Source organism: Gossypium hirsutum, chromosome A09, assembly GCF_007990345.1.
Source record: "Gossypium hirsutum isolate 1008001.06 chromosome A09, Gossypium_hirsutum_v2.1, whole genome shotgun sequence".
Lineage (NCBI taxonomy): Eukaryota > Viridiplantae > Streptophyta > Magnoliopsida > Malvales > Malvaceae > Gossypium > Gossypium hirsutum.
This window is the reverse complement of record NC_053432.1, coordinates 59,020,517-59,092,605: the sequence shown is the minus strand read 5'-3', so window position 1 is coordinate 59,092,605 and position 72,089 is coordinate 59,020,517. Positions and strand designations below refer to the sequence as shown.

The 72,089-nt window shown below is 32.7% G+C and overlaps 1 protein-coding gene, 1 long non-coding RNA gene, 1 other non-coding gene and 1 pseudogene across 6 annotated transcripts; 1 reads left to right on the top strand and 3 right to left on the bottom strand.

Moving 5' to 3' along the window:
- Window positions 1–1,785: 1,785 nt before the first annotated feature.
- Window positions 1,786–1,892, bottom strand: LOC121207302 (small nucleolar RNA R71). The gene has a single exon (XR_005902392.1). It is a non-coding gene; the product is annotated as a small nucleolar RNA R71 (small nucleolar RNA).
- Window positions 1,893–19,562: 17,670 nt separating this feature from the next.
- On the top strand, window positions 19,563–25,170 carry LOC107888975 (uncharacterized). Of its 4 annotated transcripts, none has more exons than XR_001681587.2 (6): window positions 19,563–19,926; window positions 22,653–22,768; window positions 23,025–23,108; window positions 23,220–23,291; window positions 23,374–23,442; window positions 24,663–25,170. It is a non-coding gene; the product is annotated as an uncharacterized lncRNA (long non-coding RNA). The 4 variants fall into 4 exon arrangements; XR_001681588.2 differs by having other exon boundaries at window positions 19,564–19,926; window positions 22,657–22,768; XR_001681590.2 differs by having other exon boundaries at window positions 19,564–19,926; window positions 23,031–23,108.
- A 17,875-nt stretch (window positions 25,171–43,045) lies between these two features.
- Window positions 43,046–44,130, bottom strand: LOC107890252 (uncharacterized; annotated as a pseudogene).
- An 8,890-nt stretch (window positions 44,131–53,020) lies between these two features.
- Window positions 53,021–54,239, bottom strand: LOC107890251 (uncharacterized). Its single transcript, XM_041077818.1, has 2 exons — window positions 54,097–54,239; window positions 53,021–53,972 (listed from the first exon to the last, which is right to left on the bottom strand). The coding sequence occupies exon 2, from the start codon at window positions 53,961–53,963 to the stop codon at window positions 53,439–53,441; it is 525 nt and encodes a 174-aa protein (XP_040933752.1). The 5' UTR covers window positions 53,964–53,972; window positions 54,097–54,239; the 3' UTR covers window positions 53,021–53,438.
- Window positions 54,240–72,089: the final 17,850 nt, after the last annotated feature.

The window sequence follows — 72,089 nt, the reverse complement described above, 5'->3', positions numbered from 1 at the left end:
GCCTGGGCATTTTCACACGGTCTGGGCACACGCCTATGTGCCAGCTCATGCTGCTTTCGAACCCTGTTTCTCTTTTACGCAGAAAAACCTAATTTTTAAGGTTTCTAAGCATTCTAAAGTTTATAAATACATGTTAGAAGAGGACAAAAAGGACCACACAGAGTAGAACGAAGAAATTATTCGAAGAACTCTGCCGGAATCAACTCAAAAGCAAATCTCCTTCAAGATCGAAGATTTCCATTCAAATTTCCTTCGAAGTTTTATTGGGTTTCTTACATCTTGTTGTTATTCTAATTTTGAGCTGTTTCCCTCCCAGATGATAAACTAAATTCCCTAGATACCTAGGGAAGATGAAACCTATGATAGATCGTATTATTTAATTTCTGATTTACATGATAAAAACTTGATTTCTTGTTCTCAATTATGTGTACTTATTTCTATTTTTAATATTTTCAGGATATTAATTCAAGTGTGATGTGCTTATTTCATTAAAGCAAAAGTCCCTATTTAAGAGTAGATAAAGCATAATTGAGTGGAGTTGCATGCAATCCTAGAAATAAAACGACATAAATCTACCGAATTAGAGTCAAATCTAATAAAAGAATTCATAGATCGAGTTAATTTGACAATAGGGGTTTTAATTAGAAATATATTTCAATTAATCAACCTAGTGTCAGTTGTTCTTACTCTCGAAAAAGATATTAACATAATTTAGGGATTTCTACGGATCAATGCACAAGTGAATAAATCACTTAAATTAGATTAGAATAATAGGTGAAGTCTAGGTGGATTCTTTGCTAGGTATTGTTTTTCTCTTTGGTTATGTTCGAGTATTTTCTCGTTCCATTCTCTGTCGTGTTCTTAGTAATTAGTTTAGTTAATTATAGATTAAAAATCAATCTCATCAATTTATCGGCTAGATAATAAAAAGATAGTAACTGCTAGCACTTTTAGTCCTCGTGGATACAATATTCCGACTCACGATGGATATACTACTATTCGATAGGTGCGCTTGCCTTTGTCATGATTTTAGTTAGTTTAATGAGTCATCAAGTTTTTGACGCTGTTGCTGGGGACTAAAATATTAGGAAAACTTAATTTTTATTAATTTAGCCATTTTTTATTTTATTTCACTTTATTTTTGTTTTAGTTTAATTTTTTTTTTCTATTTTTTCTTTATTTTCTTTTGGTAGGTTCTTTTAGCATATGACTAGAAGAAACCCGTTAGGACCTTTAGTATTCGATAGTGAGATTGAAAGCACAGCTCGCAGAAACCGTATAGAAGTAAGGCAGAATTGGCAGAATATAGTGGAAGAGCAAGAGGAGATCATTAATATTACTGAGGAGATGGCTGAAAATCAGAACAATCAGCTACCTCCTGTGGTTGCTGCATATCCTGTAAATCTGAATCTTGCTCCTCATATTATATACGATTATGCCAAGCCAACTCTAACTGGGGCTGAATCGAGTATTGTGAGACCTGCTATTGCTGCGAATAACTTTGAACTAAAGCCGAACACCATTCAAATGATTCAACAATTTGTTCAGTTCGATGGTTTGCAAGATGAAGATCTAAATACTCATTTGGCCAACTTTCTAGAATTCTAAGACACTTTCAAGATTAATGGCGTTTCTGAGGATGCCATTCACCTACGGTTGTTTCCCTTCTCATTAAGAAATAAGGCTAAACAATGGTTGAACTCCCAAACACAAGGTCCTATCACTACATGGGATCGAATGACCGACAAGTTCTTATTGAAGTATTTTCCACCAGCTAAGACAACTAAGTTAAGGAATGATATCTCTTCCTTTGTGCAAATGGATTTAGAGACCCTATATGATGCATGGAAGAGGTATAAGGATTTATTGAAAATGTGCCCTCACCATAGGCTACCTCTATGGCTACAGGTTCAAACCTTCTACAACAATTTGAATCCCTCAACTAGGCAATTGATTGATGCAGCCGCTGGTGGGACTCTAAATTATAAAATACCTGAAGCGGCTTATGAGTTTATAGAGGAAATGTCACTAAATAATTATCAATGGCAAGTCATGAGAACGAAGTCGATGAAAGTATCTAGTGTTTTTAATGTAGATGCGGTCACCATGCTATCAAACCAGGTAGAACTTTTAAGTAAGAAAATTGATGGTTTATATGGTTCTACGCAGGTACATTGAGTGATGTAGTGCGACACGAATGGAGGAAGGATGAACAATCCAGATTGTCTATCCTATAGCCCTAGCATAGAGAACGAACAAATCAACTATATGGGTAATAATTCTAGACCTCAAAATAATCCCTATAGTAACACTTACAATGCAGGTTGGAGGAACCATCCCAATTTCTCTTCGGGTAGTCAAAGAAATCAAAGACCATAACTCCCTCTAGGTTTTCAACAACCTTATCAATAAGAGCAAAGCCGAACATTAAGGAGATGCTGACTAAGTTTATTTCGGTGTCAGAAACCCGTTTCCAAAACACCGAAACAACACTTAAAAATCAACAAGCATCGATTTAAGGGCTCGAGAACCAAATAGGACAGCTTGCTAAGTTGATTTCAAAAAGACCACAAGGTAGCTTACCTAGCAGCACTGAAACTAACCCAAGAGTGCAGCTTCATGCAATTATGGTTCGAGATGAAGAAGAGTTAGTTGAACCTAAACCTGAACCAGAACTAAGGCAAAAAAGTGTGGCAAGTAAAGGTAAGGTTGAGGTGAGCCACAATGAACAAAAACCGGTAGGTAAGGAGTATAAACCTCGTGTGCCATATCCAAATAAGACCAAGAAAGACCACACTAACGAACAATTTGGTAAATTCCTTAAACTTCTAAAAAAGTTACATATTAACTTACCATTGATTGAAGCTATTTCGTAAATGCCCAATGATGTTAAATTTTTAAAAGAGCTTTTTGCAAACAAACAGAAGTTAGATGATTCGTTGCATGTGCTGTTAAATGAGTGTGCTCAGCCATTTTGCAGAATAAACTACCTAACAAATTGAAAGAACCAGGGAGTTTTACTATTCCTTGTTTAGTTGGTAGTTTAAGTGTTAATAATGCTTTGGCTGATTTAGGGGTGAGTCATGCCCTATAAAATGTTTTTTGAATACGTTCTTGTCAAAATTGACAAATTTATATTCCCAGTCGATTTTGTTATCTTAGACATGGATGAGGATAGTGACATACCTTTAATTTTAGGATGACCCTTTTTAGCAACTGCTAGAACTATTATTGATGTTGGTACATGTGAACTAATACTTCGTGTAGAAGATGACGCGATTAAACTCCAAGCTCATGATTTTGCTAAGATATCTAGTGATCGAGTTGATTATATGAGTTCTTTTAATATGAGTAACCTCGTGGCTTAATATTCTTTGCAGGAAACACCTCGAAAAAACATGATAGAGCCACATTCCAGCTTACGCAACAAAAACAGAACAATGAAACGGGCTCAGGCCTAAACCGCTACGATTACTGAAATAGGCTAAGGTCTAACTGATACTGAAAGGGTTTAGGCCCAAACCGTGTTTACTTTCTGTATGCTTTTATGGGATTTCACATTGAGTTTTCGTAAACCCACCTATCTGTTAACTGTGCAGGTAGTCCCCAGGTTTAGACAGATCGATATGACGGAGGACTCAGTGGTGGCCGCTCGACGTAGTTTCTTTTAACATTATAATTAAGATTTTATGTTGGGTTTTCATTATGTAATAAGGCCTCTTTAAGTTTGTTTTTAATTTGAGAATTTATTTACTTGATTTTTATCTGTTAGTAGTAGGATTCAGGTTTTCAAGAAACTATAAACAAATGCTTTTTCTAAAAACACCACATTACGCAACACAAGTTTTTCCATAATAAACACTGTTTTAAAGTTAATAATATGGTCAATATTTTGCTAAAACAACTTGAGTTTTCACAATCAACAAATCGTCCTAAAATTTTGGTAAGAACCCAAAGAAGTTTTATGAGTTTGGATTATTACGGAAATTATGTTTTGAACAACACTCCAGTGTGACATCCAGATTCGGCCATAACGTTTGGGCCGAGTTTGGGGTGTTATAATAATAAAGAGCAAAAGGAAGAAAACAAAGAAAAAGGGAATAAGAGAAAAAAAAGTCCAGTAAAAAGAATTTCTAAATATCCAATAATAATTAGCAAAAAGAAATAATATAATTGGTTATAAATTTTAACTTAAAACCAACTACCATTTAACAAAACAAAATTTAAAATATTTCTCACAAAACGCACTCACAAAGACTCGAACCCAGAACCTTGACTTACTCTAACACTCACTCAACCACTAGACCAGTAGGTCCAATATGCCACTTAAACACGCAACTAAACACAATAACGCAACCTTCTCACAGACCCTAACCACAAAACCCAAGAAATTCTAACCCCAAAATTCATGGTGTTACACGGTCTCCTAGACACACCATAGCAGTCCTCTACACTCATACTAGTTGGCCAGATGTCCCCTCAGGGAATCTTGAGCATGATACACATGAGGATGATCGAGAAGCGTCGTGGAGTGGATCCCCTTTAGTATCGATTGTTTCATTCTGACGCTCAAAATGAACCCAATGACTTCACTGATGATGTTTCTCTCCATCACAAGGACCCACCACAGCATCCACCTTCAAGTCATCGCCCTATTCCTCCTGCTCCTACTTCAGAGGACATCCCAGAGCGGCTCACTCGCTCTGAGCAATACTGCGCTCAAAGGTTTGACAGTCTTGACGGGACATTGCAGAGGATCTGTCAACATTTCCATATCTCCTCTCCAGTGCTAACGACTCACGACACCGATGTTTCTAATGATAAGGACCATTGAGTCCATTTATTTTATTTTGTTTTTGTTTTTATTTTTAGTATTAGTTTTATTTCTATTTTTACGTTTATTGTTATTTTTTTAGACTTTTTTGTTTTCATATTTTGAACTATATTTTTACTTATTATGATTGTTTCTAATCGAGTAACCCTTTAATCTTCTTCACCATTTGTGTTTATTTTCTTATTAGTTTCTCAGAATCATGCACTACATTTAAGATTTGTCTACGATTCTGCTTTTCACTATTCTGGCGATTTCATCCAATATTCAGGGCAGTTCAATTCTCTTCCTCTCTTATGATATTCTATTTCTACTGTGATTATTTTTGTTTGTACATTGAGGATAATGTATATCTTAAGTGTGGGGAGGTTATTTATATGATTATTAGAAAATCCCTGAATTATGTCTTACGTTCAAGTAATTTTCTCATATTACTATTAGAATGAATTCTTATCGATTTCTGATTATCATTGATATGTTTTAGATTAAGTTCATAGATTTTTTGTGCATTGATTGTTTAAAATTTAAGACATGAGAGAACCAAGCTTGATAAGTCTATTTTCAGAATTAAAATTTTTTAGGTTCTTTCCCTAAATTGAGGTAATACCTTGAAGTTTGAGATTTGCAAGATTGATATCAAAAACCATAATTTTTTGTGAGATTTTGAGCCTTTAGAGCATACATTTTTTTCTTGATCATTTTCTTATTGGTTATGAGTGTGTCAATATTGATTGGTTATTCTAAAACTTGCTTCGCTTATGTATGTCAAGACCACACATTTGATTTGATATACTGAGATGATAAAGGCACTTAGGTTTTAACCCACTTATCGCATAAAAAGCCTACCTTCATAATTAACCCTTAGTAAACCTCTTTTTAGCCTAACACACCGTTTCTTGATTTACCCATTAATGATAACCCATAACTCATTTTTTGTTCATTGAAAATTTTTCCCATTTTATTGACTCCATTTTTATCGAGATTTGATTCGGTTAATTACCTGATCAAGCCTTTTGATCAAATTGCTGAATTATTTCTTCTTATTTACATATAAAAAATCATCAAAAAAAGGGAAAAAAAATACATATATAGTTATTTAGTTCTTTGTTAATTGAGCTTGAACAGTTATATTCATATTTTGAGAAGAAGCTCGTGTTATTCTTGAATAGTTTCGATTGATGTAATTATTTGTAATTCAGCATTTATAATTTTTCTAGTTTTGTAATTTATAAATTCGATTTCGATTCTAACCCTCTTTTCAGCCTTTCTCCACACCTCTAACCTAAGCCCCATTACAACCTCTTAAAGACCTTTTGATTTTTGTATCATCTCATTTTATAGTGGTGGAGATTTGATTTTCATGCAAGCCTATTGTAATGACTTTTCATGTTTGATTATTGAGTGCTTATTTTTGAACCTTAAACACTGTGAGTGATTTGAGTGAATCTTTAGTGAGGATGTCTATTATTTTCAGTTTTGAATTAAAGGTGATTACTTAGATAAGGGGAAATACCTATGTTTTCATGATTTAAAAATACTCGACTTCAATTGTTTAAATCTTTAATGATCTTTTAGTTGAATTGTCAATGTATGATTATTTGTGAATTATGAAAAAAACATTATTGATGAGAATTATGAGTTGAGAAAGTTTAATTTTAATTGTGAGTTGAAGATTTTGGTTGAGGACAAGCAAACGCTTAAGTGTGGGGATATTTGATAAACCATAAAGTAACATGTTTTAATCCCATGCTTCGCATGTTTTTGGATAATTTATTATGTGAATTAGTGAATTTAATGCTCCTAATCCTTTAAATTTATGTTTCTATACTTAGGTCAGCATAGGGGAGTGAAAGGAGCCAAAAACTGGTCAAAATCAGACAAAAAGAGTTGTTTTCAGAAACCACACGGGCTAGGCACATACCCGTGTGAGCCACATGAGCTGGCCACACGCCCCTATGCTAGCCCGTATTGATTTCAAACACTGCTTCTCCTTTACACAGAAAAACCTAATTTTTAGGGTTTCTGAGCATTATAAAGTTTATAAATACATATTAGAGAAGGACAAAAGGGAGCACACAGAGTAGAACGAAGAAATTACTCAAAGAATGCCGCCAGAATCAACTCAAAAGCAGATCTCCTTCAAGGTCAAAGATCTCCATTCAAATTTCCTTCAAAGTTTTATTGGGTTTCTTATGTCTTGTTGTTATTCTAATTTTAAGATGTTTCCCTCCTAGATGATGAACTAAATTCCCTAGATACCTAGGGAAGATGAAACTTATGATGGATCGTATTATTTAATTTCTAATTTACATGATAAAAACTTGATTTCTTGTTCTCAATTATGTATGCTTATTTCTTGCTTTAATATTTTCATGATATTAATTCAAGTGTGATGTGCTTATTTCAGTAGAGGAAAAGTCCCTATTTAAGAGTAGGTCTAGCATAATTGAGTGGAGTTGCAAGCAATCCTAGAAATAGGACGACATAAATCTACCGGATTAAAGTTAAATCTAATAGGGGAATCCATAGATCGAGTTAATGCGACAATAGAGGTTTTAATTAGAAAAAGAGTTCAATTAATGAACCTAGAGTTAGTTGTTCTGACTTTCGAAAGAGATATTAACATAATTTAGGGATTTCTACGGATCAAGGCATAAGTGAATAAACTACTTAAATCAGATTTAGAATAATAGGTGAAGTCTAGGTGGATTCTTTCCTGGGTATTGTTTTTCTCTTTGGTTATATTCGATTATTTTCTCATTTCATTCTCTGTCGTGTTCTTAGTAATTAGTTTAGTTAATTATAGATTAAAAATCAATCTCATCAATTTATCGACTAGATAATAAAAAGATAGTAACTACTTGTACTTTTAGTCCTTGTGGATACGATATTCTGGCTCACCATAGCTATACTACTATTCGATAGGTGCGCTTGCCTTTGTCATAAATTTAGTTAGTTTAGTGACTCACCAATAACTCATCACCATGAATAGTGACAACTCTTGGTTAATAACCAAGTAATGGAACTTTTCATTTACAACTATTGGAACACTATATATATATTGAAAATGTTACAACAAAGAAACGAAGCGATAACTCCATTAGAAGTGGTAGTGTATAATGTTTCTAATTTTGATCTAGAAGACCACCAATTTATCTTCAATCACTTCGAATTAGATGATAATAGTTAGCAAGAGTTTGGAACCTGAGACCACGGGGAGACGTTGAATATAATTGAAAGCATCTCCGATCCAATTAACATAGAGATAGACATAGTGGTAGATGTAGATGTAGAAGTAGATCTAACCATTAACATGGGGCTTAACTAGATTCTGAATGAAAGTGTATATGAGCGAATAGACTTTCTAGCCAAAACCAATAAGGTTCCAACTGATGAGACCAACAAGTTTGTCTTGTTCTTGTTTAATGATGAAGAGAAAGCTCGGGTTAACAGAACCTGATGTAACATGGAGGTGAAGTGGATCGAGGTAATAATACCTCGAAAAATAATTTGGGGTTAGCTCAGATTCGACACCAAGTGGCTCGTAATATGGATGTTGTGCTGGTAAAAAAAGAGGCAAAATCAGTCGAATTGATCGAAGGTGTTGGTTCGAATACATCAAAAGTGGAACAAACGATGAATCAAAGTGCCGAGAACCAGTTGGTAACTTTTCTTTGATAGTGATACGAATCATCCCGAATTTGAAAAAGAGCTTCTCGTTTAAATTTCTTTTTATTTTAAATTTTAATTGTAATTTGACTATTTTTATTTTGTTTATTTAAAATCCTAATTCAGATGATTTTACGTATTCTACATAGTGGTGGCTGAGCTCATGAAGGGGGAAAACTAATGAATCAAGAAGTGAAATTACGCGTACGGGGAAAGCCGAAATAGACAGTGACGTTGTGACTAGAAAATTGACAACATCATGATAAGAAACCCCCACATCACGATGAGATGATAAAAATACAAGGGCCTCGTCATGATGAGCCCTAGCCAAAATGCCCAAATACAACTTTTCTTTTCCTTGTTGTTTTCTGTCCTTCAAAGCCTCAAGCAGCCATTCTTATTCAATTTTTCTTGTTTCTAAACATTAATTTTTCCTACTTTGTCACACCCCATATTTTTATTTATTAAGTCAATTCATAAACAAGTAAGTGAGTAGTCAAGTTGTTAAATCCCTAATTAAGTTCCTAGAGATCCTTAGTTCAATTCCTCTTACATTTTTTTATAGAAATTTTGACATTTAAAAAAGGGTTGGTCAACCTCCTTACCATCCAACCCATTGTTGCCATGCTTGGGAAGATTCTTCCCTTGTTTACATGGTCAACTTTCCCATAATACCCCGTTTTCACTCTCATGATCCCCTTTCCTTGTCATTGTCCCCTCAACATACAATTTTACCTCCCTTACCATACCTTAACCATCCAATGCACCTAGACACATGAAATATAACGCCCCTAACTTGTATCCGTCGCCAGAGTAGGGTTACAAGGTATTACTGATTAATACACAACGTATAACATACATTTATCAACCAGAAAGCATTCAGTCTCATAAACCATTCAACATAATCATATTGTCCCCTATAAGGGCCACGGGGCCTTAAACATGCTTTAGAAGTGGTTCGGGGCTAACCCAATATCATACAAAAATTTTGAAAACTTAGTAAAATTTCAACCATACAGGGGTCACACGCTCGTATGAACAAGCCGTGTGCCTCACACGACTCCAGGCACGACCGTGTCTCAGGCCGTGTGGAAACAGGGCATACATACTAACTTGTATCACACGGCCAAGGACACGCCCGTGTGCCAGACCGTGTGAAAACTAGAGGGTATTCTGACGTATGCAACACGGCCAAGTCACACGCCCGTGTGCTAGGTTGTCTGCCAATTAGGGAGTATGCTAACTTGTACCACACAGCCAGTCACATGCCCATGTGTGTGACCGTGTGGAGCATACTGACTTCATTTTAAAATCAACATCAGGGAACACACGGCCGTGTAACATGACCGTGTGTAACACACGGCCGAGACACATGCTTGTGTCTCTGCCTTGTGGACAAAAATAGGCCATTTGTAAGGCAAATTTTCCACCCCAACTCATGCTTACCTAAACAACCAAAATGGTACCATTTCATCATACAATTAGGCAGCTAAAAACATCAGTCAAATGCACAATTCATACAATATCCATTTCAACCAATTTCAATACTCAATTCAATGCCATTTACCTAATCAAATACTTATCAACTCAACTTCTAAAATCATATTTCATCAAAGCATTTCTCAAGCATTTATACTCCACAAAACAATTAACCATATTCATACCAAACATGCCAAAGTAAGCCATTTCTATTAGCCAAACATACATAAATATTAACATCATTTACAAGCCAACTTTCATGGCTATAATCACAACCAAAATACCACATCTAGCCTATACATGCCATATACCATATATATACGACTCAAAAGTACCAAATAGATGTCTGATAGTGCGATGATCTTCCCGACGACTTTCGGATCTGAGCTAGCCTTGATTCACTATAAAACATAGAAAAATAACACGAAGTAAGCTTCATAGCTTAGTAAGCTCATATGTAAATAATGTAATTCATTGAATAAATGTAAATCAACCAATTTCACATTATCTACAAACTTTTATCATGTCTTAAAACATGATTAAATACCATCTCATTGAACTTTCTCTATTTAATACTCAAATAGGTTTTGTACATACCTGTATCGCCTTGTACTAACCTCTTTCTCAACCACATCATTCGTTTACCCATTGAACCATTCGAAATAGAAATTGGATACTCAATAGTCTCATACGATAAGTACCTATACCATGGCCCATAGCCAAATCAAGGTAACATATCCTAAGAACAATTATCATGGCCCGAAGCCAAATCATCTGATATGCATGGCCCAAAGCCAAATCGATATAACTCACACCCGAAGTGCTAATATCATGGCTCGAAGCCAACTCAACTTATCATCAAAGAAAATGACACTAGTATCCAAATCTATTCCTAAAGTTCAACCGAGTTTTCACATTTTCCGTTTCTATCATCGAATGCATTCGTAAAGTCGTTTCCACAATTCATACATCATTCACAATCCCGCTTTAACAGTTTATGTTATATTAAAGCATTTTATCATACATTTATAATGTAATCATCACATACGAACTTACCTCGTATTCGAAATTGACATATCGGATCGACTACTTGATAACTTTACTTTTCCCTCGATCTAATTCCGGATTCCTATTTTCTTGATCTAAATATATTCAAAATTAACTTATTTAATCAATCATTCATTCAATTTAGTCCAAGATATACATTTCGGCCTATGTGCACATTAGCCCCTAAACTTTCACATTTAATCAATTTAGTCCCTAATTCACAAATACACAAAGTTCACATAATTTCAATAAACCCAAGCTTGGCCAAATTATTCATAGGTCCCTAGCAGCACAAAACTTTCATTTATTTCACATTTTAACCACTTAATTTGCACATTTCACAATTTAATCCCTATTATGCATTTTCATCAAAAATCACTTTACAAAACATAAAAATCTATCATCAAAAATTCATATTTCAACATTAAACATCAAAGAAAAAATAGGTTCAACAATGGAAACTCTCAAAATCTTTAACAGTTTTGAAATCTAAGGTACGGGCTAGCTAGATTGAGCTGCAACCATTACAAAAACATAGAAATCATCAAAAATGGAACAAAATGAACTTACAATTGAGCTAAGCAATGACCGAACCCTTCAAACCCTAAAATGGTATTCTTTCCTCTTGAATTTCAGCAATTGAAGAAGATGAAAGCAATTAAATTTTGTTTGTTTTATTTATTATCATATTAATAATCAAATTACCTAAATAACCTTTAATAAAAAATTTAAAAACACCTAATCATATGTCTATATAAGTCCACCAATGTTTCAAATGGTTTAATTACCATTTAAGGCCATCATATATAAAATCCAAAGCTATTTGGAACCTTTAACAAGTAGAATGCAACTTTTGCATTTTACGCGATTTAGTCCTTTTTATCAATTTAACCAACCAATCGATAAACTTAACTCACGAAATTTTCACACATATCAAATAACATGCTATAAATATCGAAAATAATATTAAAATAAATTTTCAACCTCATATTTTTGGTTCCAAAACCACTGTTCTGATTTAGCTAAAATTGGGCTGTTACATGAAACACTTTTATTTTTTGTTCATTTTACTCTCCTCCTCCCTTTTTACTGCCCCTCCTCCTTACTCCTCCCATTCCTCTCATTTTTATTCCATTTCACCACTTAAATCACCCTTTTACTTCATATTTCTTCCACCCTCCCACCACTATTAGCCAACTGAACCACCATCTCACCACTACAGCACCACCATCAAACCTCCACCACTGCTGTCGCTGTCGCGCCGCCGTTATCATCCTTCACATTTCTTCTCTATTTTTCATCCCCTTCTCCTCCTCTATCTTGTAATTCTTTTTCCATTTGTACAAACATTATATTCTAATTTTTTTTAAAAAAGATTTATCAATAATCTTTATAATTCTTTGTCTTTATTTTATTTGTTAGTAAAGGACCCTTCTTTCTAAAAAAATTGTCATAAGAATCATTAAGCCTTCTTACTCTCGATATTGTGTAAGTATTGAAGATCCTCCAATCACAATTAATTATTTTACTTTTATTCCTGATGAAGACGATTCTAACATTAAGTTTTATTGTGCATTCGCGAAGTAATATTCGTAAATCCTAAACCTATACTCCATATATTGGAAGCATGCATTTTGGGCGGCCGATTAAGTAAGTATTTTACTTAATCATTTAAATGAGAGATATTCATCAAAATATCATTTTTCTGATATGATACAAATTTTTTTCAAAAACTAGAGATTCAAAGATCGACCTCCTCCCTTAGAGTTGGATAAGGAGTTGTTACCATCGGAATTAGCAAAACCAGGTGTGGGGATTTATTTATCTTAAATTGTGTGAAATTTTTGTTAATTAAATAAATAAGATAATATTAAATATTTATTTAAGAAATTATGTAACGTGAAAATGGGTGAATACATATTGTATTCACATGAATTAAAAACCCGTTAAAAATGAGGATTTCTAAACTTTCGGATCTGTGATAATAAGCATGTGTTTGTGCAATTATTTGTTAAATGTGATGTTATATGATTTTCCCGATACTCATGTATTACGACTTATGGCGTTATTGAATATGTATTTAAAAAAAGCACGCCATTGTTTCTGTTGATATTTTGATTTATACGTTAAGCATGCAATTATTATTGATTCTTATTCGCATGTTAAACATGTCACTATACTAATTTTGAATCATAGGTAAAACCTATCTATTGAAATTATGTTCTATACACCATATCACATGCATGAGGTTGGGATATGATTGTACAGAGAAAGATTCTAAAAGCTTAATAATCTTCAAATTCTAGTGGTTTTAACCACATTATCTGCATTATCTAATGACTTGACCACAATATTTTGTATTTGACAGTTTGACTGCATTAACCGGTGGCTTGACCACATTCTTGGTGTGTTATTGGATGAACGAGTTCTGGGAAACTCATTATGGTGTGTAGCGGAAATGGGTAGGAAATATTTTCTGAAAATCTGCACTGTTTCTGAAAAAGCGTTGCATTGACATCATCACTACATATACTGATAAATGCGATTATGTGATTTTATATTTATGTATATATGATCTGTTATACTGTTGAGATATTGTTTTAATACTTGTTATTATGCAATTTGACCCACACTGGGCTTTAAAAGCTCACCCCTTTTAGTTATGATTTTTTAGATAATAATGAGGTTAGGACATGAGTTCAACTTACGAAGGTGCTCTCAGATATCTATTTGAATAAACTGATAAACTATATGTTTCAGTGTTTTGGGATGTTTATTTATTTTCCGTAGACTATGGCACTGAACACTATTTTGGATTTTTGGTCATTTTACATGATTTGGTTTTTAAACTAAATTTTAAGATGGGTTTAAGAAAAAAATTAGATTTTTTAACCTAATGACAAACTCAACCCAATGATTGATATTTCAAACTGAAAACTTCATTTTTTGAATCTCAATACTATTTGTTCATTAATTGAGATTTTACAAGACATGTTAAAGTTTTGATTTCAATCGACAAGTAAGATTTAATTCTTTTCCGCTATGACATTTCCTTTGAAACTTGAAATTTTCTAAAGATAATCGATTTTTGCAATTTTTTTTGAAAAGAAAATTTATAGACACTATTTGGATTTTCTTAAGCAAATCAAAATGACGATTTTAAATAATGACGTTTGTCAAGAGAAAATAGTTAAATAATTTATGTGCCATCATCCTGGCCAATGTGATCTTCGAGATCCGATCATAATGTTTAAATCGAGTTTAGGGGGTTACAAGTTTATTGCCGAATTATTTAAAGTTTAGTTTTATAAATTAAAAATCTCCTCCAAAGTGCAGCAAATTGCACCAAGGGTACACCGCAAGAAGGTAATTCTGATAGATCTGACGAGCAAGAAGATGCTCATGCAAATCCTTACGTACGTTGAGCACCACATATGGGCTCAAGCTTGTTATTATTGTTTTTATTTGTTATCTCTTGTTGTTTTTAGCAATTTTTAGAGTAAAAATTTTTTATGAGGTTTTGTTTGCGTTCAAGCTTGTGGAAGTACAAGTGATTGGTTAAGAGTATATGAAAAGGATCGTGTGAATAATTTGTAAATTTAGTTCAATAATAAGTGATTGTAGACTATTTAATTTTAGACTAATTAGTTTAATTTATTTCACTGTGAATAGGTAAAAGTGTTAAGTATACCATGTGATAAACGAATACACAAAAAGCATGCATGCTAATTGAATTTTAGGTTGCAAAAATTGCTAAATTCAATTAGTTGAATCCATGTATTGAAATATCTAGGGATGACCTAAGGCATTGTTTGTTAGACACATTAGAGCTAAAAAGCAGACTCGATACATGAATTCCCTAGTACCTTATTTTGAGCCTAAATCCATTTTCTTGATGAACCATCAATGAAACCATGAGCAAAATATATAATTTCTTGATCCTTTTTCTCTTGGTCCCTAAATAAACTTAGACATCAGGTCATTGATATTGAAGGTTAGGTAGATACATAACAATGGTTTTAAAAAAAAAATTAGAGCGAACCTAAGGAATAGTATGGTATAATGAGTATAAGATTCTTGCAAACTTGTGCTTGAGTATAAAAATCAATTGAAAGAAAAGTTTGTGAAGGTTAAAAGCCAAGCAAGAAAATCTTCAATGTATAAAAGCAAAATGAGTGAAAAGAAGAAAGGAAAGAAAAAAAAAGAAAATAGAAAAATAAAAAGAAATGTACTCATGTTTGTTCAAAAGACTCGCTAAGATGGTTGTACTCACATATACTATATTGTACCTTAGGAAATAAAGAGAAAAAGAATGTGAGAGAAGTAGATATAAGGTGGTGAGCTTAATTGGGAATTGGGGGAGTATTAAGGACAATATAATGTGCCATACTATTTTCTTGCTTAACCCGTTTTGTTGTGCCTATTCTTGAAATCCAAACCAACCTAAGTAGCATAATGTTACAAGCCGAAAAGTCCTATGTGACCTAGGTATACATTGCATAGATGAAAATTAAATTGTTTTTTGAAAATATTTATCACTTAAGTTGCTTTTAGCATAAATGTATATTCGTGTCTTTGTTTTGATGGAATATTATGCCAAACATTCTTTAATTTGTTTTTTTAATTCATTGAACTAATCTTTCATACATTAAAAATCAAAAGTCAGTTATATATCACACTAGAATTATGTGATTATTAATATCATTTTGTTTATATCACTCTAATCCAATTTCCTGTACAAAGCATGCTCAAGTACTTTATTTTTATCTTTGCATTTATCTTTTGTTTTTATTTTTCGTTTGCTTGAGGACAAGCAACGATTTAAGTGTAGAGGTATTTAGTCTGTCACAAACCGTAGTGGCAATTTAAGTACATTTTGACACTTAACAAGTTTATTTTCTAGCTATTTTATATTTATTTATTGCATTTTCAATTTTCATAGCTTAGGATTGATTTATAGGAAAATAAACATTTTTACACATGTTTTAAGTGTTTTGATGACCCATTAGGCTAAATTGAGCCTTGGGAATGACTAATAGGTTATTTGAGTGTGTAGGCTGCCATTGCAAAGCAAAAAAAAATGAAAGCTTGGGACGAAACAGTGCGTGTTGCAACACAGAGGCGTGTGTGTGTCGTGATACAGCTTCCTATGTTGCAACACAACTTGGACAACATCATGATGTAATGATGACATCAGTAGCCATATCGTAGCAAATTTTCTTAGATTTTATTTCTTACTTGTACTCAAAGTATCAAGGGTATTTTAGGCACCTAAAACCCTAATGTTTTCATATATAAACACCCTTATAACCCCATTAGAGAGGGAGTCAACAGGGAGATGCAATTTTTCTTTAGTTTTCAGTTTTAGTTTATTTTTATGTTCGTGTAGTCAAAATTCTTCTTGTTCTGATGCAAAGATGATTGCGAGCGGATTTTGCTCCGAAAGCACGCTTATATTTATCAATGAGCAATTTATTTATCTCTCTTTTATTCTTTTATTTATATTTCGTTAGTCTGATCAACTAATATTTATATGAATACTAGAACAAATTATGTGCTTTATTTATATCTAGCATGTTTCGTTTATGGAACTGATTAATCGATTAAGTAATTATTTATCTAAAGTTGGGTGTTTATTCAAGAGTATTTAGTATATTAGGAAGTGATGCCCTTAGTAGAATATCGAGACAGGTGAGACCAAGAAGGGGTAGCCTGTCGAGTATAACTTGTGCCAAGCGGTGAGACCGAGAAGGTATCTATATGCCTAGAAAGAGGCCGAAAGGGTGGATTAGGTAGTAATCCTTCATGAAGATGAGATCGAAAGAGTATTCTTAGCTAATTCACTACATGAAAATAGGGCTATAGTGGCGTTTTATCAAAACACGCCGCAAAAATTATAAAACACAGAGCAATAGCGGCGTTTTACCAAAAACGCCGCTAAAAACAGAGCAATAGCGGCGTTTTAGTAAAAAACACCGCTAAAAATAGAACATTAGCGGCGCTTTTGGTAAAACGCCGCTAAAGACAGAGCATTAGAGGCGCTTTCGGTAAAACGCCGCTAAAGACTAGGGCATTAGCGGCGCTTTCGGTAAAACGCCGCTAAAGACCATAGCATTAGCGGCGCTTTCGATAAAACACCGCTAAAGACCAGAGCATTAGCGGCACTTTCGGTAAAACGTCGCTAAAGACCAGAGCATTAGCGGCGCTTTTGGTAAAACGCCACTAAAAGTCATATAACCCCTAAACCCCAAAAAATCATAAACTAATTTATAACCCCTAAAACAATAATTATTAAAATTTATGGTTATACAATATATTAAATATTTTCTTATATAATCGTAAAATAGATAGTATTGAACTTAAAATATTAAATTAATTATCATTATAGTTTAAGGTTTATGAGTTAACTATGGTTTAAGATATATGGTTTAGGGTTTAAGGTTTAAGAGTTAACTAGTATTTGAAGGTTTATGATGAATTATGGGTTTAGGGATTATGATTTAAGGTTTAGGGGTTAGGGTTAGAGTTTAAAGTGTAAGGGTTTGGGGTTAAGGGTTTAGTGTTTATGGGATAGGGGTTAACAGGTTTAGAGTTTAGATAAGCAATAAAATTCCTTTTTAATTATCTTTGTCCCTTGTAATATATATATTTAGGGTTTAAGGTGATGTTGGTCTAAGATCTAGGGTTTATGATTTGGGGTTTAGGGTTTGGGGCGTGGGGTTTATGATTTAATTTTTAGGGTTTGGGAATAAATATGGTGAACTACATAACTTGTGTATCTTGGATTTTTTTATAATATAAATCTAAATAAGATAAATATAAATTATTATTTTAAAAAATAAATATATCAAGATAGGTTAAATCCCAAAAGCATACATGAACAACGGTTTAGTGTGCAATTGTATACATGAACTTTAATTTGATCTAGTTATTGTAAATTATTAACACAATTATTGATATAATATCATTTTATATTTAGGGTTAAGGATTTAGGCTTTATAATTTAGAGCGCCTTAAAGTTTAGTGTTTATGGGATAGGGGTTAAAGGTTTAGGGTTATGATTAAGAAGTATGAATTAATTTATATATTAAACGATTTCTTATATAATTGTAAAAGAGATAATATTAATTTGAATATTATATTAAAATTATAATTACAGTTTAAATTATTTAAGAGATAATAGATAAACTTTATATAAATAAAATGGTTTAAGATTTAGTCTAAAAATATTTTGATATATTAAAAATAATTCAATTCAAATTAATTCCTCTACACTTAATTTATTTAAGTGAAATTTAAACTTAAAATTGTCATAGAATATAACAAATAAAAATGAAATATAAAAACTAAAAGATTAGTGGCGTTTATTTAAAAAACGCCGCAAAAAACATAGCAGTTTAACGAAAACAGCGTCGTTTTAATTGGATATTTAGGAGAGTAGCGGCGTTTTTTTGAAAAAACGCCGCAAAAAAAAGCAGTTTAACGAAAACGACGTCGTTTATTGGATTTTTAGGGGAGTATCGGCGTTTTTTTCAAAAACGCCACAAAAAGCAAAAAAAAAGTATAACGTAAACGGCGTCGTTTTATATGAAGATTTAGGGGATTAGCAGCGTTTAAAAAAAACGCCGCAAAAAACATAGTACTCTAGAGTAATATGGGTTTGAATCATTGTTGTATTAATTTAAAAAAAAAAGGCAAATCATGCTATTATCCCATGTACTATATGTAAAATGTGTCTTTAGTCATTATATTTTAATTTGATTAGTTTTAGTTCCTGTATTTTTCAAATCGATCAATTTTATCGTTTGTACTTTTCAAAATTTAAAATTTTAGTCATGGTGACTCAAATGATAGCAATTATATATGTTTGGTTAAATTATGCTATTAGTCTTGGTATTGTGCGTAAAGTTGTAGGTTGAGTTAATGTTATCCAATTAGATTATTATTGGTCCCTATATATACTTTTCGAATTTTAAAATATTAATTTTGACACAAATGACAACCGTTAAATTCGTAACTGGCTTTTTGTGAGTAATATGTTTGTTACATTAGATTTTAGAAATAGCAAAACTTAATGAATTTAATAGCTACCATTTAATTAATACTACAAATTTAAATTTTGAAAATTAAAATGACTAAAAATAACAAAATGAAAGTAAAAGGACTAAATCCACAACTTACATATAATTAAACAACTAATAGAAAAAAAATATAATTAAAAATATTCAACTTGTCTATATTTAAAAAATTAATAAATATCAAACGAAAATAACATGTATATATTTATTAAAAAAATTAAAACAATATCATTAGGTTTAAATAAATTTACTTTAAATATTTATAAAGATTTAAGGGGTTTAAGTAAAATTAAATTGGACATTTAAGGGAGCAAAAAATTAAAATAGTAAATGGCATCGTTTTTAATGGATATTTAGGGGATTAGCGGCGTTTATTTTAAAATCGCCGCAAAAAATTAAAATAGTAAACGACATCGTTTTTAATGGATTTTTAGGGGATTAGGGGCGTTTTTTTACCTTGAACGGTGTAGTTTTCCTGCTACGTTTGCTTCTTTCTCATGCCTGACGCCTCCCCCAACCCAAAATAGATTTCCCAATTCTCTAATTTCTTCTAATCCCTAAATTTCCCCCAAAAGAATCAGCACCCAAGAAACCTAAGACCAGACCCCTTTCATGCAAACGGAAACTGTCTCTACAATTCCAATTCATGCGTTTTTAAGCAAGGATATGCATATAAATCTCCTTTTTTGCAAACTCCATTAAAGTTTCTTATCCTCTTTATAACTTTTGAAAACTGCAGATATATAAGTTGAGAAGCTTTGGAAGCCATTTGAGCAACGCCTGCCATGAACAAGCATGTAATGGAATCTTCATGTTCATAGGGTAAGCTTTTCTTATTTTGCTTTTAAAAATAGTTGTGGGTCATTTTCGTATTATTTTGCTTTGGAAGCACATATATCCAGATTCGCTGATAAAAATAGGCTTCTTATTGGATTAATTAATGTTTTGTTAGCTTTGTGATTATTGCGTGTTAGCTTCGTGATTATTGCTTGATCTAGGACATACATACATACAACTATATCTCTCACATGCTCCACTGCATTTAACCCATACAGACTTCATACATTTCTCATTGCAAACTCTAAGACCCATCACAAGTATATTTTCCTTCATGTTTTTGACTGACCTGAAACTTGAACAAGAAATGATCAGTCTTAAGTTTTCCTAATTTGCAATTTTCTCGTTCCAGTTCCTCCTCCAGACTCTTTAACTTTTCCTCTGTTTCTTAAGTTGTTCTTTCAGACCCCCCTTTTTATTGTTTAGTAAGCCCAAAGTGTAGTATGTTGAATTAGTGGAGCCGGGTGTGGAACCTTTAAATCGGAAAAATGAGTAAAAACGAAGAGGTTTATAAACTTGACAAATAAAAAAAATAGAAGTAAGCTAGTGTTGTGCATAGGAGTCTGAAAGTTGCCAAGTCTGGTGTCAAGAAGAGGAACAAACCTTGAAGATCTATGTCAATAAGTAAGCTAGACAATTTAAGTTGTCTGTGCTGCGATTTTCGTTGTACTAGACCCCTTTCGTTTTATCCATTTTGTGTCTAGATTTTTAAAGCAAAGATTCATGGTCCTTTCCAGTTTGATTTCCAAATTATAGTATGGTAATTTTGAGGAGAAAAAAAAGTCTCACTCTCTTTCAATTTATTTTTAAAGTTCTGATGCAACATTGCTCATTTAGAACTTGGGTTTCTTCTCTCTTCTAAAACAAATATTATTTTTCCTGGAAAATTTCGTTGTTCCAAATATTTTTTTTACTTTGATTATGTATAGTGTCAATTATGAACTTGGGTTAAAACCAAAGCACAAATGCTCTATATTAAGTTCGTAGATTGTCTTGTGATGATAATTTATTTCTAAGAGTGCTTAAACTTGTGAATGGTTTGTATTTTAACCATTATTGTATTTGATAGAATGGTTTCTAAATTTCTTTTCAACATCAATTGTATTTTTTTCAAAAACATTTTTTTGACAGCTATAATGAATATTACCAAACTTTTCAAAAACAATTTTTCTAAACTAGCTCTTAGAGACTACAGTGGCCAACTGCTTTGTTTCCTTCATCGGAAGTGAATGATGTTGCGAATGTATCATCATTTGAACAGGGTACCTTCTAATAAAACCCTTTGAATCTTAGGAACAATCAACTACCTAAGGAAGTCTCTTTAAAAGGTAACTCATTTACTCAATCCACAATCCACAATCAAACAAAGGCCTATTCAATTCCAGGAACAATCTATCACATATCAAGTCTGTCATTTACTCTTTAGCATACTAACTCCACTTTAGAAATAACCATACATTCTAACAAAAACAAAGGTATCACACTAAAGTAATCCACTTTTTATGTTAAAATATGACTAATGATTACATATCTTGATGAGAGAAATATTTTTTTTAATTTAAAATATAAATTCTAATGAAGAGTATTTTTATCACAAAAATATGAGAAAACCGGGTTCTGTACATTTTATACAATAATTTTTGGTACGAAAAAAATTTCCCAATAGGAAATTATAAGAGTAAAATATTGATAATGTTGAGTGATACAAAATAATCAAATTTAAATTTATGAGACAAAAGACAAGTATATCAAAGTTTATTGAGTAAGTAGATGGATAAAAAATTAGAAATCGGCTCATTTTCAACATAACATAATACAAAGTGGTAAAGCCGAAGCAGATATGATTTCATAAAACATTATGGTCCCACAATCAAAAGCCTGACCCAATCAAACCCATTTGAAAGAGAGCTTTCATCCTCGACCATACACCAATTTAATGCAGAACATACAAAAAAAGAACCACTTAACATATGAATCTATCTGTGATGTTCTGTTTCAGTTTTGGCTTGGTTTAAAAAGTCTGTTTCTTTTCTTTTTTTTAATTGTTCTTTGGGTTCAACTAGTTTAATATCGTCCCTTACTTCCCCATACCATGGCCATGCTTTATTACATCCATTAACTAAAAGACTAAGCCTTTTTTTTAAGAGTATTATATTAAATAGCAAGTTAAAATGTGATAACATATTTTTCACTTAAGATTTATGAAATAATAAAATTTAACTCAACAAATTTAACAACACTTGAAAAATATAGATAAAATTAGGATAGAAAAACTAAATCTCCAATATATATAGTGTAGGAAGCAACCTAAAAAAAAAAAATCCTATTTCTCGAATCTAACCCGACCATCAATATATTTGGTTAACTGTGTTTACAAGAATTAATCATGAAAAACCAACGTGAGCCAAGTAGATTCTTAATTGGTATTTGTCTTTTCACAAATGGTAGGTAATTTGATAAAGGTTTTTTATTTTTATTTTTTCACAATGGTTACATTTTCAACTATATGGTAAGTATTTCTCATTTTAATATTATGAGTTTGGGCTTTTCATTTTTATTGTATTTGTTAGTTTTTAATCAATAATTTATGTGAAATAATAATTTTTTTATGAAGATATATGTTTGGACATCACAGTGAATTTGTCTTATAATTTTGACAATTTGGTCTTATAATTTTCTAAACCACAAATCATTCACTACTACAACTAAAGGCAGCCACCGCATCAATCTGGATTCAGCATATCAAACAAATAGAAACACTTCAATTGTTTCAATGCCCTCAAGTCAAAACGAGGCGTGAAATTAAACAGTTCCTACATAGAAAAAGGTAAACAAACAAAGTCCCCTCAAATTCTTTGATCACAGTAATTTCAGACACTCACCATACATTCCAACTCATGTTATGGCAGATAACATTCATTTTTCAGCTTGATTCATTTATCTCTATAATTAAATTAGCTTATTTGGGAAAATTAGAATCCATTATCTGGTTTTGATGCTTTTAGGAATTCAAATGAGGTTAACCTAAAATAACACTTTTGATTGCTGCTTCACTAAAAAATAACACTTTCTGTTTGGACTAGATTCAGCATCAGTTACTGCTTCTTGCTCCTCCTGCAACTATTGGTTCAACTGAAGCTGCCATTTAATCTTCGAATTAATATTTGGTACTGATATAGATAAAGTTTTTATATTTGCTTCAATTGAAATATATTTGGTGTCACTCTTATAATCTTACATGTGTCTGTATTAGTGAATTAATGCTGTATGTATTTCAGTTACTGCTTCCTGCTCCTCCTACAACTATTGGTTCAACTGAAGCTGCCATTTAATCTTCGACTTAATATTTGGTACTGATATAGATAAAGTTTTTATATTTGCTTCAACTGAAATATATTTGGTGTTAATCTTATAATCTTACATATGTTCTAGGTACTATTGAGCACTTGAATTAATATTTGGTGCAACTAAATACACCACAGCCATTGACATCTGTTCTAGGTACAGGTTTCGTTGCTAAATTCTTTTCCTTATTTCTATGCATTTTCACTTTAAATTACTTAACAAATATTACTTTTTTGACTCAAGCCTCTGTTTGCTGGTGAGAGTGGAGTATGAATAAGTATGAATTAATATTATTACCATGTAGCTTGCTTGTCTATTAAAATTACAACAATAGCTGACCTTCTCTCCAACCTTATTTTAAATATTTTAAAGATTCAAAGTATATAGGCTGAAAACCTGACGGGTTGCCTTATATCGAGCTGTAAAATATAATGGATCCTCCCTAGGTGTAACAATACCACGTATGATGAATCTTAAAAAATTCAAAAAGACTTGAAAAAAGTTCTATCGATCTCATTTACTATTGAATATTTATTACCATGTAGCTTGCTTGTTCATTAAAATTACAACAATAGCTGACCTTCTCTCCAACCTTATTTTAAATATTTTAAAGATTCAAAGTATATAGGTTGGAAACCTGCCGGGTTACCTTATATCGAGCTGTAAGATATAATGGATCCTCCCTAGGTGTAACAACGCCACGTATGATGAATCTTAAAAAATTCAAAAAGACTTAGAAAAAGTTCTATCGATCTCATTTACTATTGAATATTTATATAACCTTAATTTATTTCCAATTTACTTATAAAAATTAAACTACGATTCTTTTTTGATATTATTATATTCAAATTACTATTTTTTATATTAATAATGTTTGATTTTAATATTTAATATTTTTAAATGTCTTTAAAAGTTATAACTAATTTTTATCAAAATAGTATTAATATTGATCATTACTTAAATAAATTACATAACTTACATAACTCATATAACTTACATAATTTACATAACAACTTACATAACTCACATAAGTTACATAATTACATAACAACTTACATAACTCACATAACTTACATAATTTACATAACTCACATAACGTACATAATAACTTACATAACTTAACTAATACATGTAGTTTAATCTAATAATTTCCTTAAAAGCATATAGTTTAAAGTTCAAATTTCATAACTTACATAATCTACATAACTTACATAAAACATAAAATTTACTTAATAAAATTTGATTCATTATAAATATTTATAATATTTAATTATAATGTTTTAATTCATCGTTTTTATTAGTTTAATTTAAATAATGTTATGTTGTATTCCTTTTTATTGTATATTTCGTTTCTAACTCTTTAACTGATTTATTAGGAGAAACTAAAAGATAAGAAGGCAGAGTATGAAGCGACTGCTTCGACTGATAGTTCTGTTATTCTGTTAATTTTGAGGATATTGATAACAGAATAATTAATGAAGTTTTGGGTCCTGAAAGGTATGGTCGGGTTAGATTTCAAGGATCTGGTGTTAACCCGACCCAATGTTTTGGATCCACCTCGCACCAATACATGCCTTCCGGGAGTCAAAGTCAAGCTGAAGTTCAGAGGCTAAAAGATCAGATAGTTCAGATACAAACTAGCACAGATGAGCAAATTTCTCAACTTAGAGCGGAGGCAGCAGCGCGGGAGGCGGAGGCAGCAGCGAGGGAGGAGGAGTAGAACAGAAAATACAATGAACTCCAGCTACAGCTTCAGTCTATGATGACTATGTTCCAGCAATTTCAAAATCCGCCATCTTAGACATTTGTTTTCTTGTAACTTTTAACATTATTGTAAGAATATTTTGAATATTCATTTACAATTTATATAATATATTTTTCGTATAATTTTGTATTATTTAAATTTGCAGGTTTTGGTTGGATTTCATGGTATATTTGCTGTTTTTGGTTGGATTTCTTGTAGGAGGGTTGGATAGAGGTGCAAAAATACATATTACAAAACTGGGCAAATTAGCGGCGTTTTTTAAAAAAAGCGCCGCTAAAAGTCCTGGTCTTTAGCGGCGTTTTTAAAAAAGTACCGCTAAAAGTCCTGGTCTTTAGCGACGTTTTTTTAAAAAGTGCCGCTAAAAGTCTTGGTCTTTAGCGGCACTTATTCAAAAAGCGCTGCTAAAAATCTTGGTCTTCTGCGCGTTTTTCTAAAAAGCGTCGCTAAAGACCAGGACTTTTAGCGGCGCGTTTTTCAAAAACGCCGTGAATTTTTACTGGTGTTATATATAGCGACATTTTTTGCTGCGCTTGGGAAAGCGCCGCTAAAGGCAAAAAAAAGCCGCTAAAAGTCTATTTTCCTGTAGTGTAAGGGTGGTAAACAACTTAGTTGAGGGTAATTAATGACTTAATTATATGATTAGGGATTTAATCGATCTTAGGTCGAGAGCTTATATTGTTGACACTAAGAATAGGAAATTCCATTAGCTTAGTCTAGGTTAATTAATTTAATTACTTTAATAATACTTTAATTTGGATTCACACTACTAATTGAGGACTCAATTAGATTACTACTTATTTTCTATAATTAATTTAATAATAAATTTCTCCAATATGCAATCCTTTAGGTACGATCATCGGAATACTTATCGGTGTTCCATTGTAAAACTTTTATGTTACAATTTGACATGTTCGTTTGTAGAAACTGTACTGATTTTATATATTTTTATTTGTACAATTTTTATTCTAAACTTTCATACGTTTGGAGGCAGTCATCCATCAACAACAAATAGTTTTTCATTCTTCATTAGACAATGTGATATGTATTACACCTTCTTCCTCATCTATACCATTTTCTAGTATGGTTCTTCCCCTTTAGAATCTGCTTCAATATATGTTTATCTTTATCTTTAAGGACTCTGAGTTGTGTTCATCAATAATTTCTTCTAGCAGTGTGTCACTATAAGACACCAACTATCTGCTAGAAATGTCCTTCATGACGGACCTTGCTATCTCATACTCTTTCACCTTTCCGGTGCTCCTGAATAGTTCCTTTTTTTCTTCTGTGCTCAGAGCATTTGGATAGCTTGTCATGTCTCTTTTCTTTTACTTTGCAAAGCATGTTCTCTTTAGATATTTGATTCCAACATTGTTGGTCATGATGGAACCTCGAATATTTTCAACAAGATTTTCAAATCAGATTGGTAGTTGAATTGGTTAGGTTACTTATTCATCGGTATGGATGGTTAGATTAAATAAATCATTAAAAATTTTCATAAAAGCAAAAAATTATTAAAAACTATTTCAACATATTTTTTAGCCCAATTCAATAGGTTCGTTCTAATTCTTGGTTCAACTAGTCCAAAGTCTTTTACCGAACCAATACATTGGTCGGTTTTTTATTTAGCCAATCTGATTGACTGGTTGTATTCGATTTAGATAACCATGATTTCTAAAGCAGTCTTAAGATCAGTTCAAAGGTTGCAACCTGTTTTGATTGTAACGCCCTAAAATTTTGAGCATTTGTTCGTTAAATTCTGTCGTAGTTGAGTATCTGTTTCAGTGGTCAAGTGTTTTGTTTATGTGTTTGAGATTAGAGGTTCAAGTCTACTTACTTTTGAAAAGGTTGCTATTGTTTTGAATCAACCCTTACTCTTGAACTTTTGACTTAAGATCAATTTTACATAAACTTATGCCAAGAATGAGTCTGTTGGTTTAATGGTTAAGTGTCTGTATACCTTTGGTCTTTCGTTTGAGTCTCTGTGAAAGTTATTGTATTTTATAAAAACTTGTTTATTTTAAGGTAATTAAATTCTTTTATTTTTGTTAAAATCCCTTTAACATTTTTTTTCCTTTTTTCCCCTTTCTTCTTCCTTTTCACTATTACTATTCTTTTTCTTTTTCTTTTTCTTCTGGTATTTTTATTTTGTTACTTATTTCTCAAGGATATTGTGGTTTTTTTGTGCGATTTAAGGTTAACCGGGTAAGTTTTGTTTTCGAATTTCTATTAATGTTCGTTATCGTTTGTTATTTGTCAAAATTGGTTTTCTGCTTGTTTTGTTTGATTTCTCTGTTAAGTGTTCGATTGGTTTTCTTTTTAGGTGAAGTTTTTGAGGTTAACAAACCTCCAGTGAATTAGGTTCATGTGTTGCTGTACGTGCAAGGGTGAATACCTAATTTCTGAGTTGGGGTTTTGTGTCAAATTTATTCAACATGGTTCGATTTTGGATGTGAATTTAGTGTTTTGGTTGCGAATAAATCGTTTGATTGGGCAATTGATTATTGTGTTTAGGTTTTGAGATCATTCCTGTTGTTTCTACGTCAAAGCTGTATTAGCTGTGTAGTGAAAACCCAAACTTTTTGTGAACAACGGAAGCCAAAATCCATGCCTGTCATGCCACAGAACCTAGAACATAACCGTGTGGTACGCCATGCTAGAGGCTGTTTTGGAATTAGTGTCACATGGGCAAGAGACACAGGTGGATGTTCAGGCCGTGTGAAAGACTTTTTGAGTTTTGAGTTACACAGGCATGTGCTAGGCCTTGTGATAGATTGTGTGCAACATTGATATAGGCCACGCGAGCGTGTGTCACACCATGTACACAACACAGGCCAGTCATTTAGGCCATGTGAATCCACACGGACGTGTGGTCCAAAAAAATTAGAATTTTCCCTTATGGTCGTAAACGTTATTCTAATCCAATGTAGGCCTACCTTAGGGTCCGTATAGCTTGAATTAGGCTATAAAATATGTTATCTGATGATTTATTATTGTATAATATGTTATCTAAGCTTATATTTGATGTGAAATCTAACAAGTAAATATGATCCATTTTACCTGAGCATGATCTGAATTTGTATCACTATATATGCGTATTTGATGTCTGTTAATTCTACATCTACATTGAGTGGGAATTTTGATAAAGGAGGAAGTGTGGGCAGTTTGATTATCTATTGATTCTACTGGCTGAGCCACATCCATATTTGATTTTTGCGAAATATCACACTGTGATTTAACAGATTGTCTGCAACATTCTAAAATGTGACATACAGTCACTATATGGTGTGTAGGGATGGATGGGTATTTGATACCCTATTTGGTGTGTAAAGATTATTATATATGGTGTGTAACGGATGGGGGTAGGATGTTGCATTTGCATTTGGTCACTGTACGGTGTGTAGGGATGGATGGGTATTTGATACCCTATTTGGTATATAGAGATTATCAAAGATGGTGTGTAGCAGATGGGGGTAGGATTTTGCATTTGCATTTGATATGTTCTATAACTATATCTGTATCTGTATCTATACTTGATGGAAATTGTTTTTACTTAACTAGTTCATAAGTTACACATTGAGCCGTTAGCTCATTTATTCTATCTACTTGAATTTCAAGTAATGCTTAGACTTGATCGAGTCGGCGTATTGGAAGCTCGGTCATTCCATTTAACTAGTTATCAAGATTTACACTGTTACTATTTTTTTGGGATTACTGTTTTTTCTTAAATATTGGATTTCATGTCCTGTTTATAAGACTTTAAATGTCTGTGGATCGTTTGAATGTCTACTTATTAAAAATTTGGCTTTTCTGAAATGATTAATGTAGCTCTCTAGATTTGACCACACCGTCTATGCCGAGTTTGGGGTGTTACATTGATTAACTTTATTTCTTGATTATTTCATATTAGTTCCAAGTTTTAAATTTTTTAACCTAATTTTATTTTATAGCTTTTGACAATCCTTAGTAAAATTATAATGTCTTTTTCATAAATACTTTTTAAAGGAATACTTTTCAAGTAGCTAAAAAACAATTCATGACTTTTATAGAGTTTTTTTGGAAAAATATTTTTATAGTATTTTAAAGATATTTTATTATTTTAAATATAAAATAATTATTTTTATATCATAAAATTAAAATTAATTATAAATAAAATAAAATAAAATTTAATTGAAATTATACTTTTTAACTTATAAAAACACTATGTTCAACCACATTGATTTAAATTAATTTTCAAAGGCTAAAAATTCAAGAATTTGATATTTAGCTTCTATACTTTATCAGTTAAAAATTTAAATTTTTAACTTTTTTAAATTAAAAATTTTATTCTAAACATTATTACTGTTGGTAAATTTTGTCAAATTTTGCCAACTTATCATGCAGCACGCTTATTCTTTTATCGATCATATGCCATTTCATATGAGGACAGACTAATTAAAATTTTAAATTAACAAATTTTAACATAAAATATTTATAATTTAATGACTAAATTAAATATTTTTAAATCAATAAAGTAAAAAAAAACTTAATTTGTAACTTTTTAAATGTAGAAAATAAATTTCAAATTATGTCCAAATACGAAAGCTATAAGCATATTTTAACATTCTCAAATTTACTATTTTCTTTGCTCAACCAAAGTAAATTTTACCAATTCATAAACAATAGTGTTATCAAGTCGCATCAACTTGGATGTTCCAGTTTTAAGATAAATTAAAAAAACTATTAATATCACATATTTTTATTTTTTGTTTGAGTTTAGGGCGAGATCAGAAAGTTTTTTTTAAGGGATCGAAATGAAATTTTAGTTTTTAATAGTTTATATCTTATAATTTTTAAAGGATTAAATTAAATTTTCATAATTTTAGGGGGTCAAAGTACAATTTTACCTTTAATAATTTAAAATTTTTAAATTTTCTAAAGGGCCAAAGCAACAATTTTCCATTTTAGGGGGGTCGAGGCGCCTGCCAGCTTCCTTGTATTCGTCTCTATTTGAGTTAATATAAAAACAATTCATTACGGAAAAAATATTATAACACCATGTTCGGTTCACCTGAATGGCTAAGTCATTCCAGGTGTATTCACTTTGCCACAATGAAGCAGGTGTTTGGTTGGCTGAATGACTATTCAATCGAATGGTCATTTTGGGACTAAGTGGCAAAGTCTCGTAATCCCCATTACGAACTGTAACACCCCTTGCCCATGCCCGACGCTTGGACAGGGTTTGAAGTGTTACCTGACTTAAACTCAATCCATCACACAAAAACCGTGTCGTAAAATTTCAATCAATCTAAAACTTTTCTTTTCACATGAAATCTGTCCCATTTATGGGCTTACGAAGCCCAAAACATACATCCAGAGTGGTTCGGGACCCAACCAAGAACTCATGAAAAACTTAGAAAACCTCTTGCATCATGACTTCACACGCCCGTGTGGGTATAGGGCACACGCCCGTGTGCTAGAGACACTCCCGTGTCACAAACCCGTGTCCAAAAACCTGGACATTCTGCCAAAACCACACGACCAAGGCACACGCCTGTGTCCTATGACCGTGTCCTTCACCAGGCTGAGACACATGGCTGTGTCTCTTGCCCGTGTACTACTACCATGCATACTGACTTGAAAAACTTAGGTGCAGGGGACACATGGTTAGACAACACGCCCATGGGGGCAGACAGTATGTCACACACGGTCTAGACAAACGCCCGTGTGTCTACCCGTGTGGAAAATTACAAGGCTATTTTCCAAGCCATTTGCCACCCTCAGAACATGTGCACACATACTTATCCAATAACATACAACATGGCATAAATAGGCTCTTAAACATCTACAAATATGTTATGCTCAAGTCATTTTCTTATGCAATAAATATCATAAAATTTTCTCACATCATTACCACATACTAGTCATAACTATCATTACATCACAAACATCATGTCCATCACTAAGCATACATAATCATTTCCACGAACCATTCATGAGGCAATATTAACTATTTACCAATCATCTAATCTTGCATCAGTTACTAACTCATCAATGAATCTCCTTTCAATCTCTAGGCATATATGCTATAAGCCACATCACAAGAGATAGTATCATACATATATATGAATAAACATTTAGGTCTACAACATCATTAGCCAACATAGGCCAATTCACATGGATACAACACTTTATCAATACAAGCCAACACCTTTGGCTAAATCATAATATCACATACTCAACATTAAAACCCTATACATGCCATAGACTCGAAACACTAGAATTTACTTACGCCAATAGCGTTAACTCGACAGTGTGATAATATCTCTGACGGCCTCCAACCCAAGCTAACCTGACAACCCTAGGGAACATGGGAAAGAAAGGGGGGTAAGCTTTACACTTAGTAAGTTCATATGAAAACAATAAATAACTCATTAACATGTTTTATCAATGTTTACAACATATTCTCAAGTTCACAACAAGCTATCTTCCTGAGTAACAGTCACTGAATTATTTATAACTGAAGCTACAAAACTCCAAATTAAGCTCCGTTAATTTTACATGAAATTAGATCATATACCTTTCTACCATAAAATTTCAAGAATTTTTGGCTTATCCAATTAGTACAGTTTATTCCTCAAAGTTACACCTAATTCAATGTCTGGCAGTTCAGACCCTTCTACATTAAAGTTCAATTATCTCATAGCTCAGGACTCGAATAATGTTCTCGTCTATTTCTCTTGAAACTAGACTCATTAAGGATTCTAAGCATATAAATAATAACTCATAAACATTTTTTTTACAATTTATAATGATTTTCTAAAATCAGAGTAGGGGATGTCGAAGTCATTCTGACTCTGTCCCATGCAACTTCAAATATCTCATTATAGGAAATTCTTTTGCTTAGACGATTTCTTTTACAAGAAACTAGACTCAATAAGATTTATTCTCATATTGTATTTAGCTTATAACTCATTTTATACTATTTTTGGTGTATTTTAAAATTTACACCACTGCAATAGCCCAACACTATCCAGGTTAATTTATTCATTCACAATTATTGTTCACCAAATTAATACAACATCATATCATCTATCATGGTAAGAACACATAGCTATGCATCATAAGCATGGACCCATAATCTCATTGTCATCAAATATCAAAGACTTATTCCAAATCATACCATTTCCATAGTATTCACCAAATACTATTTACATCATAGATTATCACATATCAAGGTATTACTCATAAGCTCAGTGTACATACCTATACCAACTCGTGATAAAATATATAATCATACCTTCTTTAACATGCTCTCCTTAGAGCTTTCATCACATCATCCATTACATTACCCATTGAATACTCGGTATGCTAAAGGATGTTCGGAATTATCATGCGCCGAATAGAATGCCCAAGGCCATGTCCCTCACATGGTCTTACATGGATCCACATATCGTTGTCATATCCTGGATATGGTCTTATACGAGGTTTCATGTTAGTGCCGATGCCATGTCCCGGACATGGTCTTATACTAGCACACATATCATCACCTTTTTATTGAATCCTCACAAGTCAATTCCAGTAGAGGCATACATCCACATTTCGTGCAATATCAAGTATGAAGCACATCATAATGAAATTGAGCATTACTTTCATACAAACTTCTAATATTTTAGATCATACACTTAATGCCATAACAATAAAGAATTTTAATTCAAGCATGATATTGCATTATTGTTACCATATGAACTTACCTCGATACGACAAAGGTGAAAAGGACGTGATCATCCCTTAATCGATTTCTTTCCATTCTAAGTCCAAATCTTTTCAACATCTAAAACATCACATTTAGCTTATTTAAACAATGTACTAATCAAATTAGTCCATTGACACACTTTGGCAAAATTTACAATTTTGCCCCTCTATTTTGCCAAAATTACCAAATTGCCCTTAGTCTCATAAAATGATTTTTATCACATTTCTTTGCTCCTTAAGCCTAGATGAACCATTTTCATAACTATAGCAACTCACAATATTAACTATTTCATACACTTACACCTTATCTTACAACTTAGCAATTTAGCCATTTTTAAGGTGTTTTCATGCACTTTCTTTCACAAAAGTTGTTTATTAGACAACTAGGACTCATAATCTTCCATAAAAACACAACAAACAACACATTTACTCTCATGGCAAAACCCTAGACTCTTCATCATTTTGCAAACTAGACCCCTCATATGAAAGCTCATGCTTTAGGGGTTCCAAAAATGTAAAAATCATCAAGAAAAACATTAATAATCACTTACTAGCAAGGGATGTAAGTGGCTGATATTTCAAAGCTTCAAAACCCCTTTCTTTGCTGCATATTTCGGTGGAGGAGAAGAGAAAAATGATAACTTTTTCTTTTCAATTTGTTAATAATAAAACTAGTCAAAATTGGTGACCAACTTCACCTAATTTTGACTTTTCAACAATTTTTGTCCCCCATGGTCATGCTTCATTTAGGGGTCCAATTTAAGACACAAAGCAATTTAACACCTTAGGCATCAAAACACAACTTTTACCTTTTTCGCGATTTAGTCCTTTTTCGAAATTGGACTAGAAATCGCTAAAATTAACTAACAAAATTTGCATGCACTTATAAAATTATATTATAACACATAAAATAATACTAAAATAATTTTCTCCGGCCTCAGAATAGTGGTCCCGAAACTACTGTTCTGACTAGGCCCAAAATCGTGTTGTTACATTTCTTCCCCCCTTTAGGGATTTTCGTCCTCGAAAATCTTACTAGAAAAAGTTGCTCTCTACTTTCACGAGTCACTTATATCTTTTTCTCACAGCTTACAAAACAACTCAGCTCAAGCTCATACTCAGGATTTCTGTAACCTTTCCATAGTTACCATAAAAGTCTCGGCTCAATTCGAAATACTGAAAACTGATATTCTAAGAACTATAAGCTTAGAAACACCACTCGTCCAAATTCGTCTAACAATATCTCTGTATATATCAAAATACTCATGTGGACTACTATCATCAATCTATCACAATCCAATATGGTATCTCTTATTTACCCGGAGAAGAGAGACATCCCGGTACGAAATTCATACTAATCCTTTCTCATTTTCTTCCCACTGTCATCACTGACAGTAATAATCTCGAATACATTTGATATTCGGCTTTACCCGGTAGTCAATTTAACATCCTTTGGAAGAATAGACAAAAGACTACTGTGAACTCTGTACACAATTCTCTGCATATCCTGGAGTTTCTCAGTACTCTAATCTTACTCTGAAATAATAGTAACAGAAACCAAAAATCAAATCTTCCTTGCAATTCCATATTAAAAGTCTAATCATGCTGTACTTGTTTAATTTACCACTTATAGCCACATTTCTATACTTTGATCATCAACTGTTTAGAAACTCTCCTAACATGAATCAAATGATTCTAACTTCATAAATGTGGTCTCTTTACTAATCAGGACAACTTTACTTATACAACATCTCTCAAATTAGAGAAATCCAACTAATTAGGTTTTCCGTACCATACTTATAAAAATAAAACCTCATCATTTCTGACTGTACGACTACTTACCAAGGAACACATAATGGTATTCTCGAACCAGAGAATAAACTTAAATGCACATAACTCAGATTTACTTTTGCAGAATAACCATTCTTTACCCCAAGAATTTTTTTTAAAAAAAAATCTCGACACTAAAATCCCCGACTTCTATAGTCGAGCCAGAAGCATAATCATAACAGATTCTAACATCGTAAGTCAAAGATTACTTTTGAAGATAAGCCAAGCTCGATAATTCTCGAAACAAGAACGAGAGAAAAACCAATATAAGAAATTTCAAGATATAAGACTATACTAGAAATCTGAGAATATAATCCAGAAGAAAATAATAAAGATGATCCGGAAAATCCCTCAGAGAAAAACAAAAGGAAACTACTGCCTGTACGCTCTAAAATTCCTCATAAAAAAGATTACATAATTCCCGCATATATAAACCACAATCAACAGAACATCAGAATAATCTCACATAGATTTTTACTATCAACTTCATTCCAATATATCAGAATAGAAATCTGAAGAGATGGGGAATGTCGATCATAACTAACTGGACCAATAGAATTTTTCATCTAATATCATAGTCACTAGCATCTTCATATGATAGAATTCCCACTCGAAAGGGATAACCATATGTATTCCCCAGAATAGAGGAAAACATAGAATACATAGAAGAGAAAGATAGTCATAACTTTTGTTTAATTGAATCCGACATACTCAGACATCTGTGCAAGTCTGACATTATTCCTCTAACTAATTCTGTCTTCACTAATCCCATACTATTCCATTATTGTACTCTTTAGTTTCACTTTTGCAAGCTTATGTAACATATCTCTCAAGAATCTCATCATATAACTCTATTCTGGTAAGGGGGCGAAAATTGTAATGCCTCTAAACTTTTGACTCTCAAGCAAATACATATTCAACAACAACATAGCATTACGCATATTGATTCAAACATTTCAAATTTCCAACTTGTTATAAACACATTTTCACATATCTCAGTAATACATGCAACTTTATTTCATGTGAATATTAGCTAAATAGAAGTGAATTTCTCACAACTCAAACTTTCATTTCTTTTTCTCAAATTACCCTTAATGTTTTATCAAATTCCCATATTTAGTCTTAATCACTTGCCAATATTTATCAAATTGGAGAACGTCTTACGGTTTTGAGTACATCGCTTACTTGAAGCCATAGTCCAACTATGGTCTTGTATTAGCTCTCGTCCATCTGTGTCTATGCCTTGTCCCAGACAGGTCTTACACTGACACATGTAACCGTACTGACGCATGTCCCAGGCATGTCTTACACTAGCACATCTCGTAGCAGACGCATGTCCCAGACATGTCTGACACTGGTTAACATCTCGAGGCCGATGCATGTCCCAAACATGTTTTACACTGGCTCTCATACTGTGGCTTATGCATGTCCCAGACATGTCTTACACTAGCCCTCGTCTCAATGCCGATGCCATGTCTCAGACATGGTCTTACACTGGCTATCATAATACGGCCGATGCATGTCCCAGACATGTCTTACACTGGCGCACAAATCTCATGTATTTCTATGGTCCAACCATGGTCTTTTCCGTCAATTCATTAGTGAACGATCGTACTCATTCCCTGCGTTCCTCCTAATTTGATCTTTCATTACAACTTTCATACTATTGTGACATTTATGATTCTCTAACTGAGATTATAAAGCATAACATTACGGCTCTTGACTTTATTAATCTAGACATAAATGTCAACCTCATGTATATGCTGATTACTAATCATGCAATAAAAGCATTCATACGTACATTTTGTCATTTCAAGCAAATTTCTTTATTTTTATAAACACTTGACCAATCGAGTTGGACATTTAACATCGTAAGAATACTAACATGCATAAAAGAGCTTTTCACAACTTAACTTTGTTTTACTCCACTATTTCACATTCTTTAACTCAAGAGCATTACATAATGAATACTAGTTCATGTAAAAAAAATCATGAATTTCTTTTCATACCTTTCCCATTTTCAGCATATCACAAGTATGATTCAATAATCTCAACTTTACTCTTATTTCTATCAAGATTTGCTCGGTTGGAACTCATTCCTGTCTTAACCAACAGTTTTGTTAGGGCCGGAAGATATCACACTATCACGAGTAATACTACGGCATGTATAGCTAGACTTTTTTACGCTAGGTTAGTCTGAGAATCGACTAAACCATGCTCTGATACCATTAAATGTAACATCCCTCGCCCAAGCCCGACGCTGGGACAGGGTTCAAGGTGTTACCCGACTTAAACTCAATCCATCACACAAAAAACGTGCCGTAAAATTTTAATCAATCTAAAACTTTTCTTTTCACATGTAATCTATCCCATATATGGGCTTACGAGGCCCAAAACATACATCCAAGATGGTTCGGGACCTAACCGAGAACTCATGAAAAACTTAGAAAACCTCTTGTATCAAGGCTTCACATGCCCGTGTGGGTATAGAGCACACGCCCGTGTGCTAGAGACACGCCCGTGTCCCGAACCCGTGTCCAAAAACCTGGACATTCTGCCAAAACCACTCGACCAAGGCACACGCCCGTGTCCTATGACCGTGTCCTTCACATGGCTGAGACACATGGCCGTGTCTCTTGCCCGTGTACTACTACCATGCATACTGACTTGAAAAACTTAGGTGCAGGAGACACACGGTTAGACAACTCGCCCATGGGGGCAGACAGTATGTCACACATAGTTTAGACACACGCCCGTGTGTCTACCCGTGTGGACAATTACAAGGCTATTTTCCAAGTCATTTGTCACCCTCACAACATGTGCACACATACTTATCCAATAACATACAACATGGCATAAATAGGCTTTTAAACATCTACAAACATGTTATGCTCAAGTCATTTTCTTCTGCAATAAATATCATAGAATTTGCTCACATTAGTACCACATACTAGTCATAACTATCATTACAGCACAAACCTCATGTCCATCACTAAGCATACATAATCATTTCCACGAACCATTCATGAGGCAATATTAACTATTTACCAATCACCTAATCTTGCATCAGTTACTAACTCATCAATGAATATCCTTTCAATCTCTAGGCATACATGCTATAAGCCACATCACAAGAGATAGTATCATACATATATATGAATAAACATTTAGGTCCACAACATCATTAGCCAACATAGGCCAATTCACATGGGTACAACACTTTATCAATACAAGCCAACACCTTTGGCTAAAATAATAATATCACATACTCAACATTAAAACCTTATACATGCCATAGACTCGAAACACTAAGATTTACTTACGCCAATAGCGTTAACTCGACAGTGTGATAATATCTCTGACGGCCTCCAACCCGAGCTAACCTGGCAACCCTAGGGAATATGGGAAAGAAAGGGGAGGTAAGCTTTACACTTAGTAAGTTCATATGAAAACAATAAATAACTCATTAACATGTTTTATCAATGTTTACAACATATTCTCAAGTTTACAACAAGCTGTCTTCATGAGTAACAGTCACTAAATTATTTATAACTAGAGATACGAAACTCCAAATTAAGCTCCGTTAATTTTACATGAAATTAAACTCATATACCTTTCTACCATAAAATTTCAAGAATTTTTAGCTTATCCAATTAGTACAGTTTATTCCTCAAACTTACACCTAATTCACTGTCTGATAGTTCAGACCCTTTTACATTAAAGTTCAATTATCTCATAGCTCAAGACTCGAATAATGTTCTCGTCTATTTCTCTTGAAACTAGACTCATTAAGGATTCTAAGAATATAAATAATAACTCATAAACATTTTTTTACAATTTATAATGATTTTCTAAAATTAGAGTAGGGGATCTCGAAGTCATTCTGACTCTGTCCCATGCAACTTCAAATATCTCATTATAGGAAATTCCTTTGCTTACACGATTTCTTTTATAAGAAACTAGACTCAATAATATTTATTCTCATATTTTATTTAGCTTATAAATCATTTTATACTATTTTTGGTGTATTTTCAAAGTTACACCACTGCAATAGCCCAACACTGTCCAGGCTAATTTATTCATTCACAATTATTGTTCACCAAATTAATACAACATCATATCATCTATCATGGTAAGAACACATAGCTATGCATCATAAGCATGGACCCATAATCTCATTGTCATCAAATATCAAAGACTTATTCCAAATCATACCATTTCCATAGTATTCACCAAATACTATATACATCATAGATTATCACATATCAAGGTATTACTCATAAGCTCAGTGTACATACCTATACTAACTCGTGATAAAATATATAATCATACCTTCTTTAACATGCTCTCCTTAGAGCTTTCATCACATTATCCATTACATTACCTGTTGAATACTCGGGATGCTAAAGGATGTTCGGAATTATCATGCGCCGAATAGAATGCCCAAGGCCATGTCCCTCACATGATCTTAAATGGATCCACATATCGTTGCCATATCCTGGATATGGTCTTATACGAGGTTTCATGTTAGAGCCGATGCCATATCCCGGACATGGTTTTATACTAGCACACATATCATCACCTTTTTATTGAATCTTCACAAGTCAATTCCAATAGAGGCATACATCCACATCTCATGCAATATCAAGTATTAAGCACATCATAATGAAATTGAGCATTACTTTCATACAAACTTCTAATATTTTAGATCATACACTTAATGCCATAACAATAAAGAATTTTATTTCAAGCATGATATTGCATTATTGTTACTATACGAACTTACCAAGATATGACAAAGGTGAAAATGACGTGATCATCCCTTAATCGATTTCTTTCCGTTCTAAGTCCAAAATGTCGATTTTCAACATCTAAAACATCACATTTAGCTTATGAAAACAATGTACTAATTAAATTAGTCCATTGACACACTTTGGCAAAATTTACAATTTTGCCCCTCTATTTTGCCAAAATTACCAAATTTCCCTTAGGCTCATAAAATGATTTTTATCACATTTCTTTGCACCTTAAGCCTAGATGAACCATTTTCATAACTATAGCAACTCACAATATTAACTATTTCATACACTTACACCTTATCTTACAACTTAGCAATCTAGCCATTTCTAAGATGTTTTCATGCACTTTCTTTCACAAAAGTTGTTTATTAGACAACTATGACTCATAATCTTCCATAAAAACACAGCAAACAACACATTTACTCTCATGGAAAAACCCTAGACTCTTCATCATTTTGCAAACTAGACCCCTCATATGACAGCTCATGCTTTAGGGGTTCCAAAAATGTAAAAATCATCAAGAAAGGCATTAGTAATCACTTACTAGAAAGGGATGTAAGTGGCTGATATTTCAAAGCTTCAAAACCTCTTTCTTTGCTGCATATTTCGATGGAAGAGAAGAGAAAAATGATAACTTTTTCTTTTCAATTTGTTAATAATAAAACTAGTCAAAATTGGTGACCAACTTCACCTAATTTTGACTTTTCAACAATTTTTGTCCCCCATGGTCATGCTTCATTTAGGGGTCCAATTTAAGACACAAAGCAATTTAACACCTTAGGTATCAAAACACAACTTGTATCTTTTTCGTGATTTAGTCCTTTTTCGAAATTGGACTAAAAATAGCTAAAATTAACTTACCAAAATTTACATGCACTTATAAAATTATATTATAACACATAAAATAATACTAAAATAATTTTCTCCGGCCTCGGAATAGTGGTCCTGAAACCACTGTTTCGGCTAGGCCTAAAATCGGGTTGTTACACGAACACCCACCATTGAATGGGTTATTTGGCGATTCCCAGAATAGATTTCTTTTTTTAACCCAATTTGCTCATGTAGAAAACCATCTAAAAATCCAAAATTAAACAAAGAAAATCGATCAAAAACATCAACATGTTAATTTGAACATTGCAACAGGTAAACTATGGCAGAAAAAAATAATAAAATTTTATAGCATTTGTCTTTAAAAACAAATACTCAATCATCTCAATCTCAAACACTCAAAAAAAATACAAAGAAAAAAAACAATAACCCATCTACAGGAACACCTAAAGGAACCAAATTTACTTAAATTTTTAAGTAGCTTGCATGTTTCTTCTTCTTTGTTATTGTTTGGTCTTTAAGGCAAAAAAGAAAGCCATGGCTAGTTGCTCTTTAAGAATTTCGGGATCCAAAATTTCTAAGCATAACAAGTAGATAAGAATGGAAGGATAAATATTTTATCATTTTAGATAAAATAAAAATGTTGGAATGGTGTTGCCCATCTGTTCGCTGTTGAAGGATTAAAACGAAGGATACATCAATGCCTACGAGACGAAGTTCCTGATTTTTCCAGAGAAAAGGTGGAAAAGGATCGAAAGGGGGAGGCTTTCTGAACATATGTTTTCTGATTCAGGAGGGAGTCTTGGGTGGATGTAAGATCTAGAAAGGGTGTTTTTGCAGGAAATGAAAGGTTGAAGAAGCTTGAGAAGGTGACTATTTAAGTAATCGAAGGAAATTAATTGTTGATTGTTGCTTTTCAGGAGAGTTTATTGCCTGTGTTTCATTGGTTGAAGCATCGGTCGCTTCTAGAGCTTTCTCGTGGATTGGGTTGCTAGGCTTTAGTTTGTTCTTGTTGATGGAAATTTTGGGTGAAAAGGAAAATAATAATGGGGGAAGAAAGTGATGATGGCAGGTGATTTTGGGATTTTGGTGGGTGGGCTCTAGTATTTGATGGGATTTTATGGGTAAATTATACTCAAATCACTAAATTATTAGTAAGTTTATATTTTGGTCATTCAATTTAAAAAAAAATACAAAATGATCACTAAATTTAATTAAATGATATATTTTGGTTTTTTAATATTTTTACAAAAATAAAAACATAATTATATTAAAAATGTTATTAAATTATATATTATTAAATTATATTTAATAATAATTATATTAAAATATGATTAAATTATTTATTTTTATTTTTATTAAAATTTAATAACAATAACAATAATGTCTATCTAAAAAAATTCTGCTAAGGGTGTTCTGGTCATTTAAGCTTTTTTTCTATGCTATTACAACCTCTATTCCATTCAACCAAACAATTGAATTACTTATTATAACTCTATTCCATTACAACTTTATTCCATTATAGTTTCTATTCCATTATAATCCTATTCCATTTTAGTGAAACAAACGTGGTGTAAATGTCTTTATATCTTTTTATAGAAAAAAGAAAAATTAGTCACCATGTGACACTAAAGAGCAAACCAATCCTTTTGTTAACAATTCCATCCGTTTTTTCAATGAAAAATTGGTCTCATTACGTCAGTATAAGGTACATATGGCACACTACGTGCGGCTGTCTGATAATTTTGTCAGCCACGTCAATTTTTAATAGTAGAATTAGATGAATTTTTTAATAGAAAAGACTATTTTACTCTTTAATCTAACGTATATGAACTAATTTATTCCTTTTTTGAATAAAAAAACAAAATGCAATCTAATTCCTAACATAAATACATTATACTTTTACAATCATATTACCATAAAGAAGTTTGGAGAGATAGAGATTCTATTATTTATTTTTGGAGTAATTTTCATTTTAAATTATTAAATTTAGCATTAAGTTTTATATAAATTATATAGTTTTTCAATTTATCAAATTTTATCCTAAAATTTTATTACTACTAAATTAGATCACTTATTCTAATTTTGTTAAATATATAACTTAAACGTAAAAGTTACCTTAATAAGTATATGCAATTTTTCTAAATAAAATCAATTTTGAGATTCTAATATTTAAATTTACTAATAATAGAAATTTAGTAATATAATTTAAATTTAATGAACCTAAATGTTTGTCGCGTAAGGTAAATTATCTCTAATGTTGACTTAATTGTCTTGCATTTCCACCAGCTAAACCAATAGAAAATGCAACAAAAGGAAAGTATTAAAAAGTTAAAATATGCTATTAGTCCCTCTACTTAACTCATATTTGAAATTTAATCTTTATACTTTAAAAGTTAAAAATTTAGTCCTTTACATTTTTAATGTAACAATTCTAGTCCAATCATTATAGTTGTTTTTAATTTCTAACAAAATTTATCAACTTAACATGTCAAGTTGGCAGATTTTGTTAAAAAATACTAACAATAGTAAATAAAAAAATAAGATTTATACTAACAATATTAAATAAAAAAATAAAAAAATTTAATCTTTAATTTTTTAAGTATATGAACTAAATTTTAAATTTTGTCAAATTATATAAACTTAAAAAAGTATATTTTAACCTAAAAAGAAAAAGTAAAAAATTAAGGACAAAGGTAGACAACAATTATCAATTACTAGCTACTAGAAATTGCTAAATCATTTTCAACGGAAAAAAGAAAGAAAGAAAGAAATTGCTAAATCATAGAGAAAACAACTATAAAGATCTAAATTTTGATAATCCTTACATGCAAGAGCGGCCAAAGGAAAATCCTCTCTATTTTTTCCCCTTCTAGAAAACTCAGACAAAAAGGCAGCTCCTGCTTGTAATTACATGCCTACAACGTATTATGACCCAAAGCTGATAAAAGCAAAAAGGTTACATGATGAACATGTAATTTATGGTGGTGGTGGCGGTGGCGGCGGCGCCGGCATCATTACTACTCTAAGAAACCTGTTTTTGTCAGAACTGCATTTCTGACTTTGCTAAGATCTCTGCCTTTAAGTGTCCTTCCTACCCCTTCACAAACGGGGGAAGAAGATATTCGAGTCCTTGCAAGCTCTCTAGCTAGCCATTCATGAGGAGGGACCATATCTCCATCCTCATACACCATACCATCATCATCATCATCATCACCTTTATTAACCCATGACTTGTTTCTTGATGGTTCCATGTTCGCATGCTTCCCATATATCTTGGACCAATCGGGGATGTTCAACGGAGCCGATGATTGCCCGGTCACCTCGGTTTCATGACTTGCTGCCGATGATGAGTTGCTTCCTCTTCGGATTGTTCTCGATGCGCTTGGAAGCCGCCATGCAGATGAATAACTCGAGGAGGGCTCCCTAGGGACTTGATGAATCTTCTTTTTCATAAGACCAAACTTCTTCTTCATCAAAATCTTCATCGTTGATTGAATTCCTACTGCAAACACCGCTGTTCTTGCCCATGATACCTAAGAAAAAAACAGAATACAAGGGGTACATCCAGTTCATATGTGTTTTGTCATCCCCATATTTACATATATACATATAGTGATGACATGAATGCAACTGCATGATATCTATAATTACGCTTACCTCCAAATGGATTAATGTGTGAAGGCGGGTTTGTCTTTTGCAGTTGGTACCCACAGAAAAGAGGGTAGAGGCAAAGGTAGAAGTAGAGGAGGGGGCATTGAGCAAATCTAGGACGGAAACAAGTCTTATCAGATCACAGCATATTTACCAGCTAATGCTATATGGTAGAAACCTACGTCTGTTATTCAGAGTCGACAGGTTTTGGGGCTTTATTGCTTTATAGTAGTTTATTATAAGAACTGAGGTTGCATTGATGATCATTTATTTATATAGGGTTAACATTTTTCTACTAAATTTATTTTTATAAAAAGGATTAACACTTTATTTGATTTTAAACTGTATTAAATTATTCAAAGTATCCGAATGATGTTAAGAATCTGTAATATGTACTTATAAATAAACACAATCAAATAAAATGGATGATATCTCTCAATAACTCTCATGCATCAATATTTGCATCGTCACAGATAATTAAAAGCCTCAAACATCGCTACCATAAAATTTACTAAGATCATTATAATATAAGTACAAAATCAATTAATTGAGTTGTAACTTAATTAACATTATTAATATTGCAATAACAAGGAATATATAGTTTTGAGTATGTTTAAGTACATTTTCCTACGATTTAAAGGTTCAAAATTTATGGATAAAAGTAAGCATTGTAAAAAAATACAACATCAAAACTTTTTGATAAATTTAATATGACTTCACAAAATGACTAGATATTTTCGAAATCAATGGCAGGAACAGTGAAACTAGAGAAATATAGTGTTGATGGTCCTTTGGAGTAGGTTGATACTCCTATAAGATAAGGTGAGTATCAAAGTTTGTGCTTTTAATACGTTTTTTGACACATAAGTTAGTATAGATAAAATGGATGATAATGAGGCTTAAGTAAAGAGCTTATGTAGAGAGAGTGAAGATGATGATGCAACATAATTATTGCTATTTATAATTGGTTGCATAGCTGCTTAGTATACTACCTGATAGTGTAGCAAAGTCTTGACAATTTCTTCACATGCCAGGCGGCCTTGCCCTTATAATGACAAATGGTTTTGCCAGTTACTTGGGCCCTTGTAGGGTTGAGTTTTTTTGCGGCTAGAAATGTTATTAGACCATAAAAAGGAGAGCATTTGTACTCAAAAGCAAGTAATGCTGAGGTCACAATTGGAGGAGATTACAAACAGAGTTAGTAGTAAATGAGGAAGAGAGGCCGAAGTTACCTAGATGCATGACACGAGCTAGGGTTCCTAAGGAAGGGTGATGCGACTTGAGTTCCAAGTGTCATGATCTTATTGGGTGCTTTGGAGGTGGTGCTAGTTGGTACATGCATAGCACTTATTGAATTTGGGAGTAGGGATGCTCAAAAAAAATTTGAAAATTGAGTTAATTTGGGATATTTATAGCAAAAAAGTTTTCCCAAAATAGTATTTGTGTTTTGGTCTAGACGGATTGTTGAGTATAATTCATATTTCAGTTAAATTTGAGAGAAAATCTCCTAATTAACCTCTGTTTATTTGTTTTAGTCTAATTATGATTAGTCTAGATTATTTAATTATTATTTGTCCTACGAATTTAGCTTATAAATAGGCTATTTTACAAACTTAAAAAATACACTAATTAAATATTAGAACTCATAACACTTTTGGAGAATTTTGTGTTTACATTTTGATGGTTCTTTGTTTTCAGGTTTCGGGGTTTAGATTTTATCTCCATCTTTTTTACTCTTCATTCTTTTATCATTATAGTGAAACCATCTTTACCCATGGTTTTTTTTATCCTTTTTGGAGATATTTTTTCACATTAAATTTGTGTGTTCAAATTCTTAATTTCTTCCGCTATTTTTACTTGGTAGTTTCTTAATTGGGTCGATCCCCAACAAATGGTATTAGAGCTAGTTCAATTTTTGTAGATTAGCCAATTTAGATATGGAAACCAAAAGGTTTGATATTGATAAGTTCAATGGTGTCACAAACATCAATCTGTGGAAAGTTTGGATGATGGCAATTCTAGTTCAAACCGGCCTAAAAAAAGGTCATCACCGGGAAATAGCCTGAGAATCTAAATTAGACAGAATAGGAAGAGCTTGATGAAAAGGCCCTGTCAGCAATCTATCTTGCCTCTTAAATAAGGTATTGCAGGAAGTATTCATGGAAAAAACTTCATCCACCTTATGGAAAAGGTTAAAAACTCTTTATGCGACTAAGTCTCTGTTTAATGTTGAAACAACATTTATTTACATTTCGCATGAACGAATGTGAGCTTCTTAGAGATCACATTAGTCAATTTATTACTCTTTTGAATGATTTAAAAAATGATGAGGTTAAGATTGACAATAAAGATCGGGCTATGTTATTATTGTGCTCTTTACCCTTTCCATACAAGTCTTTCAAGGAGAACCTTATTTATGGTAGAGACAAACTCTCGTTTGAGGGTGTGAAAGGTCATTTGTTAAGTAAAGACAAACTCGACAATGAGTTTGGTTCGAATAGCAAGGCAGCAAGGCAGATAGGCAAGCTTCCGTTTTGGTAGCATCAAAGAAGCGAGACAAAATGTGTCACTATTGTAAGAAGTTAGGTCACGTCAAAGCATATTATTATAAATTGCAAAATAAAATGGCTACTGAGAGTAACTAGAAAGATGTAGCTAGTTCTAGTTTGGCCGATGAAAGCAGTGATGATTTGTTGTTAGTGTCAACGAGTGATAACTCTGAACTTACGTTTGAGTGGATACTAGATTCATGATGTTTTTTCCAAATGTGTCCCAACAGAGAATGGTTCTCCACATACAGTTTGGTTGAAGGTAGAGTTACACGCATTTGAAACGATTCATCCAGTAAGGTAATCAGTATTGGTACTATTAAAATTAGGATGCATGATGGGTAGATTAGGACACTCTCATATGTCAGGTATGTAATTAATTTACGAAAGAATCTCATCTTTTTGAGTATTTTAGACTCAAAAGGTTACAGAATCAACATAAAGTTGAGCAGTATTAAATTGTCTTGTAAGGATCTCGTTTTGTTAAAAGGTAAAAGAACCAACAATTTTTATATTCTAGAAGGTTCTATAGTGACTGGTGAAACCGAACGTTCCTCATCCGTTACGGAATCGAAGTCAACTCATTTGGAGCAAGGGAAACTTGGTCATATAAGGGTAAAAGGTATGGTCATTTTGTTGAAGAGAGGTTCTCTTTTGGATGGGGGTTTTGAAAAGTTAGGGCACTATGCTCATGAAAATCACATCAGGGTTAGTTTTAATTTGGCAGTGCACAAGTCGAAGGCTAAAAGTCTTCCAACTTCTAAGAACATATTTTACTCAGTTAATTCACTGCATAGTTCAAGATAGGCTTGTGGTGGGTTTTGGCAAAAATGGCGTTGTGGAAATACGAGTCAATGTGGAGATTTGTTGAGTATGACTCATATTTCAGTCAAATTTGAGAGATAATTCCCCAATCAAACTATGTTTATTTGTTTCAATTGAACCCTGATTAGTCTAGATTATTTTTTTATAATTTGACCTACAAATTTAGCATATAAATAGGCTCTTTTACAACCTTAGAAAATACACCCATTAAAGATTAGAACTCATAACACTTTTGGAGATTTTTGTATTTACGTTTTGAGGGTTCTTTGTTTTCAGGTTTCGGGGTTTAGTTTTCATCTCCATCTTTTGTACTCTTCATTCTTTTGCCATTATAATAAAATTACATTTGCCAGTGGTTTTTTATCCTCTTTGGATGGGGTTTTCCACGTTAAATTTGTGTGTTCAAATTCTCAATTTCTTCCATAATTTTTACTTGTTTGTTGCTTAATCAAATCGGTCCCCAACACGGATCCCAAACATTCTCGACTTTCAACCAAAAGACTTTATCTGCTATTCTGGTGCCACAAGCTGCTTTGAGTGTAGGCTCAAACAATTTCGAATCAAATACAGAACCAAAAGTATTTTATTTTCTTTTAGTAGGAAATTAAATCTCTTTCTTATAGAAACTAGTAAAATTGTTGTAACACCCCTAAAATTGTTATACTATAAAAGTAGTCATAAATTAAAAATATGTATAATTGATTTCATTATAAAGTAAAATAAAGAAATGAAAGTGATAAAAGAGAAAGTTCGGTAGTATCAAAGAAAGTTAAATTAAGAAGTATGTTGTGGCTTAATAAATTAATAGTAAGGGTTAAATCATAACGATGTAAAAAGTTTTATGGTCTAAGTATAATTATTCAAAATTTGAGGGGTTGAACTAAAATTATGAGAAAGATTGAATGACCAAAAGTGAAAATAACTTAATATCTTATGACATAAAATTGGTGTATATTGACTAAATTGAATAAATGAAGAAATATGAAGGATTAAATTACAATTGTACCCAAAGTAAATAGTGACTCAATGATGGAATTTTAAAGAAACATGAAGGGCAAAATGGTCATTCCTCCAATTAGATAATTATAAGGTGTAATAATTAAAAAGAAAAGTATTTACAATATGATTGGTTAAATATTTTAATATTTTATAAGATATTTTGATATTTTAAATAATTAAACTAATGAGATATCTTGGAGGAAATGTAGGAAAATTGTAGGAAATTCCTCCATCTTCCCATGCCTCTCACGGTTCTATAAATATGGGAACGAGGGTTTCATTTTATTACATTTTGGTCCATTATCATAAAACTCCATTTATTCTCCCAAATTTCTTGATAATTTCTATAGTCACCCAAAAGAAGAAGTGAAGTAGTGATACTAGAAAGTTAGAATATTATCTTAAAATAAAGAAATTGGAAGTGGAAATGGAAAAAGTTGTGAAAAAAAGTGAGGAGATTAAAGGGACAAGGTAAGTACTTTAAGAATTTTATTTTTTTTAAATTTAAATCAAGTATAGAGTATGCTAAATTGGTTGAATTAATTGTAAATGTGCAAACATTATGTATGAAATTAAATTAGGACAATGAAGTAGTAGAAAATGATTAAATTGTAAAGTAAACGAAATAAGTTATGTGAATTTGAATGTTGAAAAGAAAATGTAAATAAAGTGTGATGAAATAGTGATGATATAAAAAGTGATTGTGTGGGAAAATTTACAAGTTGCATTGAATATATGATAATAGGACTAAATTGTAAAGTGTACAAAAGCTTGAGACTTAAATAAAATATTGTGTTCAGAAGTTTAAATGGAACGTTAAGTGTTAGTGAATTAATTATAAAGTGATGTAAGGTGAAATTATAGTAAATAATGAATTTTCATGATGTTAGGGATTAAATTGTAAACTTGTGAAATTTATAATTGAATTAAGAGAAGTTATGATAAAACTATATGTTGATGATAATTGAGTTTTAAGAATTAAATTGGGTAATAATTAAAAGTATAATGATTATGTGTGTAAAAATGAAAATTAATGCAATGAACCATGAAAAAGTAAGTATTAGCATTAAAACAGTTTCTTCAAATTTGAAAATTCACCAAATATTATGGGAATCGAGTTAAAGGTTGAATCAAAAAATAAATTAAATCTTACTGAGTCTAGTTTTGCATAGAAGAAAAGTTGTAAGCAATGGAATTGCATATTATGAGATAAATTAATTTTTGTGAGACAATGTCAAAATAATTTCAGGTTCCCCTATTTTAAATTTGAAAAATTATTATAATTTGTAAAAATATGTTTAGGCTATGAAATTTATATAAATAAAATCTTAGCAAGTTTATTTTAAATGAAAACAAATGGCAACATAATATGAGTCTCGTACTGAAAGATAATTAATTTTTAGTGGAGAATGGTCAAAGCTTCCTAGCAGCAGAACATGGGAGAATTTAAAGAATTTATTGTATTAATTGACCTATGTAGAAATTTTAAAATTTTTATGGTAAAAACTTCATTGAGTCTAGTTTTAAAAGAAAAAAATCAGATCTTAATTTAGATTACTGTAGCCAAGATATAAATGATTTAGTGACTATTGCTCTAGTGGACAACTTTGCTAAAAACATACATGTAATTAATAAAATCATAATTAATGTTACATATAAGCTTACTATACTCAAAATTAAAGATTCATACACACATGTACATTAAGGATGCAGATTGAAGAGGAGGAGGAAAAATAATAGAAGAGAGATAAAACTTTATTGTAAAGGTGATAAGTGATATGAATTATAAACGGAAGTGATATGAATTATTAATGTAAGTGATATGTTTCAAAGGTAATTGGAAGTAGTAAAATACTTAGGTCTAGTTTAGGAATGTTTTTCAAAAGTGATTTTGGAGGAGAAGCTAAAATTTTTAATTTCTAAAAAAAGTGCTTTTGGACCAATTTTTAACTTAGAGAGAAGCATTTTGTTTCTCTAAGAAAAGTAAATTGTTTAGGGATATTTTTGTCCCAATTACACTTTTGAGAAGCATTCCTAAATTGACCATTAATGAATAAGTCCTCATTGTAAGTAATGACCGGTATAATTCTATAAAACAATTACAAAGTGTATAGGACAAGAAAATTATTTACAAAGTGAAGGTGAAAGATAATGTCATTTAAGCAATCTATAAAGTTAATGAAAGACTGTTTCATAAGTGGATTATGGGATAAATTAATACGAATTAATTTCGTGAAATTGGATTACCTAGCCGTAAGTGATACATATCTAGAAATAGCAAGGGAGTTTGCTATTTATACAAGATTTTGTGGCAACTTGAGTGCCAATTGTGACGCCCGTGCTAAGGACTTTGGAGGAAGAGCAAATTGGTGCATGGAGCACTTCTTGAATCTAGGAGCAGGGGATCCTTCATCCTTGCCTCTATAGTGAGCTTCTATTCTTATAGGCTTCCGTACGTCTAATTAGATTTGAGTCGGTTCTTAGATTTTGTTGGGTCGACGGTGTTACTCCCTAACAAGTTTATTTTGGGTATACCATATATGAGCGACCAACTTTACCGGTATTCAAAACCTTATTCTCAACGCACAAGCAGCGACTCAGATCATTGGAAATTAATAACAAAGGAGAAAGAAAAAGGGGGCTCGCTGGCTTAGTTATTGAGTGAAAAGCTTTGTGGAACTTTGTAGCGTGATTGTGATGGTGGTGAAAATATTAGGGGAACAAACTTTACAATTTTCAAAGGCTGGTGTTGTTGATGGTGGCGGTGCCTGCCATGCTTGCTTAAGGAGCAAAATCTTTTGGTTGGACGATGTATAGCAGCATTCATAATATATTTATGGTGGGGTGCCTTTGTTTTTGGTTAAGATCTTAGCATCTGATGGGTGAATATATATAATCACAGATTTAACTGTGACTGAACTTATCAAACGGGTGTGATGGGTCAACGCTTTAGCTTTTCATTGTTTCTTTTCTAGTTCATCATTCACATTACTTGATACAACACTTTGTAAGTAGGAGAACATTATCTCCCTTCCAAGAGTTAGATTGTTAAGAAAGAAAAGATTTACCCCCCAAAAGATAATGAACTTTAAGATTTACCCAAAACTACTATACATAATTATTACTTGGAATACTATAAGAGATATGAATTTTAATGGACAGAAATGAAATTACCAAAAGCTAACCTTGTATCTAATCATTGTATAAAAGAACCCCATACCTACCGTTGAAAAAAAATTATAAAAAGGACTGATAAGATAAGCACATCTTTGAGCATATCTTGTTGGTTTTCCTTTTTAGGAGATGAGTGTAAGCCTCCCATGAATTGCTATCTAAAAAACTCTTATTCACAAAAATTATATTTTTCCAATTAGGTGTTGGTCCCTTCAATGCCACCCAATATTGAGGCGACTTTGGTGGCTAGAAAGGAAGATAAACCAGCCTTTATTGTTATTTTTGTTGAAATTGCCCCCCACAATTTTAATTCTCACCATTAAGTTGCACATTGGAAATCATTAGTATCTTTAAGTCAACGAAGGTTGCATTAATCAATTTCCACCGTACAATATTATTCTTAGGGTGATTTTATATGAAATCATGCAACATCAATTTTCAATATGAGAGCCGAGTGGCCAGTGTCATTGCTTGAGGCTTCAAGTTTTTGTTTGGATCTTTGACTTTCGTAGAATTTAAAAGCACCACAGACGATATTATCAATGTGTTCTTACTATTAGGTTAGGTTAGATGATGGGCAATATTTGGAGTGGGCACTTTTATATAAAAGATTCATTTTTCAGATATCAAATTTTCTAATCATCGTAATTTTGGTCTTTTTTATTATACTCAAATTTAACATTTATTCTTCATATTTTAGCTTATCACAATTTAGTCCCATATTATTATAATATTATTAATTTATCCAAATCATTAATCAAAATAGTCAACATTTAGATTAGGTAATAAAATTTTACATATCAAGTTATATCAAATTTTTAAAAAATAAAATATAAAGATTAAATTTTATATTTTATTATAGTAGAGAGATCAAATCAAAATACAACTCTACAAAGAAAACTACGGAAAATTAAAAAAGAAAAGGAATAATGAAATGTAAAATGTAGTGATGACAAAACCTTGCTTCACAAATTTCGTACCCATAGGAAATTTTCTTTCAAAAGGTGGATGAATATGGTAGAACAAAACAGTTTGGTAAATATTTGATCCACTTTACCCTGTCTCACCTTTAAATTACTATTTCACCCTTGCATCCTTTTTATATCCTTAGTATATATACTTGTTATACCTAACTACCTTGCAAAGACGATCAATTGCTCAGTTAAAGAGGGCTCGCCTGCATGGGGGATCACCCAAGTGTGCCCATCATGTTGAAGTCCACTGAAGAGCTACTCTCATCACCCTATCGTTGACTCTATCAAGCCACACCCAAATAGAGTACTCCATGACTCTACCATAATAAGACATGTGTCCGGAGGAGTCCACAACAAGCCCCTTTTCTATATAAATCTCATTATTTCTCCTAAGAAGCCAACACTTTGGACCTATATTGAAGCAAATGTTGGCAGGTCGGACTGAATCAATCCGTTGAATCCAAAATTGATTCGGCATGATAAATAATAATAATAAAACAGATTGATCTGAATTGATAAAAAAATCGATAGTTGAATCAATCAATGCAATATTTTATATTTTTTTATAATTTTCATTTAATTATTTCAATTTAACAATTCAACTAATTGAATCAAAAACACATTAATTTCACTACTAATCAGAGTTTTGCAACATTGACCAAAGCTTTGCCCAAATATCACAAGACTTCCTCAAATCTTCAAGGAATGACCTCTAACGGCTCTTCAGGCTTACTTGTAAACCACTCCCAATCTCCTCGCTAAATCTTGTACCAACAATACTAAATATATATACTAAAAGGGTGAATTGCACCATTGATCACTCAACTATGCACTAGTTTTCATTTCCGTCACGTTGAAAATTCTATCTAATTTTTCCCTCTTCCACAAAAATCTCACAAAAATGCAGCTCCTAGTTGCGATTTACGACTTCTTCTTTCTGTTCCCAAGTTCAATAGTACATGCCTACAACGCATTATGACCGAAAACTGATAAAAGGAAAAAGGTTACACGATGATCATCATTACTACTCTAGGAAACCTGTTCTTGTCAAAACTGCATTTCTCACTTTGCTGAGATCTCTGCCTTTAAGTGTCCTTCCCATCCCTTCACAAACCGAGAAAGAGGAAACTCGAGTCCTTGCAAGCTTCCTAGCAAGCCATTCATGTGGAGGGACCATATCTCCATCCTCATACACCATACCATCATCATCACCATCACCTGTATTAACCCATGACTTGTTTCTTGATGGTTCCATGTTTGCATGCTTCCCATATATCTTGGGCCAATCGGGGATGTTCAACGGAGCTGATGATTGCCGAGTCACCTCGGTTTCATGCCTTGCTGCTGATGATGAGTTGCTTCCTCTTCGGATCGTTCTCGATGCGCTTGGAAGCCGCCATGCAGATGAAGAACTCGAGGACGGTTCCCTAGGTTTGCTCGATGTGGAACTTGATGAATCTTCTTTTTCATAAGACCAAACTTCTTCTTCATCAAAATCTCCATCGTTGATTGAATTCCTACTGCAACCACTACCATGCCAATCTGCCATGACTTTGATCTAAGAAAAAAAGAGAATACAAGGAGTACATCTAGTTCATATGCGTTTTGTCATCCCCATATATACATATATATATAGTGATGACATGAATGCTACTGCATGATGATACTATAAATAAGCTCACCTCCAAATGGATTAATGTGTGAAGGTGGGTTTGTATTTGGCAGTTGGCACCCACAGAAAAGAGGGTAGAGGTAAAGGTAGAAGTAGAGGAGGGGGCATTGAGCAAATCTAGGAAGGAAGCAAGTCTTTTCAGATCACAGCATATTTACCAGCTAATGCTATATAGTAGAAACCTAATTCTGTTATTCAGAGTCGACAGATTTCTTCATATGGGGCTTTATTGCTTTATAGTAGTTTATTATAAGAATTGAGGCTGCATTGATGAGATTTATTTATATAGAGCTAACAACAAGTGTTGTTGGTGTAGTGGTATCGGAGGGCTTTCAAAGGATTAACTTTGGGTAAAAACTAACAGAAAAGATGCTTTAATGAAGATTTTTTTAAATGAAATTAATTCCTTATTTAATTTTACAAATAGAATTAGAATACTTAAAAAATCAAATTAAATGGATGATGCTATGTCATATTATAATATTATAAATCATCACAATTAATAAAATTATTATAATATAAGTGCAACATCTAATTTACTTTAAAAAATACAACATCAATTTTTTTACAAGTTTAATATCACATTATAATTACAGCAGACTATAGATTTTTAAAATCAATGATAGGAATGGTGGAATTAGAGGTGAGTGTTTCAATAGATCAAAATTTGTTGAACCTCATTTCTACATGGTGAACTAAGGGTCTTGAGATGCTTTTTGATACATATATATGATCACAAATTTATCTGTGACTGAAATTGTTTCTTTTCTGGTTCATCATTCGCATTATTTGATCAAAACTTGGTAAGTGGGAGCATATTATCCCCCTTCCAAATGTTAGATTATTAAGAGAAAAATTTACCCCAGAACTTTAGATTTAACCCAAAACTACTATACATATTATTACTTGAATGCTATAAGAGAATTGAGTTTTGATGGATAGAAATGAAGTTACCAAAGCTAACCTTGTTGATAATTACTGTATAGAATAACATCGTTGCTACCATTGGAAGAAAAAAAAAAGATAAAAAGGACTGATAAGATAAGCACATCTTTGGGTATATCTTGTTGGTTTTCCTTTTTAGGAGATAAGTGCAAGTCTCCCATGAATATATATCTCAAAATCTTAGTCACCAATTTTATAATTTCCATTTAGTTGTTGGTCCCTTCAATGCCACCCAATGTTAAGGCAACTTTAGTGGCTAGCAAGGGAAGATAAACCAACCTTTTAATTTTTTTTCATTCTTGAAATTGCCCCACGATTTTAATTTTTAATTTTTTATCATTGGTATTTTTAATAAGTTCACAAAATAACATGAGTTGACTCGAACCCTATAGCATTTAAGGTATTTATGTATGAGAATACTACTACTTGAACTATAAATTCTAAGATATGAGTTTGAGTCTAACTATGCACAATATACATGATTTGTTTTCTCAAACACTTGATGAGTTAGTAAACTCGTCGTCTCTTCATACACTAAAAACTCTCGATATCATTGAAAGAAAAACCATCCGAAACCTTCAACTGATTGCATAATCAATTTTGACCTTACAATATTCTTTCATCTTATCAAATTATTCTTAGGCTGGTTTTATATCATGCAACTTCAATTTGCAATGTGACAACAGATTGGCTAGTGTCATTGCTCGGGCCATCTTTGTTTGGTACAAGGTACAAAGTATAGGAAAGGACTGGTTTTAAAAATATGTGTATTTTATTTAGATAATTAAAATTAATAAAAATAAAAATAAATAAATTTTAACCATCTTTGTTTAGTAAAAGGTATAAAGGAAAGGAAAAGACTGATTTTAATGAGATTTTAATTAGATTTTCCAATTATAATCATGTCATGAAATATTTACATAAAATATAATTAGAACAAAAATGATATTTTACATCTTTAAAAATATTGCCTTTGTTTTCTCAACTTTCCCCTCAAAGTGGGTAAATAAAAAAAAATTATATGTTTTCCTTCACAATTGTAGTGGGTTTACATTCTTTCGTCTCGTGGTAGGGAGGCCATCAATAGGTGATACCATTAAGATTAAAGTAGATGGTGTGTTTAAGCAATGATACTAGATTGGGAAGTTCCTTGAGAAAGCACATGGCCCTATAAAACAGTGCGATTTGTTCATGCAAATCGGGTGGGGATTAGTATATCTCATCCTTTACCCAGTTTGAGACTTGCAATGGTTCTCTTTCCTTTGAGTTATGATTACCTCATGAAGAAACTCTGGTAATCTTGATTAACAAACTGCTATACAAAGTTGAGAGAAGCTAAGCTAATATGAAGAAGAAATTCATTTCTGTATTTGATCATAAAACTCTTCTTTGTACATTTAGAACATAGTATTAGAGATAACCGCTCTATAACAAACTTGCTAATAGTCTTGACTAAATACTAACTGCTTGAACAACAACTTTAGCTAGCTAATACTCATATCCTTAACACTCATCCATCTTCTCCACGGGTAAAACCCAAAGAAAATTCTGAAATGGAGTAAATAGTGGCTTAGTTAGAACATTAGCAATCTGATCACAGGCAGGAACCTCACCAACCTTAATGGAGCCATCAGCGACCTTTTCACGAACAAAAAAACAAATCCAGCTTGACATGTTTAAATTTAAAGTATAACACAGGATTAGCCGCAACTGCAACCGCACTGGAATTGTCACACCAAATATTAGGTGTAACGCCCCCACACCCGAAACCGTCACCGGAGTTGAGCTTGAGGAGTTACCGAACATAATTTATCAAATTAAGAACTTCAAATCTTTTGTTTCTACATTCACAGCTTTCTAGATGCTCGCATCACAGTTACAAGAAAAATCATATATCGAGTTACGAAACTCGAAATCAAGATCCGTAAATTTTCCCTAAATCTAGACTCATATATCTATTTACTAATTTTTTCTAGAATTTTTTGTTGGACCAATTAGTACAGTTATTAGTTAAAGTCTCCCCTGTTTCAGGGTTCGACTGCTCTTACATCTGTGTATTACGAATCAGATATCTCTCTATAAATAATTTCAATGACTATGAGGTTTGTTTCTCTTAAAACTAGACTCAATAAGGAATCTGTACATATAAATAATTACTTCTAATTATTTTTTTACAATTTATTATGAATTTTTAAAATCAGAACAGAGGATCCAGAAATCACTCTGGCCCTGTTTCACAAGGTTTCAAATATCTCATAAAGTATAATTTATATACCTGTTTTTTTTTAATCCATATGAAAATAGACTCATTAAGCTTCAATTTAATAACTTGCTCATCATTTAATTCCATTTATACTATTTTTAGTGATTTTTCAAATTCATGTCATTGCTGCAGCAATATTCTGTTTTAAGGCAAATTTCATCTTTTCATGAGTTGTTATGAACTAGATAACTTATTAAACTTCCATGATATCAAACATGATATAAATTTAACCATCACCATGACTTATCAATATCAAACATTTTCTCAACCAATCATGGCCATATCATAAAATTATTTACACAAAATAAGTATATTGCTATACATGCCATACTTAAGTTTTACAAGCCATTTACCCAGATGAAAGTCCTTTGGATAGTGTGATCGAACCTTCGACCCGTCCCGATTCCCGAGCTGGCTTGTTCAAAACTACAGTAAATAAAGAGGAGGGAGTAAGCATAAATGCTTAGTAAGTTCATATGTAAATAACAAGTAACATAACAATACAAATATACCAAACAACTTTAGCATGGTATCACCAAAACATATATCATATTTCTAAACATCATTCATCATCTTACTACCTTATCGTTGTTGTATCTATTATCAACCCGAGGGATTAAGAACATACCTGTCCAAAGTGTCCATTTCACAACACTTACCAAAACGTCGCTTGCATCTTAAGTGTTCTTTCATTTCACTAGAAATTTCACCCGTTGAACACATCGGAATACAACTCGAATACACGGATAATTTGCACATAAGTGCCTCATATGTAATCAAGAAATCATGTAACCCGCCCCTAAGTGAACTCGGACTCAACTCAAAGAGCTCGGGCGTTCGCATCCATAAATGAAATCGGACTCAACTCAACGAGTTCGGATGCCTAGTTACATCTCACGAACTCGGACTCAACTCAACGAGTTCGGACATTCGCATCCATAAGTGAACTCGGACTCAACTCAACGAGTTCGGATGCTCAACCATCCTAGTGACATGTCACTTGTATCCTAATCTATTCCTAAGGTTCAAACGGGATTTTTTCCTCGATCTCACATTGCTGTCTTCCATGGAATATCGGAACCGATACTCGGTAGCAATTCATATTTATCAAGTAGTAAACATAATTTGCATATTACTCAACACTAACCACAAAGCATAATATTTCACGATAAAAAAATCAGCATATCATATAATTAACATCAATAACTTAAAAATAACAATTATGCTACATTATTTACATATGAACTTACCTCGTATGCGAAAATGGCTACTTTTACCATTTCGTCCATAACTTGGTATTTTTTCATTTTAGCCCGAATTTCAGTTTTCCTTGCTCTATCATTTAAAATATAGTCTAATTAGGACTCACATTATTCAAATTGACCCAAAATCATATTTTGGCAAAATTACAGTTTTGCCCCTAAACTTTTGCATATTTACACTTTTGCCCCAAAGCTCGTAAATTAAACTTCAGCCTATTTTCTTATGTTTTATGACATGCTGATCATTTTTCCCTTCTATGGAAACATCAAATTCTCACTCTAACATGTACTTATGACTATTAGGTATTTTTACCGATTAAGCCCTTTTGCTAGTTTTTGCTTAAAACCGAGTAGCACAAGTTGTCTAACATAATTTAAAACCTCATATTCTATCATAAAACACCAAAAGACACAAATTTCACCTATGGGTATTTTTCCAAATATGAACCCTAGGTTGAATTATTGCTAGCATAAGCTTAATCGAGCTACCGGGACTCCAAAAATGTAAAAATCATTAAAAACGAGGCTAGAACGGACTTACAATCGAGCTTGGAAGCTTGAAAAACCCTATCCATGGTTTCTCCTTGCTATATTCGGCCATGGGGTTGAAGATGAGCAAAATTGGCTTTTAATTTTGTATTTTAATTCATTTTACGCCTAAATGACCAAAATGCCCTTACTACTAAACTTTCCAAAAATTCTATCTATGTCCAATTTTTGTCCATAGACTTAGAAATTGGTAAAATTTCTATTTAAGACCTCCTAATTAATATTTCAAAACAATTTCATACTAGAAACTTCTAGAATGCAAGTTTTACAAATTATTCTATTTAGTCCCTAATTTCAATTTAAGCACTTTATGCATAAAATTTCTTCACGAAATTTTCACACAATCATGCAATCATATCATAGACCTCAAAATAATCATAAAATAATTATTTCTATCTTGAATTTTGTGGTCACGAAACCACTATTCTGACTAGGCCCAAAATCAGGATATTACATTAGGAGTATCATTAGTCATAACATGTAGCTCTTTAAGTAACGAGAGCAACCAAGTAACATCACTGGTAGCTGCAGCCAGACTCCTATACTCAGCTTCAGCTGTGGACCGAGAAACCACTTGTTGTTTCTTGAAGCACTATGAGACGGGAGTGTGACCAAAGTAGATATAGTATCCTGAGGTGGATTGCTGATCATCAAAATCCAGCCCCCAGTTGGCATCAGCATACCCAACTAAAGACAACCGTGTAGATGGGCGAACAACAAGTCCAAAATCAAGCATACCACATAAGTAGCGTAACACCCTCTTTAAAGCAACCATATGAACAGTGGTAAGATTATGCATGAATTGACAGATCCGGTTTATCGCATAAGCAATGTCGGGCCGAGTAAAAACAATATAATGTAGTGCACCAGCCAGACCCCTATACTCTGTCAGATCTGGCAGACAATCACCATCATCTTTCAACATAGCAGACGAATTGATCATTGGCGTATGGACACTTTTTGCATTAGTCATCGAGCTTCGACTAAGAAGATCTTGTATATACTTTTTCTGACAAAGGTGAAGACACCCAGAGGCAAAACGAGTAACTTCAATGCTAAGGAAATAGTGGAAGTCACCCATATCCTAAAGGGAGAACTCAGCATTCAATTACTGAACAAACCAGTCAACGTATGTAGACAAACTCCCAGTGATGATAATATCATCTATGTACACAAGAACATAGAGCACAAAATCAGACCGAATTTGAATAAACAAAAGGGCATCAAACTTCGAACCAACGAAACCAACTAAAACAAGAAACTGTTTGAGCTTTTCAAACCAGACACGAGGAGCTTGACGAAGGCCACATAATGCTTTCTTTAAACGACACACAAGGGGTGTACCATCTGAACCATACTGAACATATCCCGGAAGTTGTTGCATCAATTATTAAGGTCCCCATTTAAGAAAGCGTTGTTTACATCGACTTGACGAAGCGGCCAATTTTTGGAGACCGCAATAGACAGAATAACTCGAATAGTGGCAGGTTTTACCACCGGACTGAATGTTTCCTTGAAGTCACACTCAGGGACTTGAGAGCATCATTTGGCGACTAATCGAGCTTACAACGATCAATAGTCCCATCAAGATTTTTCTTAACCTTGAAAAGCCATTTACACTTGATAACCTTGTGCTTCGAGGTAGCCGAACAAGTTCCCAGGTAGAATTGCAAATAAGAGCATCATATTTAGCCTGAGCCACAGCATGCCACTCAAGAGAAGAGAACGCCTCCTCAATTGTAGACAGTTCCACAGCTTCAACAATCATGGTTTTGGGCTTAAAAATGCCAGCCTTCGACCGAGTAACCATGGGATAGGCATTGGTAGTAGGAGAAAAAGGGCTGAGAGGAACAAATTGAGCTCCAATAGTGGGATCTGGGCCTAGAGGAATGGACTGAACTCTAATAGTGGGTGTAGAAGAGAACGAATCAACATCAGCAGTGGTTGGTGGACTAGAAGGAAGAGGTGTCGGTCCACCCATCACCTCAACCAAAGGAGCAGATGTCAAATCCACAGATCGAGAAGTGATCATCTTAACTAGAGGAACATATGTTGATACAGAAGCATGAAGAAACCGAGAGCCCTGTGTAACAGATGACGGAGAAAGAAAGCGTTGTTCATCAAACTTCACATGAGATAAATTATAATCTTACCATCGGGTAAGAGACACTGATATCCTTTGTGTTGGGGACTATAGCCCAAGAAAGTACAGGCTATGACTGAAACTCTAACTTATGTCGTTGGAATGGACGCAAGTATGAAAAATAGTAACACCCAAAGACCTGTAGATGATCATATGTGGGATCCTGGCCATAAAGAGTTGTATATGGAGTTCATCTACCCAGAACGAAAGTAGGAAGATGATTAATGTGATTAACCGTACAAAAAAATGCATAAGCCCAAAAGTCCATAAGAAGATCTACTTGTACCAGAAGAGTGATGCCCATATTGACAATGTGCCTATGTTTGCGTTTAGCCACTCCATTTTTTTTAGAGGTATATGGACAAGTCAATCGATGAATTATCCCTTGAGAGGCTAGAACAAAAGTAAATACACGATACTCGCTGCCCCAATAGCTCTGAAATTGTTTGATAGTCTTGCCAAACTGAGTCTAGACTAATTTCTGAAACTGAAGGAAACAGTCCACGGCCTGAGACTTTTGGAAAATCAGATAAATCTAAGAAAAACGAGTGCACATATCAATAAACGACACATAGTACCAGTTATTAGCACATGCAACTGACGCAGGTCCCTAAAGATCGGAGACAACCAAAGCAAATGGATCAGTATATTCAGTAGTCGAATCAGAAAAGGGCAACTTATGAAATTTCCCTTTTTTACAAGCAGTGCAAACACCATCAAGAATCATTTTATTTACCGTGATATTACACTTATTTAAAATAGATTGAACAACAGACATAGACAGATGACCAAGACGATTGTGCCACAACAAAAAAGATACCACTGTCAGCAGGCATATTCTGAGTGTCAACTTAAGCAAAAGAGAAAACTATTAGACTCTAAACAGATGCTTCCGAGAAGGAAAAATGATACAACCCACACGAATACGGCCTGTTAGCAAGATTTCCCGTGTCACGCTGTCCTTAATAACACAATATATGGAATGAAATTCAAAAAACATACCATTTTTAGTGGCAAACTAAGAGACAGACAATAAATTTTTGCGAATAGCCGGAACACATAAAAAATTAGATAACCGAAGCAATTTAGAATGCGTAGGTAAAATATCCTGACCAACGGATGCTATCATAGTGGGCATTCCATCTTCCATTAAAAGAGAAGACGTACATGAATAAGGGTTAGAGTCATGCAGAGCCAAAGGATCCTGACAAACATGATTACTCACGCCAGAGTTAAGATAGCATGAGGTGGTGCCAACTGGCATGGGAATATAGGAATCTGTGCTATGACCATTAGAACCACAGTAGGTCGTATTAATATGAGATTCGGAAGAGTCAGAATAATCAAACGCGTAAAGATCTCCTATGCAAGGAAGTCCAATACATGGATCAGACCTAAAATAGACACAAGCGTGTGGTTTAGTGCGCCAAGGAACGCCACCCAATGAACCAGCATGCAACCCTACACCAAGAGGAGCATCAAGTTGAACATTGTTAACAAAAGACCCAAGACTCATATGTAGGGCATTCAGCCTTGTATGTCTATGGGCAGGCCCAAATACATGCAGAAGCCAAGATGTAGGTACAATTGGTGTATAATTTGCATGTGGCCCATGTGATTGAAAATTTGGCACCCCAGCATTCTGCCGAAATGCATTTGTAGGCACAAAATTCGGAGGTAAAACTTCTTTTGGAGGAGCCATATAGCTTTGACCAACATCAAACCAATTTTGACCAATTATTGAACCTAGGTCGGCGCGTTTGGTGAGAAAACCACCCTTCTCCCTCAAACACATCATGCGAACTAGGAGAAGACCCAATCATCGAACTTTCTAGATGCGACGTTGGAGTCACCATCGGTAAAGACTCATCACGATGATAACGGTAATAGCACCGTTATGCGACATGGCCAAAGCGTGCACAGATTTGGCACTAAAGACGAGGCCGAAAACTCCTTCCACGACCACAAGATGGCAGACAACCACCACGAGCGGTACTCTCCACTGGCTACGACGGAGCACTCTCCACTAAGTTGGCCACAAACAACACCTCCTGTATTGCATGTGCCTGACGAGATTCACACTTGATGAGAGCATCAACTAACCATTGAAATGGTAACGGAGTGGGAGAGAGAGAAGCCGAGGACACAACAGTGTCAAACTCGGATGGTAAGCCCAAAAACATAATCTCTGTTTTCTCGGCCTCTGTGAGAACCAGATGCAACTAGGAGTGCACACAAAGCTTTAATCTTTGCAACATACCCCGTGATGGAAAGATTACCTTTCTTGAGAGAATGTAACTTATGACAGATCAGGGATTGTTTGGCACCTTTGTCGGCCGCAAATAGGCTGTTCACTATCGACCATACATCACAAGCTATGCACACATCCGTGAAGGAAGACAGAAAAGAGGAACCGGTCGTGGAAAGAAGCCTAGAGGTAAGTAAATGATCTTGCTGAGAGAAGACTGTGGCAGATAGATTCGCAACAAGTTCAGCATCTGGAACAAATCAAGTCAGAGCAGAAGCAGAACCATTTAAGAACCTACCAAATTGTATCCAGCAACAATATGCCTGACCTGTTATTGCCACTGAAGAAAGGAGCCCTCGTCGAGCTTAACCACATCATGCCGAGGAAACGACGTAATGACACAATTGCCATTAAAAACGGAACCACTAGGTTCAACAGAGTCGGAGTCAATGGAGTGAGTGTTAGCCATCACCGAGGATCACTTAAGTGACTGATACCATGAAGAAACTCCGGTAATCTTGATTTACAAACTGTTATACAAAGTTGAGAGAAGCTAAACTAATATGAAGAAGAACTTCACTTCTGTATTTGATCATAAAACTCTTCTTTGTACATTTAGAACATAGTATTTGTAGAGAGCATAGAGATAACTGCTCTATAACAAACTTGCTAACAGTCTTGACTAAATACTAATTGCTTGAACAGCAACTTTAGCTAGCTAATACTCATATCTTTAACACCTCATTGACATCCATAATCTTTTACTCGAAGATATTCATTTGATGAATTGGTTAATAAGAAAAATTATGTGTTTCATGTTGCCTCTGAATAATGCAATCGATATTTGTAAAATAAAAATAAAAAAAACTTTGAGTAGTGCTAAAAAGTAATGCGAACTACTTGTGGAACTATGAAACAACAAAGATGAACATGGAAAAATTGTTTATATAGTTCGGATTCTTTATGTTTATGGAAATTTACTTGGAGAGTTAATTCACCGTATTTCAACCTCATACAGTAAGTGATTTAAGTTCTAAAGTACTTTCATTTTTACATCTAAAGATCTAGATTACTCACCTCTAAGTTTTTCACCTTGAAAACTTTGTTTGTAAATCAAGTGGACACACTTAGAGTTGACAAAATAGACCCGAGTGCGAAAGTCCACCCCTGCTGATTTGAGCTCGTAATGATCCAAGTTCAAAAAAGCCCAATCTTGTAACAGTTCCAAGCTCGAAAATACCTGAGCCCAAGAAAATTCGAGCCTAAGAAAGTCCAAGCCAGAAACCGATCTAGCCTGAGCTCAAGATAAATTCGATCCAAAGCCTGAAAAAGCTTAACTTTATAACTAACAACCATAATAGACATTAATAATTAATATAATTTTATGATATTACCAAAAATAAAAATAAAATATAAATAACCGAAAATTCTTCATTTTTTGAAAATGTATTCATAAGCCTTGTATATTTATATTAAAATTTTATTAATGAAAAATAATTAATAATATTTTTTATGTTAAATTATAAAGTGAAATAAATTTTTAAAAACATTAATTTATTTTAATATTATATTTATATATGAATAATAAGTATATAAAATTAATAATTATTAAAATCTATAAAATTAAATTTTAATGATAATATAATAGTATATTATATAACTATTACCGAAACTGGTTACCTAACCTAATTTTCGACTGATATACTAAATTAGTATATCACTAATATATATATATATATAAAATAATATAATATAATAATAACTATTATTAATACATAATATAATAATTTATTATAATGTATTAGTATTACTAATACATAAAATAATATTATAATATATAACTATGACTAAAAATATAAATATAAATATAATTATTATTATATAGATTAGAATAAAAGATAGAATATTACATGATATAAGAATATTTAATCATTGATGCATATATATAAACTATTAATATATTATATGATATGATATAGTATTATATAATATAGTAGGAGGTCTAACTTTCAAATGTATGACAAGTATAAGAACTTAGAACATGTAACACCCCAAAATTTGTTAATTTCAGCTTTTGTAAATTGGACATAAATATCTATCTACTTAGTGGTTATGTGTTTTGGGTATGTGTGGGAGGTCCCAAGTTCAAGCCATGAGTTTGGCTAAATTTTGGTATTTTTCTGAATCAAGCCTTATCTCTAGTCTGAAGGCTTTTTATTAATTGTTTGTAAGTATATAACAGAATAGGCCTGTTGGTCTAGTGGTTTGGTTGACTGTTGGGATGTTGGAGGACTTGTGTTTGAATCCCTGCATGAGTAAGGGGGTTGACTTTTACTTGGTGGACTGTAAGAGTTTCAGTTTAGCCGAAATACTAAGGTGGTTGTAAGTAGTGGGGATTGTGGGAGTGAAAGTAGGAGAGAATTTAAGGATTTGTGATCAGAATGTTAGTTTCCTAAGAATCTTTCTTTCTTTTTCAAAATTTTGGGTGACTCTTGGGGAAAGTCCTGACGTTTTCTTCCTTTCCTCCCTTCTCCCATATTCGGCTTTTGCTCTTCTTTCTTCCATCTTCTCTTTAATTTTGTTTCTTTTTGTTGACTTTCACTGTCACCTTTGCTAGTTGGATTTTCGTCACACATTTCGCAGCATACTGCGAGGATCAAGGTTCTCCTCGTGCTGTTTTGTGATCGACTAATTCGAGGTGGTTGGGTACTTTATTGGTCGATTATAGGTTCTAGAGAGCTCGAAAGTGGTTCTACATTGAAATTGTACCAGGTGTATACCCGGAAACACAGAAAATGAAGTTTCAGCGAAAGCCAAAAACCTCACTGTCGACGCCACACGGGCGTGTGGTCGCTCGTGTGGTAGGCCGTGTGATATAACACGGGCGTGTGATTAAAGAGGCCAGGCCGTGCACACAAGACACGATCGTGTGATGGCCAGGAAAGTCGTATGCGATACACGGGCTAGATTGAATTAGGTCGTGTGGGCCATACGAGCGTATGAGAATTTGGGTCGGGCCTTGTGATCTACACGGGCCAATTCCAATCTGGACGTGTGGGCCACATGGGCGTGTGAGCCCATTTTTACTAAAATTTCTAAGGTTGCACAAGTCAACCAAGTCGACTGTGAACCTACTGTAGGGTCGGTAAGCACTACTTAGACCTGTAAGAGTGTGATATTGATTGTATGATATTTGTACTGAGCATGTTAATAATTTGCTTGTAAACTGAATTGAGTGTATGTACTGATAATCACCTAATAGCATGCCATCTATTGTATGTTGCATTGTATTGGGTTGGGATGATATTATTTAGAGAAAGTGTACTGAAAGGCTCTTAAGCCTAATATACTGGCAACTCAGCTACAAACTACTGTTTGTGTCGCATTCAGTACTACCTGGAGTATAGGGATGGGTGGGCTGATTTAATCCCCACATAGAGTGTAGGGTTGGACAGAGATGGTGTGTAGAGGCTGGTTGGGTAGGACTTTGTTACTAAATAATGTATATCTATTACTGATACTGTGATGGGCTAAGACCCTGGTGCATACTGATACTGATACTGAAAGGGGCTTAGGCCCAAGACTGCTTTTGACTGTGCACTGTGTTTACTGTTGTTCGTTTTCTGTGGGATTATACACTGAGTTTACGTAAACTCACCCCTCTCTATTTAATGTGCACAGGTAATCCCCAAACTTGGCAGATCAGTGCAGCGGAGAACTCGACGATAGCCACATGTATTTTATACTATTTTAAATTTCAGTTTTGGTAATTATTTTTTAATTATTTTTTGGGTTATTTTTATGTGAATTGGATTTTTTTTGGATTAGTTGCTTTTATTTCGGATTTTAGACTGTTTTCGTGGATTTAATTACTACACAAACTTAATGAACAAACGGTTTTCTCTAAAACAAAGGGGTTTTTTGAAGATGGATGAATTTACCTAATTAACTCGGTTTTTCATAAAATAAATGATTTCTAAAGCTTCCACAGCGAATTGTGTTTTAAAACAGTCGATTATAAGTAAGCAATTATGGAATCAACAAGAGTAAATAAATGAAAACAATTTTATCGTAACAACTTAGTTTCAACACGCTATCATATGACATCACCAGATTCGGCCATAACGTCTAGGCCAGGTTTGGTGTGTTACAAAATATATTTCAAAGTATAATAATAAACAACAATATATAATAATAAGTAATATATAATGTATAACTATTATATATATACTATTAATATATTATATACTATATGATATAATATAACATTATATAATATAATAGGAGGGGTAGCTTTTAAATATACGAAAAGTATAGGGACTTAGAGCATATTTCAACCAGTATAATAATAAACAATAATATATGATAATAATTAATATATAATGTACTAGTATTATATTATAGAATATAGTAAAAGATATAGTATTGCGTGATATTATAATGTTTAATCATTGATGCATATATATAAACTATTAATATATTATATACTATAGGATATGAAAAGTAATATATAATATAGTAGGAGGATTAGCTTTCAAATGTAAGAAAAGTTTAAGGGCTTAGAGCATATTTCAACCAGTATAATAATAAATAATGATATATGATAGCAATTAATATATTATATACTATTATAGTATGTGATATAATATTTGTTAAATTTGTGAAATAATCTTTCAGAAACTCTGTTTATTTGTTTCAATCAAACATTGATTAGTTTAGATTATTTTATTATTATTTGACCTATGAATTTAGCCTATAAATAGACTCTTTTACAACATTAGAAAAGACACCTATTAGATATTAGAACTCATAATACATTTAGAGAATTTTGTGTTTACGTTTTGAGGGTTTTTTGTTTTCGGGTTTTCGGGGTTTAGTCTTTATCTCCATTTTTTGTACTCTTCGTTCTTTTGCTATTATAGTAAAATTATCTTTGCCCGTGGTTTTTTATCCTCTTTGGAGGGGTTTTTCCACGTTAAATTTGTGTGTTCAAATTCTCAATTTATTCCGCAATTTTTTTTACTTGTTGCTTAATCGAGTCGATCCTAACAATATTATATAATGAAATAACATATTTTATAAAGTATTAATATATATATATATATGTATAACTAGTATTATGTTATATATTATAACAAAAGATATAGCATAAATAGTTATGTGTAATTTAGTACATTAAAATACATGTTTATAATTACAACTAGCAATACATAAAATATTTTTAATATTTTAATATTTTAATAATATATTATTTTTTATTAAATTATATTTTGATTTGGGCTTTAATTTTACAAATTGTATTTGGGTATTAGGTTTTTTTTTTTTGACTTGAGATTGGGCTACAATTAATTTATTTTGAGTTTGGATAATAATGAGTATATTATTTGTGTCTTGGAATAAATATTTTATAATATGAGTATTAGGTTTATAAATTTAGTAAGAAAGATAATAAAAAAATTTATTCAATTGTTAATATAATCTAATAATGAACTATAAAAGATATTTTCGTTAATTCAAATAGTATCATAAAATAATAAATTTATATAAAATTACTTTATTAAATATATATGTATAATTTAAGTTTTTTATAAGTCAAATTTGAGTTGCGTTGTCATTGCATAAAAGTAAGACAGAATTATTACTTTTGAAATTAAAATATTTATAACTTATAAAATTCAAAATTATTTGGATTTGTCAAAGCCCACCCGGCTTGATTCGAGCCTGAATCTGAAATATTCGAGCTCGAAAAAATTTGAGTCCTAAAGGGCTCGAGCCTAAGAAGATCTAAGCCTGTAATAGGTCCGAACCTGAGAAAATCTGAGCTTGAAGCCCAACCCGAGCCCACCCGTTTGCTAGCATTAGACACACTTGTTTACGTTTCTTTTAAATGCACTTACAAAATAATCCCTGAAGAAAAAGTGCTAAAACTCTCAATACACAAGCGTCTAAACTTGCTAACATATTAGATTAATTACAATCATTCCTCCCATCAAATTAACAAAATAAACAGCAAGTCATATCTACATAAGGTCCAAAATATTATGGAGATATCCAAAATAAGTCTTTACATCAATTCGATACAATCTCCTTAATTTGGGACTCCAATTTTCTAGACCCATTCTAATCTTTAAATATGTTGTGTCACATGGATTGAGCTTTAAAGATGGGTCATCAATCTTTCAAACAAATATAGAAATATAAACATACCTATTTCCAGTTCAAGTTATCACAAACCTAAACAAGGCAAATTTGTGTGACTTGTGCAGTGCCAAAAGCAGTTGGAACTAGACCTATTCATGGATCGGGTTCTTTTTCCAAGCCCAATAGTTTGTCCAAATTTTGGGAGAATCTGGGCAAAAATATTAAGCCCAAAAAATGGGCATAGGCAAAAAATTTGGGTTTTTTTTTAAAAATATGGGTCTAGCTCGGGTTTGAACATTCAAGGCCTGAACTCAACTTAACCTAACTCGTTATTAAGTTAGTAATGTTTTATATTATGTAATTTATAACACATAAAATTAAATCTATAGTATTATATGATAATACTATAATGTAAACATAAAAAAATGTTAAGATGATTATATATAAAATTTTAATAAAAATTATTAAATATTAAGATAATTATTCGGTACATAGGCAATGAGAACTTTTAAGTCCACAAGCAGAGTTCAAATATTGTCATGTGTCATTAAGTTGTATTTTTAAAATTAAAAAAAAATAGGATATGTGTCAAAATCTCAACCCCACTTGTAACGACCTGAATTTTACGATTATCGAAAAAGTGTATTTTCGAGCCTCTATTCCTGAAAAATAGATTTGTAAATATTTATTAAAAATATTTACGAAGTTAAGTGGGTGGTTAATTAGAGTTTAATGAAGTGAATTAGTTTAAATTAAGGATAATTAGATAAAAGGATTAAATTGAATAAAATGTGAAAGTTTAATTATAGAATAAAGAAAATTGAAAGGACTAAATAAGCAAATAAGCCAAAATGAGTGCCAAGTGTGTGGTAAAAATAAAATACATGCGTAATAAATATTGTATATACATTTGTAATACATGTATGTATTTACTTATTATTTAAGTAAATATTATTTTATTATTCTTTTATACTAATTAAATAAAGTAAATAAATAAAATAAATAAATAAAGACAAACGTTTGGTGATGATTTGATACAAGTGTGTAATTCAAAAATACATACACTTGTAATACTTGTATTTAATTACTAATAGATATTTACTATTTATAAAAGATATTTATTAATTAAGTAATTATATTATAAGATATTTATATAATAAATAAATTTAATTATGACAAGTGTATGGAGATGATGATATACAAATGTAAAATAAATATTTGTTATGTAACACCCCGAATTTGGGCCTAGAAGTATTGGGCCTTGAGCGCGGGTCCGTATGGAGGTTGTATATAGGTATTTAATTGTGCAATGAAATAACACAATTAAATGTCTACTTTGGTGGTTAATGGCTTTGAGAAGTGTTGGAGAAATCTTGGGTTCAAACTTGGGCTTTAGGAAAAATTTTAGTATTAAGTGAAAAAAAACCTAGATGCTTGGATGAGGATTTTAAATTATTGTGTTAAATAAATGACACAAGAAAGCTTGTAGTCTAGTGGTTGTGGCGTCATTAAGGTTGTATGAGAGCTTGGGTTCAAGCTTTGGCTCTTGCAATTTATTTGGTTTTTTTTAAAGGGACCTGGACTTTGGCCTTTAGACCTTATAATTAATTGGGGATAAAATATGACACAAAAAGCCTTGTGGCTTAGTGGCAAGTAGCGTGTGGAGCATCTGAGGGGAGGCATGGGTTCCGAATCCCATGGTAAGCAAGGAGCATTTATTTTGCTAACAGGGGGACGGCAAGAGTTGGTGTTGAATTTAAACTCTGATGTTGGAGGGATCCCACATCGGGAAGCTAACATAAGAGTGGTTGCGAAGCTGGCTTTAAATAGAGGGAACCATGAGGAGAGTAAAGGTACTTTTTCTTGGCTGATCCCTTTTGCTGTATGGCGTGCTCGTTTGGGTTGGGCGTCGGCTAAGAGTGCTCGGAGCGTGGATTAACTCCAGTCTCCTATCAGGTGTGTATTTCTCACTACTCTAGCTGTAGGATGGCTACTTCAGGCCGAAAGGGGTCATGTGGGCCTACGGGCCCAATTGGATAAGTTGTTTGATTGTGTAGTAAATATTGGACTAGACTAGGTGAATCTCATATATGTGGCTAGATTTGGGCTAAAAGGGCCACACGAGCGTATGGGCCCATATGGCTGAGAAGGGCTTTAGGCCCATTCGTATTGTTATCCTTGTTTAGAATACTTTAGTTTACCAAATTACCAAAATACCCTCGATTAGCAAAATTACCAAAGTACCCCCGATTTACAAAATTACCGTTTCACCCTCGATTTACAAAATTACCATTTTACCCTCGATTTGTAGAATTACCAGTTTACCCTCAATTTACAGAATTACCGTTTTACCCTCGATTTACAAAATTACCATTTTACCCTCAGTTTACAAAATTACTGTTTTACCCTCGATTATGAAATTACTGAAATACCCTTGTATGATAGAATTACC

Excerpts from the sequence above, each read along its gene's own strand:
- LOC107890251 (XM_041077818.1), bottom strand. The coding sequence starts at position 53,963 with ATGGCAGATTGGCATGGTAGTGGTTGCAGTAGGAATTCAATCAACGAT.